Below are 72,089 nucleotides of genomic sequence, written 5' to 3'. Positions count from 1 at the left end.
GTTAAAAAGCTTAGATCTATCCCAGCACTTTGGGAGGCCGAGGCGGGCAGATCACGAGGTCAGGAGACTGAGACCATCCTGGCTAACATGGTGAAACCCCGTCTCTACTAAAAATACAAAAAATCAGCCGGGCGTGGTGGCGGACACCTGTAGTCCCAGCTACTCGGGAGGCTGAGGCAGGAGAATGGCGTGAACCCGGGAGGTGGAGCTTGCAGTGAGCCCAGATAGCACCACTGCACTCCAGCCTGGGCGACAGAGTGAGACTCTGTCTCAAAAAAAAAAAAAAAAAAAAAGCTTAGATCTTTGAGTATGCTTGCAGTGGAATTTGAATTAGTATTGCCTCAATGATAGTTAATATTATTCTCATATTTGTTCTTTGTGCACCTTGTCATTTTAGCCACTTGCCGAGAGCTTCCTGTGTATCAGCTCCCTTGGTGCTTTGGGCACTAAACAAAATAAGACATTATTTTTTTCAAGCCATTCAAAGCCTAATGGGAGACAGCAAGAGGCAGAAAACTAAGGATTAAAAGAAAAAATGCATATTTAATTAGGGAATGAGAAAGTGGGAAGTATTGATTGATTCTGACTAAACAGGCAAAGCTTATAATTTTAAAATAAACAAATCATGAGTTTTCATACACTTTTCTCAGGATGATTGCTTCCCAAACAGTAACATTTGAGAAGTAAGCAAATTCAGGTCCTGCCATAGTGCCCATGAAAGGTTTTATCCTAAAGTACTGGATCCCACTTGCCGTGATGAGAGGAAAGTCAGATACGGAGAGGGACTTTTGACACTAACTGCCCTATCTATTACCCTTGCTTCCAATTTATTAATTTATCCATTCAACAAATATTTATGGAATAACCCTGTTATGCCAGGTAATGTTCTAGGTGCTGGAGAGATAGAAATAATTTCATTGACAAAGATTCACTGCTACCTTAGAAAAATGGCTGATTTTAGGACTGGGGCCGGCAATACAATGAACCTGGAACATTTTGCAACACCAGAAAGTTAGAAAACACTAAAAAAAAAAAAAGAAAGAAAAGAAAAATTATTGGAGATATATTAAACGGGTATAAGGGCAACTGAAAAGGCTCCTAATGGTCACAGTTGGAACAATTGGAGCCACAAAATATACTAGTATTGGATTATTACCAAAATAAATATCCATGAGTTTATACTGATAAAAAAATTGAATAAATTGACAACTAGGTGAGAAGAGACAAATCTCCATGGAGGAGAATTTCAAATAATTTACATTCATACTGTTCCTTCAAGGAATTAGAGCTTCTTAAGTGGGAGCTGTGCATAGTGACTTCCTCTTCCTAAGAACACAGTAAGAAAAAGAGGGGGGAAAGGAACATTGCAGTGGAGAAATCTGACAAACACTCTCTCAGCCAGGTGATTATAGTCAGCATCATCAGTCACAATTTATCCTGATAGTAAGACTCTAGATGTAACAAAAATGGCACCTTCCCCCTGTGAACGTCCTCTCCCAAACCTATAACCTCAGTTTAACCGCGAGAAAACCATCAGAAAATGTCCAGTAGAGCAGCATCCTACAATACCTCTGACAAGTGCTCCTCCAGGTTGTCAAGGTCATTAAAAACAGAAAAAGTCAGAGAAATTGTCACAGCCAAGAGGAGCCTAAAGGAGACATGACAACTTAATTGAATGAATATTCTGGATGGAATCCTGGAATAGAAAAGGGGCATTAGACAAAAACTAAATACATCTGAATAAACAATGGATTTTGGCTTGTAATAATGTATCAATATGGGTTCCTTAATTATGACAAATGTATCATACTAAAGTAAAACATTAATAATAAGAGAAACTGGGTGTCAGGTATGGAGGAATGCTCTGTGCTATCTCCTCAATATTTCTGAAAATATCAAGCTGTTCTAAAAATTAAAGTGCATTTAAATAATTTCACCATTCAAAGGAGCTTACTAAAACTCTGTTTTCCACATTCATGTAAAATAAATTATAGAATATTTAGTATGTCAGATGCAATAAGTTTTATGGAGAAGTATAAGGCAAAAAAAAAAAAAGAGAGAAGAGTGCTGGGGATAGTGCAATTTCATATATGTGATCAGAGAAGGACTACTTCAGAAGGTGACATTTGAACAAAGACTTAAAGTAGGCAAGACAGTAAATCATGCAGTTAACTGGAGAAAGAGATTCCGGAAAGATAAAACAGCAACTGCAAGTGTCCTGAGGTACGAGCAAACTCGTCGTGTTTGAGGAACAGCAAAGACGCCAGTGTGGCTGAAACGGGGTGGACAAGGGGAGGAGTCGGAATCGGTGAAGTGAGAGATACAGCGGTTGGCCAGAGATACAAAAGGTTGGCCTTTCAGTTATTGTAAGGTGTTTCTTCTCATGCCTAAAGTGGGATAGAAAACTGCTGGAGGAATTTGCGCAGGGGATTACCGTGATCTGATCTATTTTTAACGGATCTCTTTGAGTGTTTGGGGAATCATTGACTGCAGGCGGAAAGGCAAGGCAGGGGACCAGTCACAAAGCCATTGCAACAATCTGGGTGAGAAATGATAGTGGCTTGGGCTAAGGATTTAGAGGTAAAGTTTGCGAGAAGCTGTTGGCACTGCATGTATTTTAATCGTAGAGGCAATGGACTGCCCACCTATTACTTCTCACAGCCCCTATACTCATCCCAGCCTCACCCAAACATTTTCAGGAACTTATGATTCTGCCTGACTCCTTCCAGGTCTTTGCATGTAGGTCTCAGAAAGTCTTTCTCTTTGTAACCTACTTAAAACAAACTCCCTTTCTCTTTGCTATTCTTTCTTAGCAACCTGTTTATTTTTTATCACTATTTGTCATTTTAGTGCTTCTGTTTTTTTGTCTGTCTTTTCATCTACTCTATAAGCACTGTGAAATCAGGGACCAAATCTGTTTGGTCCAATAATTTATTCCAATTGCCTAATGCAGTACCTTAAGCATAGTAGGTGCTCAACCAATACTTGATGTCTGTATTTTTGAGTTTTTCCAATCATTATATCAATATCTACCTTGGCCAGATCCCTTGGTCATAAGTTTCACTCTTGCCCCAGATGCCTTGCTATGGATTCCATAGAAAAACACTGATAAATTTTTAACCTGCAGTAACTGTTTCATCACTAGTCTCAATGACAGAAGCTCATTGAGTGGGTCTCTATTCTGCTCAAGTGGAGTAAAAATAGGCACTGCTTAGCAACCAGCATTTTGTACTGAGCTTTCTCCTGTGAGAAAGGCAGAGCAATGCTAGGAAATTCAGAGCAATGCTAGGACTCAAACAGCAAGGGGATTTAGGAACTGGTAAGTATATTAAGCAACTGGATAAAAGTGCTTTTGAGAAAAAGTCTCCAAATGGTTGCTCTAGAAAGAGTAAGAACATAACATGCTAATGATTCCCTCAGATCCCCTCGGACACAAAACCTTTGCATTTCCCAAATTAGATAGTGCACTCGGGTCATAGCACAGAAGGTTCTTAACATAAACCGAAATGGACTAATTGCACACAAATGATTGAGCTTGATTCATTGTTCTTATAACTATACTCACCAGTTGTAGAAACAAAGTTAAAACAAAACTAAAGAGTGGTTTTGTGTGTTAGTCTGTGGCTTTGGTTTTGATTTTTAATCCGAACCTGCCAGCCATTGTATCCAAACCTCAATTTTGTTTCTGCCACTACACCTTTGTACAAATGTGGGAAAATTCCTTTTGCTCAAGACTCACTTTTCTCAACTGTCAAGGAAGGTGATTCAGTGACCTCCAAAGCCACTTACAGATCTAAAAATAACTACCTGTCCAGACTGTCTGGATAAGCCCAAGTGGCCAGTAGCCTGGAGAGTCATGTACCCAGCATGGCTTCATCTGCAAGCTTGTTCCCATCCTCTGTTAGTACCCGGACTCTGAATACACGGTCTCAACACAGGCTGCCAATCACCTACAGCTCACCTGCTCCCTAGAAACTTGCCTATTGTTTTCCCTATAACTGCAGACCAGCTGTGGCCATCCCTGCTAACCTGTGGCAGAGGTCTGAATGCATTCCAATTTTATACCTTCTTGGGTACTCCCTCCACTCTAGAGTACCATACTTTCCTTATATCTGATAGTTAGATAGTTACTCTTTTGTCATCATTAATAATTCTTTATATTCAGCTTCCTCTGTTTAACCAACTAAGTGTTTCCTATCTATCTTCTGATTAAACCTTGACTATTGGATCATTTGAATTAAGTTTGTAATACATTTCAGCGGAGTTATTTATTAGAGAAAGGGTGAATCTCTCAATCATGGGGAAAAAGTAACATCTTAGAGAATATGACACTTTGGAGAAGATAATTTTTAATAAACATTGATCTCAGACTCCTCCTAATTGACTTAAAAAAGCAAGAAAGGAAAACTGGCAAAGGCATAGCAACTACCTTTAAGGAGGAATTAAGGAGCAACTTGAGTCACTGAAAAGTGCGTATTCAATTTTGGTTTGAAATTCTGTCCCTTCTCCCCCTATTTTGAATATTATGAATCCACTTGGAATTAAAAGAGAAGAGTAGGAAATGTCAATACAATAGAGAGTAAAATTGTCCTCTTATGATCCTTAGGAAGTGATTGTCTGGATAGGTCTATCCCTTAGGAGCTTGCATATTATCCATCTCAACTTAGAGGGAGGTCTCTGATGGGTGAGACAGGAATTTGTTTTATGCATAATTTGATTCAATATTTTTGCTACTGGGTAAAAACAAATGAGATGATTTATAGCTACATAGTAAAGAACCACAAGATATGTAGTGGGTTGAAGCTAAAGGTTGTAGTTTAACAGAACTAAATGAAAGTTGGATCTTCAGTAGATTTATATTTCAAGACAAGTTCCTAAAATTTTACAGCTCTCCCCAAAGGAGAGAAGGTTTACTATTTTCTCAACAAAAGTTATGTGTATTGCTTGTCTCTGCTGATTTCTCTTGGTGAAAGTAGAATCCTTAATGAATTTTCAGCAAGATTAATAAATACAGAGGATTTGTTTTCTTAATCTTGCTTTTTCCTAACAGTGCCTAAGGATCTGCCATGAGCTGTGCCTACAAAAAGCCATAAATCTGGTGAATTCATCTTGAAAAGAAAAGCAGGTCAAGTGAGTGAGAAATAAATTAAAAAGGATGTTAGCTATAAAACGGCTCCTTGCATGATTCAATTTATCAGTTTGCAAATGTCAATAAGCGTCTTTTACAGTATTATAAATAACCAGACAATATGACGTGAGTTTACAAAAGCTATAAGCATATATTATTATCAACACATAATCAAAAATGAGCTACCATGTTAATATATATATACATATAGACATAAGTGTCTTAAATTTACTTTAAAAGATTTATGATAAACAATTATAGTATAATAGTAAAAGTATCTAATAATTATTGAGAGCATTCTACTTGCCATATACTGTTGTAAATATTTTACTTGTATTACAGATTAAGTAACTTGCTTCAAGTCATACAGCTAAGAAAATTGGAATTGTTATTTTTGAATCCTGCTGTGTCTGACTCCAGAACCATTTTTATGCACAACCAAGGCTGAAAGGAGACTGGAGATCATTTAGTGTACACCCTGTGTTGTTGGGTAAAAAGGACTGAGAACAGAAGTGACTTGTAAAAAATGGACTCACACAATCAAAACTCAAACCTATACTTCCTGGCTCCTTGTCAGTTGTTTTCCATTGCGTGAAGCTCATAGGAATATCAAATTCTACCTGGTGCTGTGAGTATGTTTCTGACTCTGACTCTGTGAAAGGAGGTGGAAGGGGCAGTAGTTTAATTAATTTAAGGCTGAGGGTATGGGATTTGCAACATTCCAGTGTAGACAATCAGTTCAATACACATTTATTGATGCTTGCTGTGTAAGAGTTACTATACCAGGTTACGGGAGAACAATAAATCAATCACATATAATTCTTTCCTTCAAAAACTTATAGTACAGTTGGGGAAATGTATAAGTTTGAAAAGTAGTTTAATACATAGCAGCCCTGTTTAGATCCACATAAGATTTTTTTTTAAAGGCTTGGGTAATTACTGTAGCTTCACCAGATTATAAATTCCAAGGTACATTGGTTAAGAGCTCAGTCTTTGAATTTACACTTCCTCTTGACTCTGAGTCTGAGATACACTGTTAGTTAATTGGATGACATTAGGCAGGTTTCTAATTTGCCTGAGCTTCATTCAACCTATATTTAAATGGGCATGGGACAATAAAAGTAGTCACCTGCTAGGATAAGATCAAATTAGATCAGAGGGAAGGAAGGAAGAAAAGAAGGAAAGAAGTAAGGGAGGAAGGAAGACAGGAAGGAATGAAGGGAGGAAGGGAGGGAGGGGGGAAGGAAGGAAAGAAGGAAGGAAGGAAGGAAGAGAGGGAGGGAGGGAAGGGGAGGGAAGGAAAGAAGGAAGAGAGGAAGGAGGGAAGGAAGGGAGGAAGGGAGGGAGGGAGGGAAGGAAGGAAGGGAGGGAGGTGGGAGGTAAGGAAGGAAGGGAGGAAGGGAGGGAGGGAGGGAGGGAAGGAAGCAAGGAAGGGAGGGAGGTGGGAGGGAAGGAAGGAAGGAAGGAAGGGAGGGAGGGAGAGAGGGAACGCTGTCAGATATAGAGGAGATATCAATTAATTTCATTAAGTGAAGTAGTTTTTGGCTCCATGGAAGTCACAGAAGGTGTCTGAGCTAAGCTTGAAGACTTTGTAGAGTTTCAGTATGGAATAGGATAATTTATCCAACTTTAAATTTCGTCTTATTTTCAGAGTTGTAAGAATTTATAAAAATGAAAACCTATTTTAAAACATTCCTCTTTACCTCCCTTTTCACCATTCTTGGTGGATAAGCAAGACTTTGTATCCTAAAGTCTAAGACAGAGGTAGTGAACTTGCAGACTGTGGGCCAAATTTAGCCATAGACATATTTTGACTCATCCATGAATTTTTTTTAGACATTTAATATTGTTTACCAACCTTTAAGAAAATTGTATAATAGTGGCATTTCCTTTATATTTAGGACTGGTAGGAGCAGCCATGAATAAGTAAGATTGAGAAACTATTTTCCAAGGTTTCTGGACTCTGCAAGCCCTCCAGTTTCCTGCAGGACTCAGAAGGAGCAGGGAGACCCCTTTTCCTCTTCATGATGACTGAGATCAGGCAAATCTACATATATTTGATTCAGGGTAACAACAAATGTGAGTTTTTTGCATATAAACAAGATGTGTCATTTTCACAAACATAGTTAAATGGGGGAAAAATGGCATTCTAGGTTGAGAGAAAAAGCAAAAAACAAAGCGTGCTCAGGGAAGGTAAAATGTGAAGAAATAGTTGTGTGGGGTGGAGTGAGGTGGTAATGAAGAGAGGAATAAAGTAGGAAATGTGAAAAGAGAGATGTAGTCAGATCATAGAAAGTCTTGAATGCCAAACTAGGGAGTACCTTGTAAGCTCTTTCCCCATTCCTATTCCCCTTTGAAAAAGTTTTAAAACTATTAAACACATATACCAACCTAAATAAAAATTAAAATGAAAGAAAAAATATTCAACCATAATCCCATTCAATTGCAATAGCTTTTTTCCCCGTATTCTTCTTGAGTTCTTGTTAATTATTTATTATATTCCTTAAATATTTTCTAAAACATATTTGTAAGAGGGATGCAATGTGAAAAAAATTATTTGGTCCCATACCACCTCTCAGTCCAATAGTGCTTTAACGCTAGGCTTTACCATGTGCTTCCATACATATTATTATGCAAATCCCACAACAACTCTAAAAGTGGCTGAAATGTTATTGAATTATGTTGAACCACCCTAGATGTGGCCGCTTCAGTAGCAGATGGTCTGAATATCAAGTCACAACACCAACAGGTGAAGCTAAAACAGCAAGCTGGGGCACATTAGCTGCCAGGGCCCATAGAGTTGCCTTAGATGAGGATCCATTCTTAAAACACTAAGTTCCAGCTAGCAGATGGGGATCACCAACCTCTACCATTTAGAATAGGAGACTGAGAGAGCATAGCTTGACCTACCTCCCCAGGCACTGTTTGATGATGGTTGTGACGAAGAAGACTCCCAATTCAGCAAGCCAGAACTCCTCAGAGATCCACAAGCATGCAGAACCATTCTGAAGTAATAATTTCATAGACCTATACTTTCCAATCAGGCTCTCAAATCTTTGCAGAAAATTTGAAGTCCATCGTTTTAGACCCTGCCTGGGTCAGTGGGAAATAATAACTACTAGATTTTTATTGTTTTAAAACTGGCAGTAAATTTGGAAGCAGAGCTCAGCTTCTGTAGCCTGCCCAAGAGAGCTGAAAATAGGACTTGCTGGCAGAGAATGTCATCTGCTGTGTTAGAGATTAAAACAAAAGCCAGATGGGCTCCAAAGACAGAAGAAGAGATGGGGCAGATGGGAAATGCCCACCATGGGCTATATAAAGTACAGAATGAAAAACTGGTTTGTTTTTTTACCCTTTTGAACCAAAAAGATGTTAGGGAAGAATTCACCTGGAGATGAAGCTGGAAGTTGTCTAAGAAGCATGATATTGAGACTGCCGAGAAGTTCCTGAATGGCTCCACTTCTGAGAAATTCTGGAGCTTAAAACATATGCTTACAGAGTTAGCTCTTTGATATGATGCAATCATAGCATGAAGGGTATTATTTAAAAGAAAAACACATAATCAGCTTTTATAGTAAGAGTGGAGTAAACCCATAAAAGATTAATGCTGAAAGGACTTAAAGAGTTAATCTAGACAGCCTCATCACCACCATTCCCATCTCAGGCCCATTTCATGAATGTGAGAAAGCAATTAAAGAAAGATAAGGTAAGATCTTTCCCAAGTGAGACATGCTAAAAGTTAAGGAAAGGGTAAGATATGTTTTAGTCAAAAAAACAAACAGAAAAAAGTTGCTAAAGCAACGTGGGATTTGAATTTACAAATGCTGGGATTCTCCTATCCTAAACAGAGTGGCTTCAAAAGTCTCCCCACACCCACATTCATGTGTATTCTCACGCAGCATCCATATAGGCTCAGGTGTAGTGGGAGGCAGTGAGTCCCCAGTGCCATCTGCGCTGCTAGGATGCCCTGTTATTTACACCCTCCACCCCCTGCATCTTATCTCTACCCCTATGTTTGTTTGCTTTTTTCCTTTAGAAAAATCTGTAATAGATGATGAGAACTGTTTGATCTCATTCTTCTCCCTCTTTCCACTGCCCCCACCCCCGCCCCCTCCCCACATAAATACACATTTCTCCCTTGAGTCAGTTTGTCAAACCTTTTGTTATTTACCCTTTAGCGTTACAAATAAGTCTGGTCTTGCCAACATTAACCACATCGCAGTGTTATTTATATAACAGCAATTGCTTCCTGCATCTGTGATTATAACCTAGGGAAAGAACTAGAGCACTGGCTGGTCTCTCAAGTGTTTCCTTTCTGCTTAAGTCATTAACATTCCAACATTTGGTGCAGGTTTTCTGCCACGGCTTTTAGCCACTAAACTAATGTTACATTAAAGTGATAAATGATGCTATAAAAATGAGGAACCCCAGCTGAGGGATTAATGTGAGGTGCCCTTTAAAAAGGATTTAGATTGTGTGTTTTGAATGTATTTGTTATGGGATTCCTTGAGCATTGTAGTAATACACCAGCATTAAACCCCTGCATTCTGATGTTGCCTGTTTAAACAATGTCAGATCATCTCTCTCTACGTAGGCAACAAAGATAAATCTTCTCATTAAATGAAGCTTCTTTGGTCCTATCCAGATAGAAGCTCATGGTAGACAAGTGATTAAGCAGCTCCTCTGAACTCATTACCATTCATTTGGTCCACTACCTTCTTCCTCCTGATCCCTTCCTTTCTTTGCACCTTCACAAGAATCACTCTGCTTTTTCACACCAAATGCGTGAAGACCTGCTCTGACATCCTACCATACAAAGGCTGTTCGGCAGTGGATAAGATCTTCATTACTAAGAGCTGTGCTACTGAGTCTTCTCCCTAAAACAAGGACGGTTTTATGTTATCATTCGGTTGTTCCAGGCCACTTAGGAATACATTAAGGAAAAGCTCAAACATTTTCCCAGTTGTATATATGTAGATTTAGTTTATTTTAATTTTTACTTTTGTGGGAAGCTTTACAACTGAAACTCTTTCTCAACCATTCTTGCAAGTACCAGCTTTTAAAAGTCATTGCCTCATAAGACATATGTGCTAATATTTGCTATGAAGATAATTACATTTCAATTGACTAGAATACTGACAGTAAATTATTCCTTAATATTACCTTTAGTGACTAGGTATTTTTTTCCATCATGTCTTTAATCTTATGTCCCTATTCTATCTCCTTTACTAACACTGAAAAACACTTTTGATAAAGGATGATGTAAGTTTAAGAGATGTCATAGGCAAAGAGAAGAAGCTATAATTATTCTGCGTGCTATCAAGACAGCAGCTTGGCTTTGCCAGCAGTTATGTTCTTTTTTCTTTTTCTTTTCTTTCTTTCTTCTTTCTTTTTTTTTTTAAGAGTGTACTTCCTTTTCAAGTTAAGGCAATTAGAAGTCTGGGCAGATTGGCCATTACATGGTGCCTTCAAAAGCACATCTGAGCACAGTTATTCAGCTTCTTATTTGCAACAGAAATAATACAGATTGGTGTAAAGAAAAGTGCGAAACTAAGGGAATTATATTGCTAATTCAAACCAAAATGCTTTGGGGGATTCCTCTGTGCCTTTTATCATTAAATTCCTGACTAAATAACTGGAAGTCTTCTTAAACTTATCAAGTGTTCTTATTTCTGTCGTTCTCTTTCTTCACTTTTTGAGAATTAATTCACAACTTGATAGATTATCTTTGGGCACATTCAGAGACACAGAGAAATGGTTTCTGGTTCTTAAAATCAAAACCCCAAAGTAAATCATAGTGATAATTCAAATATCACTTTCTGTTGATGGCTAATAAGTAAAATCAGTTTCCGGTTTTAAAGGCCCCAAACCGAAAACACATTTAAAAAGTAAGAATGCAGTAGAACTACTGGAGTCTGGGCTTTACTTCACCCAGGCCACCATTTTTAACTCCCCATCACTCATAAGTTGCCAAAATCGTGTGTTAGTTTCTTGCTATTTAAAATAAAAAAGATTTCTATTATAGGTAAATCTTCATTATAAAATTACTTGTGCCTGGTTTGTACATTTCTTATTGCATCTTTTTTTTAGGATTCATTTATGAGAAACTTGTAAGGTGCCTTTATGAATATCTATGTGGCACATCCAACATAGATGATACGATGGGTGAAAATTTTGTGTATTGCTCACTATTTTTATAACTCCAAGGGTATTTGTTCTAATAGGGGTATTATCAATATTTTGAATATTTGCACAGATGCAAATATTTAACAAATACATCTTTGTTCATCATATACAAGTTTATAATGTATGTATTACCACCTCCATTTTACCCTCCTTGTCTAATTTCTACCACGTAACAGTTTTAAGTCACACTTAATGATATAAATGATTTCTTAGCTTAAGATATATCCCTCTATATTATCATATCTTCTTCATTCTGGCTAAACCTATATAGTCTTTCGGGAGTTTCTTAGCAATCTCCTGAACTAATTTTGGTCAAATGAACTAATTCTGAGACCCATCATGAGAAATATGCTCAATTAGATTGGAATAGACAAGCCACAGATAGAAAATAATGGAGAAAGGTAAGCAAATACAGATGAGAAACTAAGACGGTATACATAGTTTTAATTGTAATAGAGAAATATTATTAAAGGTTATTTGTTTTATGAACAGATAGTTTTTTTCCCACAATTACTTATCTCCCATCTACAATATTTTAATAAGTTACTTCTTGGTCTCTCTCCTTCTTTGCATCATTGCCCTGATTCTATCTTACAGTTTTTCTCCATATATTCTCTTCTAGTTTTATCTTCCACTGAAACATTGTACATCGAAGTTTAAACAATCAAGAGTGTGACTAACTTTTTTTGCCGAGCCAAAATATAGGTTTTAGGCCAGCCTGTGAAGTAGCTGACTTCTAATCCAATGAAGGACACATGGTCATAATCATGTCTATCTAAGAGAAGGCCATGAGTGAGGGCTGGACGCGTGAGTGGTTTCAAAGAAGAGGCTGTGTATAGGGAAAGCACTGCAATCAGTAAGCCAACTGCACCTCCACCTTCCCCCTCACACTAAATATACACAGCCGGCATAATTGTCTTTCCTAAAAACCATGCTAGACTTTCCCATTTCTCTGCCTTTGTGTGTATATTTCAATCTGAAATGGCCTACTTTCCTCATCTATGTTTGAAGTCTTATGATTCCTTCAAGATCCTTTCTCAGTTTCATGAGATTTTCTGAGCTATCTAAATAGAATTAAATTCTTTGTGATCTATTTTCTCAATGCCTCTTTTAAAAGGTCTTCATTTATATGTCTGTATGTTTTTTCCTGTAAAGTCTATAATGTTTGTCTATACCTAATGTCCCTTTGACAGTGGAATCACCAGAGGTTGGAAATCTTGTTAAATTCATTTTATTGGTCCTCTAGAGGGGTAGGCACAGTACCTATAAGAATTAAGCATCAAAACAGTGTTTTTGAATTTTATTTAATGATGTGACTAATCTAAAATTATAAATTTCTTTTCTTTTTTTTTTTTTTTTTTTTGAGACGGAGTCTCGCTCTGTCGCCCAGGCTGGAGTGCAGTGGCGCGATCTCGGCTCACTGCAAGCTCCGCCTCCCGGGTTCACGCCATTCTCCTGCCTCAGCCTCCCGAGTAGCTGGGACTACAGGCGCCGCCACCTCGCCCGGCTAGTTTTTTGTATTTTTTAGTAGAGACGGGGTTTCACCGTGTTAGCCAGGATGGTCTCGATCTCCTGACCTCGTGATCCGCCCGTCTCGGCCTCCCAAAGTGCTGGGATTACAGGCTTGAGCCACCGCGCCCGGCCAAATTATAAATTTCAAATCGTTATTTTTGGATGGAATTTAGGGTAGTATTATATTCAGTATGATCGAATCTTATATAATGTTGAAATTTAGATGTTAGTTGAAAGGAAAGAGTACACAAAACAATACTGTATTAGTCTATTCTCATGCAGCTATGAAGAACTACCAGAGACTGGGTAATTTATAAAGAAAAGAGGTTTATTGACTCACAGTTTTACATGGCTGGGGAGGCCTCAGGAAACTTACAATCATGGCAGAAAGCACCTCTTCACAGGGTGGCAGGAGAGAGAATGAATGCAAGCAGGGGAAAAGCCAGACGCTTATAAAACCATCATATTTGGTGAGAACTCACTCATTATGACAAGAACAGCATAGCGGAAACCAGCACCATGATCCAATCACTTCCCACCAAGTCCCTCCCGTGACACTTGGGGATTATAGAAACTGCAATTCAAGATGAGACTTGGGTGGGGACACAGCCAAACCCTATCAAATACCTATGTGTTCCTTCATAAAACGTGGAGATTCCAAGATGCATTATATGTCTTATGGTTTATCTGATGATAAATAAATTAACATTAAAAATATCAAGGCTTATTACGTTAGCTTCTCTGGGCCTTACTTTCTCATGATAAAATAAAAGAGTTGGTCTAAATGGTCTGAATGCTCTATAAAATAACTTTCACTTCTAACATCCTGTAATTTTAGGGGATTTTTGTACCATTACCAATATCATTCACCACCCCTCCCCCTGTCATTCTTCTCTTTATTTTCCACGAAAAATGTTTGCCCTATTTTTCTTCCTCATCTTCAAAGATATAAATTAGGCTTTTAAATTGATTGAATTTGCATTCGTCAGGCTTAACTTGCTCACCACCTTGGGTTTACAATGGGCTTTTCACACTGACCCTATTTCTTCTATTTGAAGCTGTATTGAAAGAAATGCTCTACATCTCCTATCTTTTGTAATTGAATTTCCTGGAATCTAATTTAATTAAGATGTTTAGAATATTTTATGTAACTACACAACCTAATTGTCATTACAAAATACATAGGTAGTTCCAGGAAGTTTGCTGGAGCACATGCATTGGGGATTCTCTCTGCTCCTGCCTCTGCTCAGGGAGTCCCCGCTGGTGAGTCAGGGCTATGCTGGCAGAACTCGTGGAAGATCCTGGAAAATAAGATGCTATAGAAAAGCAGATTATTCTTTTCTGTGGAAAATGCCAGGTTGTAAAAACAGAGGCTGAATGACTTAATTTACAGCGATAATTATCTCAGAATGATAATTAACTTTTTTTCTTCAAGTTTTCAGAGATCTAAATGCCACCTACATTGCTGTAACTGTATCTGTTTTAGTATGAGTGTGTTTGTATCTTCTTTTTGGATTACAAAGAATGATTGCTAACTTGTTTTTATTTTCCCCTTTAGGGTATTTTGCACTCATCCCCCACTTAGTCTCATAGTCTATGATAAAAATTGCTTTGGTGTAGATATTTCTTTCCAATTAAAATGAGCATGAATGAATACACAAACTTTTAGATATTAACATCAACATATTTTTAACATATTGTAATAGTTAACATCTCAACCTACTTGGCAATAGATTATTTTGGGTCTAGTTTGGTTTTTAGTGTTGTACCAAGGATGGGATGGTGGGAGAAGTGTACCCCAGGTGCAAGCAATAAGAAGGTACATTGTTGGTCGATAATTCATGAACAAGAATAAAACTAACTAAAAATCTGATTTTTATTATCCTGTGTGTAGGCACTTCTAAGAAATATCAGTAATAAAATGTTCCTTCTTGAAAAAAAATTTTTTTGGTCTACGTTCTAAACCAGTGATTTTCAAAATGTGACCTCCAGACCACTGGGAGTCTTAGAGACCCTTTCAGAGGGGCCATGAAGTCAAAACTATTTTTATAATAGTACTAAGTGTGATTTACCCTTTTAAAAATATTCTCTCATGAGTGTATGATGAAGTTCCAAATCTGAGTGAAGCGATAGTATGACACTTTGGATATGGAAGCAAACAGACGTATTCTATATTAGTCAAAATATAAAGCAATACTTCATGCTAATTTTACATGCAGTGTAGTTTTTTATTAGAAATAAATTTAACATGTAATATGTTCATTATTGTTATTCTAAAATTTATGATAATTTTTTATTTTAATTTCTAATATGGTAAATATCACCAGATATAAGGCACAAAAACAAAAGATGTTTGAGATTCTCAATGACTTTTAATACTTTATGGGGTCCTGAAACTAGAAAGTTTAAAAACCACTCTTCTAACAATTGCTGGGGTTAATTTTCTTTTTAATTGTTGCACAGTATTTCTCTGAAAGGATGGACTAAAATACATTTAACAAATTAATCTACTGATGGGCATTATTTCTAATCTTTCCTATTATAAGCAGTGCCACAATTAATATCCTCACATAGAATTACTTTCATCATTACTTATAAAGTGTCTATATAATATATCATCTAAATGAGGGCATCCGGTGAGATGAAAGTGTAGAAGTATTAGTAATTATGTTAGACAGACAAGTGTAAACAAGGACTATATCCCAAGACAAAGGGGATGCACGATCACTCTACTTCTATAGCACTTATTATGTGCTAAGCATTTTACATATGGTATCTTGTTTAATATTTATGGTAACCTTGTGAGATAGTTACTATTATTATTCCTGTCTTATGGATTAGAAAACTCTGGAATAAGGGTTGTTAAATAATTTTTCCCAGTACCACACCATTAGTAAATGCAGAATGAGAATTCAGACTTAGACGTGTGGCTCCAGCATCTATGGTTTTAAAAATACATTATATTTCATTTTTAATCATTTTTAAAAATGCCATTGTGACATATGAAAAAATATCTCTATGTATTTACCTTCTCCTATTATGACTGTAATTGAATATATTTTTATATGTTTGAGAGTTACATATACTTCCATTTCTATTTGTAATTGTTGCACTTTTTCAGTTGTGTTGTTTATCTTTGGCTTATGATTTGTGGAAACACTTTATGTATAATGGAAATCAGGCATATTGTCCACGGTGTTAATATTACTTTGTCATGAAAATTTTTTTAAATTATAGAATGGAATTCAGCAATTTTTTATTTCATGCCTTCTGAATTACTGATGCATAATAGATGTACATAGGTTCAGGGCACAAGTGATAATTTAATACATTTACATAAGTTGTTAAGATCAATCAGTGTACTTGGAATCCATCTATTAAATTAAATACTTGTTTTCTTATTAATGCTAGAACCATTCACATTCTTATCTTCCAGCCATTATGAAATATACAATAGATTATTGTAAAATATAGTTACTCTACTGATCTAACACTGGATCTTATTTCTTCAATGAAATTGTATATTTTTACCCATTAGTCAACTTCTCTTCATCCTACCTGCTACACTTCCAGGCCTCTTATAACCACCATTCTACCTTCTATCTTCATGAGATCCACTTTTTTGGCTCCCACATATGAGTGAGAACACGCAATAATTGTCTTTAGTGCTTGGCTTACTTCACTTAATATAATGACCTCCAGTTCCATCCACGTTGCTACAAATAACAGGATTTTATCCTTTTTAAAAGATGAATCACATTCCATTATGTGTATATATCACATTTGCTTTATCCATTCATTCATAAATGGGAACTTAGGTTGATCCCATATTTGGGCTATTGTGATAGTGCTGCAATAAACATGGGAGTGCAAATGTCTTTTTAATATATTGATTTACTTCCTTTTGGGTATATGCCCAGAAGTAAAATTGCTAGATCACATGGCAGTTCTACTTCCAGTTTTTTGAGCAATCTCCATTCAGTTTTCCATAGTGGTTGTACTGATTTACATTCCCATCAGCAGTGTATGAGTGTTCTTTTTTTTTGCATCCTTGCTAGATCTGTTATTACCTATCTTTTTTATAAAAGCCATTTTAACTGGCATGAGACATCTCATTGTAGTTTTGATTTGCATTTCTCTGATGATTAGTGATGTTGAACATTTTTTCATATGTCGGTTGGCCATTTGTATGTCTTCTTTTGAGACATGTCTGTTCAGATCTTTTGCCCATTTTTAAATGGGATGATTTGTCTTTTTGCTATGGAGTTGTTTGAGCTCTTTAAATATTCTGGTTATTAATCCTTTGTCAAGTAGATAGTTTGAAAATATTTTCTCCTATTCTGTATGCTGTCTCTTCACTTTATTGGTAGTTTCCTTTGCTGTGCAGAAGCTTTTTAGCTTGATGTAATCCCATTTGTCTATTTGTGTTTTTGTTGCCCGTGCTTTTATGATCTTACACACACAAAAAATCTTTGCTCAGAACAGTGTCCTGGGGAATTTCTTCAATGCTTTCTTCTCATAGTTTTGAGATCCAAGATTTCAGTTTTTAAGCCATTTGATTTCGTTTTTGTATGTCGTAAGAGACAGAGGTCCAGTTTTATTATTCAAGGAGTTATTCAGTTTTCCCACCATTTATTGAAGAGACTCTTTTCCCTATTGTATGTTCTTGGTGCCTTTGTCAAAGATTAGTTCGCAGTAAATGGATATATTTATTTCTGAGGTCTCCATTTTGTTGCACTGGTCCATGTCTTTTTTTATGCCAGTATCACCCTAATTTTGTTACTGTAGTTTTGTGTGAATTTTGGAGTCAGGTAGTGTGAGTCCTCCAGCTTTGTTCTTTTTGCTCAGGGTTGCTTTGGCTCTTCAGGGTCCCTTGTGGTTTCATACAAAATTTAGAATTTTTTTTCTATTTCTGTGAAGAACATTATTGATATTTTGGTAGGGATTGAGTTGAGTCTGTAAATTTCTTTGGGCAGTATTGTCATTTCAATGATATTATTTTTTCCAATCCATGAGCATGGAATATCTTTTTTTAATGTGTCCTCTTCAGTTTCTTTCATCAGTATTTTACAGTTTTTCTTGTATAGATCTTTCATTTCTTTGGTTAAATTGATTCCTAGGTATTTTATATTCCTTATAGCTCTTGTAGATGGGATTACTTTGTGATTTCTTTTGCAGATTGTTTGCTGTTCATGTATGTAAATGCTACTAATTTTCATATGTTTATTTTGTATCCTGCAACTTTACTGAATCTGTTTATTACGTGTAACGGGTTTTCTTTTTTTTCTTTTTTTGTCTTTAGGCTTTTCCAAATGTAAGATCATAGCATCATCTGCAAACAAGGATAATTTGACTTCTTTCTTTCACTTTGGATGTCCTTTATTTTTTCTCTTGTTTGATTGTTTCAGCTAAGCCTTCAAATACTGTGGTTTTTGCCATTAAAAAATGGCAAAAAACCACAGTTACTTTTGCAGCAGCCTAATATGTTGAACAACAGTGGTGAAAGTGGACATCCTTGTCATGTGCCAGATCTTAAAGGAGAGACTTTCGGTTTTCCGTATTCAGTATGATAATGGCTATGGGTCTGTCATATAGGGCTTTTATTATGTTTAGGTATGTTCCCTCTATCCCAGTTTTTGAGGGTTTTTATCATGAAGGAATGTTGAATTTTACCCAATGCTTTTTCAGCATCAGTTGAAAGGATCACATGGATTTTGTGCTTCATTCTGTTGATATAATGTACTGATTGATTTGTCTGTATTAAACCATCCTTGTATCCCCGGATGAATCCCACTTGATCATGGTGAATAATCTTTTCACATGTTGTATAATTCAGTTTCTTAATATTTTGTTGAGAAGTTTTGCATTTATGCTCATCTATGATATTGACCTGTAGTTTTCTTTCTTCCTTTTTTTTTTTTTTTTGTCCTTATCTGGTTTTAGTGTCCCGATAATGCTTGTCTTGTAGAATGAGTTTGTAAGTATTCCCTCCTATGTTATTCAGTTTTTGCATTACTATGAAAGAATATCAGAGACTAGGTAATTTATAAAGAGAAGGGGTTTAATTGGCTCATGATTCTGCAGGCTGTACATGCATGGCATCAACATTTGCTTAGTTTCTGCTGAGGGCCTTAGGAAGTTCACAGTCATGGTGGAAGGTGAAATGGGAGCAGGCACATCACATAACAAGAGCAGGAGAGAAAGGGGGGAGATGCCACATACTTTTAATCAACCAAATCTCACATGAACTAACTGGGTGACAACTCACTTATCACCATGGGGATGATGCCAAGCTATTCGAGGGGGATCCTTCCACCTGATTCAGTCACTTCCCACGAGGCCCCGCCTCCAGTAATGGGAATCACATTTTAACAACAAACATCCAAACCATATCACCTTCTCTCTTTTTTTGTTGTTGGAAAAATTTGACTAGAATTGGTATTACTTCTTTTAAATGTTTGGCACAATTCTGCATTGAATCCATAAGGTCCTAGATTTTCTATGATGGGCAAATTTGTATTATGGCTTCAATCTTGTGACTCATTATTGGGTTATTAAGGTTTTCTGGTTTTTCATTGTTCAATCTTGGTAAGTTGTACGCTTCTAGGAATTTTCCAATTCGCTGGTCCATAGTTGTTTATAATAGTCTCTAATAATTCTTTGTATTTCTGTGGTCTCAGTTATGTCTTCTTTTTTATTTCTGATATTATTTATTTAGGTTGTCTCTTTTTTTTCTTAGTTTAGCCACAGGTTTGTCTATTTTGTTTATCTTTTCAAAAACCCAACTTTTTGGTTTGTTTGTCTCCTGTATTCTTTTTAGTCACAATTTGTCTCTGCTCTGATATTTATTATTTATTTTCTTCTACTAATTTTGTATTTAGTTTGTTCTTGCTTTTCTAGTTCCTTGAGGCACATTATTAAGCTGCTTATTTGAAGTCTTTCTACTTTTCAATTTAGGTATTTCTCACTATAAACTTCTCTTTTAGCACTGCTTTTGGTGCATCCCATAGATTTTGGTATATTGTACTTCCCTTTTTATTTTTCTCAAAAAAGTTTAAAATTGTATTCATAGTTTCATCATTTACTCATTATTCAGAATCTTATTGTTCAATTTCCATGTGCTTGTGAAATTTGCAAGGTTTCTCTTGTTATTGATTTCTACTTCTGTTGTGGTCAAAAAAGGTACTTGATATAATTTCTAATTTTTAAATTTCTTTAAACTTTTTGTGGACTAATTTGTGTTTTACTCTAGAAAGCATTCCACATGCTAATGAAAAGAATGTGTATTTGGATTAAATATTCTGCAAATATTAGTTAGGCCTCTTAGGCCTAATGTGTAGTTTAACACCAATGTTTCTCAGTCTTTTTTTCTGTCTGGATGATCTGCCCATTATTGAGAGTAGAGTGTTAAAATTCTCTATGATTATCATATTGTTGTATATCTTACCCTTTAAATTTTATTAAAGTTTGCTTTATATACTTGGGAGCTATGATGTTAGGCATATAGATATTTAAAATTGTTATATTCTTTTGTTGATTTAACACCTTTATCATTATATAGTTACCTTCTTTATCTCTTTTTACAGTCTTTGATTTACAGACTATTTTATCTGATATAAATATAGTTGCACCTACTTTATTTTGGTTTTCAGTTACATGGAATATCATTTGACGTCCTTTTACTAACACTCTATATGTACTTTTATACGTGAAGGTCATTTCTTGTAGGCAGTGTGTAGTTGGGTCTTGATTCTTTAACCATTCAGCCACTCTATGCCTTTTAATTGAATAACTGAGTTAATTTATAGCCGTTATTGCTATTGACAGTACAGACTTATACTGCCAATTTGTTGATTTTAAAAAATTTGTTTTACAGTTCTTCCTTTCTTCCCTGTGGCTAAGTAATTTTCCCTAGTAGTGTGTTTTACTTTGTTGCTTTTTATTGTTAGTAAATTCATTATAGATTTTTGTGTTATGGTTACTATGAAGCTTATAAAAACACTTCATGGATATTACAAGTTATTTTAAGGAGATAACAACTAATCTTAGATCACAAAGAATAGAAACAATTGTAAAGAAAAAGAAAAACCTCTACACTGTAACTCTGACCTCCACTACTTTCGACTTTTAGTTTTCTCGATTCATTATTTTTATATTGCCCATCTCATATCACGTTGTGGTATCTATTATCATTGTTGATAGGTTTGTCTTTAGCACTTCACACTACATCTATGAATAGATTGTGTACCACAACTTCAATTGTTAGAGTATTGTGGGATTGTCTATGTATTTAATTTTACCAGTGGGTTTTATACTTTCTTTATACTTTCAAATTTTTGTTGTTGTCGTTTATTTCAGATTGAAGAATTTCCTTTAGCAGTTCTTGTAATCCGTGTCTGCTTGTGGTGAATTCTCTCAACTTTTGCTTAAGAAAAGATTTATCTCTCATTCATATGTGAGAGATAACTTTACTGGATATGATTTTCTTGGATGGCAGTTTTTTTCTTTCAGCACTTTGAAAATATAAAGTCATTGAACTCTATCCTAGCCTGCATGGTTTCTGTTGAGAAGTCTGTTGCCAGAGAAACTGGAGCTCCTTTATATGTTATTTGATTCTTTTCTCTTCCTGCTTTTAGGATTCTCTCCTTGTTCTTGACCTTTGAAAGTTTGATTATTATATGTCTTGGGGTAATCTTCATTGGTCAGATCTGTTTGGGGTTCTTTGAGCTGTCTGTACCTGGATTTTTATATCTTTCTCAAGTTTTGGAAAGTTTTCTGTTATTATTTCTTTGAAATAATCTTTCCACCACTTGCTCTTGCTAAATTCCCACTTGAACATCAGTAATTCATAGCATTGGCATTTTGAGGTGATCTTCTATATCTTCCAGAAAATTTGCATTGCGTTTCATTCTTCTTTTTTTCTTCTCTGTGCATTTTTTAAGTAGCTTGTCTTTGAGCTCACTGGTTCTTTCTTGGCTTGATCCTTTCTGCAGTTGAGAGCCTCTAATTAATTTTTCAGTTCTGAAAATGTATTTCTTAGTTTCAAAATTTCAGCTTTTTATTGTTTATATCTCTTTGTTAAATTTCTCTGATAAATTTCTAATTTTTTTTATTTGTTATCTTGTAGATCATTGAGTTTCATTAAAATTACCATTTTGAATTCTTAGCGAACTCACATATTGCCATCTCTTTAGGGTCAGTGACTGGTTTCTTGCTTTGTTCATTTAGGGAGATCATGGTTCTCTGTTTTCTATTGTTTATTGTGGATGAATGCCTATGTCTTCGCATTGAAGGATTATTTATTTATTCCAGTCTCCTCTGCCTGGTTTGTTTTGGTTTTTATTGAATACATTTGTTTAGAATAACCCATATATTAAGTTTTTTACCACTAAGTCACTGCCTCCTTTTCATCTGTAGGTGATGCCTTAAGCCAGGTTTGTCTTAGCTCTTGTAAATGATGAAACTGCTGTCCTTCTTCAGTAAAAAAATGAAAGAGGCTCCAAAGAAAATATCCTAGCAGTGTGGGAAGGCTAGCCAAAGGGTTTATGCCCAGGAGACTTGTGGGATATACCTCTGACTGTGTGGTGCTGCTGAACAGCTATTTTGATTTGATGTCTCCTTTGGCCAATTACAGAGCAGAGTTCTCTGGGCTGGGGATGGTAGTCCCACCTCCCGGCTTTGTCTCTGCCTGTTTTCAAGGATATTGTTTTCTTTGTTTGTTAGCAATGCTTCTCATAGGTTAAGGCAGAAATAGCTCTTTTGCCAAGAAACCTAAGATGGTGAAGAAGCTGGTTGTCCACCTCCATCTTAAATTTTCTAGTGTAGAAAGAGTGATTTAGGGGGAAAACTTTCCATGTGTTTGGGGCCAGGCGGAATTGGGGGTGGGGTGCTGCAGATATGGAAGTCCAATTCTCTTGCCATCTGCTTGAAGTTTTTTCAATTCTCCATAGTCCCAGGAACCACTGTCTCATCTTCATAGTTGAGGTCTGAGATATTTCTGATGATTATCTTGGTACTGTAATTTTGTTTGTTCATTCTTTGGGAAGATAGAGAGTGAAACCAACTTGCTTCTATACCACCATTTTGGAGCCATACATTTGCCCTTGTTTCTGAGTTTCTGAGAAAAAACAGCCTCACTCCATTTGTGAATGTCTCTGTTTCTGCATGTGCATAACTCTAATCATAATCTTTTTGGTTCTTTTGTGGCTTAATTTTTATATTCTAACTCTAAATAACTTTTTTAAAATATAGAAAGTAGGGTAGGTAGTCACTGTAATTTTATTTTCTAATATGTATTTTTAGATTATTATATTGTCATAATAGGCTTTATATTTGGTAGTGCTAGTCATCTCTTATTTCTCTACTTTTTCAAAGTCTCCTGAATATTCTTTCTCATATAATTTTCTATATGAATGTTAGAATCTGTTAATCTAGTTATTAAACCAAAATTGTATTCATATCTTTTAAAATAAAGGAGTAGAACAAAATAAATAGGCAAAGTGTATTAGCCTGTTTTCACACTGCTGTAAAGATACCACCTGAGACCGGGTAATTTATAAAGGAAAGAGGCTTAATTGACTCACAGTTCTGCATGACTGGAGAGGCCTCAGGAAACTTACAATCATGGTGGAAGGTCAAGGGGAAGTAAGCACCTTCTTTACAAGGTGGCAGGAGAGAGAAGAGAAAGCGAAGGGACAAGAGCCTCTTGTAAAACCATGAGATCTCATGAGAACTCACTCACTATCATGAGAACAGCATGGGGGAAACCACCGCAATGATTCAGTCTCCATCTACCAGGTCCCTCCCTGACATGTGGGGATTAGGGAGATTACAAATCAAGATGATATTTGAGTAGGTAAACAGCCAAACCATATCACAAAGGTTACGTCCAGAGCAAGCAAAGACTAATGTTCCAAATCATGGCAGTCAAGCCAGAGGAGCTAACACTGATAATTAAAAATAAAGCTAAAGAAAACTTCACAGGAAAACAATACTCTAATCAAAGCCCTCAGAGAGATTACAGAAAATATTTCATAAATAAAATAACAACAAAATGCTACGGAAAATGTAAATTGAGTACAAGAAAGAGCTCCTGGGATTTAAAAATAATTGCTGAAATATACAATTCAAGGCAAGTTTCAAAAGATAAATTTAAAAATCTTCTATTTTATGCAAATCTAATATGATTCTTCATTTTGGAAGGAAATAATTTTGTTAGCATTAATGTAGACACTACAGTTTTAGTGTGTTTTGATTTACCTTATGAAATCTCCTTAGTTCCTCCAGACCAAATAAAACACACTTCAAAGTACTTTGTTATGTGTAGAAAGCGGGTGTTCATTGTTTGTTTTTTAGTGATTCTGAGAGTTAACTTTATGTATCAACTTGACTGAATCACAGGGTGACCAGACATTTCGTCAAACAATATTCTGAGGGTGACCATGAGGGCATTTCTGGATGAGATTAACATTTGAATCCCCAGAATAAAGAAAGCAGAATGCCCTCACTGATGTGGATGGACCTCATTCAATCAACTGAAGACATGAGTAGCCCAAAAGTCTAAGCAAAAGGGAACTCCTTCTGCTTGACTGTTTTGAGTTGGAACCTTAGTCTTTACCTGCCTCTGAATGTAAACTCAAACATTAGCTCTTACTGGGCCTTGAGTCTGCACATATTCAGACCAGATCTACAGCACTGGCTCTCTTGCATCTCTGGCTTACTGACTACAGATCTCAGGATTTTTGGCCTACACAATTATATAAGCCAACTCCTTATAATAATGCTCTGTATACACACACACACACACACACACACACACAAATACACACAATATTGGTTCTGTTTCTCTGGAGAACAGAATTTGGTAAAACATAACACAATTTGGTAAAAACATGCTGACCCTTGAACAATGAAGGTTGAGGAAGGGCAACGGGTTATAATGGAAATTAATAGACAGAAAACTGAGTTCCAGTCTAGGCTCTGCTAGGAACTCTCTGAGACACTGTCAATCACTTTACCTATCTAGAAACTCAATTTCCATTGTCTATAAAATTTGGAGTTTAAGTAGATGAACCCCAAGGTAATTTTCTCCTTTACATTTCTATGACTTCTTGAATTATTTTTCTTTCTTCAAATTCTAACTCACTGCCATTTCTTAGGCAAAGCTTTCTCCTTTAAGCCAAATTAGTCTCCATTTATTTTGGCTTCTTTTTGCATAATTTTCCTCTCCTATTTTTGTTTAAGTATGTACTGTATTGTACTATAAATTATCCATTTATACATTTCTCTCACTCTTACACTAGAAATTTATAGAAGATAAACTGTTTATACTTTTAACACAAATTCTAAGGAAAGTACATAGTACACAAGACACGGTGGTCACTAAGGATTGCTGTTGAATGAAAATTCAGTTAAACAAATGCTGATTTACTGTGTAGCAAACACAATGCTGCATATTCTACATATGGAATCCAAGATGAGTAAGACACAATCCAAGATGCTTACAACTAAAAGGAAAGAAGCTAAAAATTCCAAACAAAACACATTATACACAAAAGCAGAATTTATCATTCTTAACCACATCACTGTTGATATTTTGGGCCAGATAGTTCTTTGTTGTGGAGACTCTCTTGTGCATTGTAGGATATTCAGCATCATCTCTGGCCTCCCCTTATCATAAAATCCTCCAAGTTGTGACAACCAAAAATATCTCTAGATGCTAACGAATGTCTCCTGGTGGGTATAATCACCCCTGGTTGAGACCTCTGAGTTAAAGTAAGGAGATCACTATTATATAAATTAGAAAGAGAAAGTGATTTAGGGGTTCAAAACAGGGAGAGACACACCTAAGTGAAAAGACAAAGAAAATTTTTGTGGAATTGTTGTTTGAGAGGGGCCATCCTTAGCACTATGTCTAAAGCACATTTGAAATTCCGGCTGAAATATTTATCTCTGGCGCTCTAAGCAAGCTTAATTTGTTAGTGTTGAGCATGAGTGTCAGCAAAAGAAATTTATAAAGCTAGAGAAAAATTCTGCTGTTAATATTTTCTAGTATATAAATATGAACATGAGAATACTATTACTTAGTAAGTTCTTTTTATATTTTCCAAATAAGTCTTTTGATTTATAAATTTTTGCTATCATTTTGAAAATACAATTTGCTAGCCTTAACGATATTCTTAATAAATTATTTCAATTTTCAACATTTAATAACCCTATTTATTCTTAATAATACATTTTGCCTTAATGTCTTTTGCCTATTATTAATATAGATAAACCAAGCATTCCTTCGGTTAAAAGTTTTGTATTTTTTCCCGCTTCTCTACTTATATAATTATTTTTATTATTATTTCTTTTTTTTGTAAATAGTATATTTTGTTGCTACTTTTTAAAAGTCCATTCAGAAAGTGTTTTAAAAGATAACTTTATACTTTTATATTTAATAGGCAAATTTAGATGTTTTACGTTTATTATTATCACTGATATAGTCAGACTTACTTCATCATGTTAATTTTGTATATAGAAAATTTATAGTGGTAAAAGATAGGACTCTAAGGCCAGACTCACTGGGTTTACTACTTACCAGATGTGTGAATTTGAGCAAACTATTTAATCATTTGCATGTCAATTTTCTCATCTTAAAAATTAAATAATTATATTTCTTATTTGACATCTTTATAAAAATTCAATGAGAGCGTACCTAACACAATTATCATACTGCCTAATTTTACTGTATGCACTCAATAACTTTATGGCATAGAAACTACGATGCAGACCCCCAGGGCACCTGAGGCTGCCCTGTAAGCAGACCTGACCAGGCTAGGGCCCTTGGAGAGGCCAGCAGACCAAGGGGTGGTCAGGTCAGAGTGGCTCTGTCTGATGGGCAAAACTGTTCTATAGAGTTCAGATCCAACAGTTCCCCTAGGACTAAAGCCTCCAATGGGAGCAAGTTGAGTTTAGGGGGAAGGCTGTCCCTGGCCATGCTCCACTACAGACACACCTGCACCAAACCCTCTGGGTTCCATATCAGCTGGCTTGCTGCCCCTACCACTTCTCTAAGTAGCTCTTCCTGCCAATTCCAATGTCCATGGTGGTTGAGGGGTCTCCTCCTGCTGTGATTCCAGAGGTCTATGGCCAGAGCAAGTTGCTCCTTGCTCGTTCAACTCACCTATTCTTCCAGAGACACTGGCGGCCAGGAACAAGTCCCAGTGCACACTAGCCCTGTGCAGTGTTTCCAGATTCCTCCCCTGTGAGTCCAGCTTCCATGTCTTCCCTCCATCCACTCTCTATCCTTCCCTCTGAAGATCTGTCAGGAGTGTACCAGTCATCTGGTGCCTTAGTGGTAGCTGTTTCACCAGTCTGTGTCTAGTCGGCCATTTTGCCCCGTATGTATTTATTTAATTTTCTCATACCATTCTTTCTCCTTTGCCATTTTTCTATACTTTCATTAGATTAACTTTAGTGTAATAGAATGTATCTCCTTTTTTTTGAGAAAGGATACTTTACTTTTTTTGACACTATCTAGGTAAGTTTTCAAAATTGACAAGTTTTCACTACAGGGACAGGTACTTATACTTCCTCTTGGATTTGTATCTAAGAGGAATGTATCTCCTTTTCTTGCCACTACTAATTTAAAACTTTTACATTTTCATTTACATTTTTTTTTGCTTAAATTTAACTTCAGATTTGATGTAAACTTCAGTCAATAACTTTACCTTTCAAACAAAAAACATGAAAATAATAAGAATACTTCAATGTTTATATTTTCTCACACATTTCTTAATATTTTGCTCACCATTGCTTCTTATATTCCATTTATTTCAGGATGTAAAACCCTTCTTCCTGAATAAAAGCCCTACTGGGGAAAATCCTCTCAGTCTTTATCTGAAATTTTCTTTATGACCCTTACTCTTGATTGATTAGCTGGGTAGAGAATTATAGGTTAGCAGTTATTTTGTCTTCAAACTGAAGGTGTTTCAAAATCTTGACCTTCATTGTTTTCATTGCACTATCTATAGTCTAACTGCAGTACTTTAAATACATAATCTATATTTTCTATTTAGTTGTATTTTGCATATCTCTTTGATTTGACATTCTGAAGTTTCACTAAAATGTGTCTAAGTGTAGAATTATTTATTCTTTATATAACTTTTAAACGTTATATAAAAAGTATGTAGAATTTTAATTTGAATATGTAGCTTTTGAATACGTAGAATTTTAATTCTGAAAAATTTCAACCATGATCTCTTCAACCGTAGACTCCCTCATTTTCTATTTTGTGTTCTGGAACTCTTATCAAATATATATTGGGCATTCTCATTCTATCCTCCCATTTCAGAACCTGTCTTCCACGTTTTTATCTCATTGTCTCTGCTAAATTATAGATAATGTCATTTAATTTATTTTTAATTCTCTAATTCATATTTTAGTTCTTACTAATTTCTCATAATCTACTTTTATTGTGATATTTTTCAAAAGGCCTTCTTCTGTGAGATTTCTTCGTGGCCTGAATTGTAGAATTTCTCTTGAGAGTTATTTTGGATTTGCTTTTGTTTGGCACACACTGGTTTGTGATCAACTTTTATCTTAATGATTGAGACAAGGATTTCTATATCTTGCAGTTTTGGGCAATTTAGACTCTAATGTTTGGACTTGAGTTCAGATTTACAAATTCTTCTATTTTTTTTTGTTTCGATACAGAATCTAGATGGATAGAAACTTCATTCTTTTCTGTCTGCTTCCAATGTCAATGTGTAGATTTTATTTGTTTACCCTTTCACTGAGGCTTCAATCCTCTTAGGGGCCAAGGCCTAGGCATCAGTCACTTTTACAACTTTTTACTTGAGCAAGCTAAATTTACGTCATTAAAATCCAAGTGCTAGGTAGACTGAATCTGCTGCTCAACTGTTCTGTTTACTCTATTCCATGGTTTCCAGAGATTCAGCCCATGAATATATTACTCTTCATTTCTAGCACTTAGAGATTCTTTTCCATCCTGTTAGTTCAGCTACACCCTTTCTGTAGTCTTTTTTTTTTTTTTTTTTTTTTTTTTTTTTTTTTTTTTTTTTTTTTTTGAGACGGAGTCTCGCTCTGTCGCCCAGGCTGGAGTGCAGTGGCCGGATCTCAGCTCACTGCAAGCTCCGCCTCCCGGGTTCCCGCCATTCTCCTGCCTCAGCCTCCCGAGTAACTGGGACTACAGGCGCCCGCCACCTCGCCCGGCTAGTTTTTTTTTGTATTTTTTAGTAGAGACGGGGTTTCACCGTGTTAGCCAGGATGGTCTCGATCTCCCGACCTCGTGATCCACCCGTCTCGGCCTCCCAAAGTGCTGGGATTACAGGCTTGAGCCACCGCGCCCGGCCTCTGTAGTCTATTAAATCAAGCATCTTTAGTTGTCCATATAGGGAGGAATTTTATGCTGCTTAGCTTACCATTTTACCCAAATCAGATATGGTGTAACTGTTAATCAACATCAATAATTTATATATTGAAATATCAGCTTGCACAAGACATCATGGGAGAATGAGATGACACTTTTCAAAGAGTGTCATTTCAAACTTCTGTTGTGGTAATGGAACAAGATTTCTCCATTTAGAAGTGGTTGGAAAGCAAGGGGTTACTTGGTTTATCAAAAACTCATTCAACAAAACTCAGAGAAAAACTCAGAAGACAACCAGAGACGACTTCTAGCTTTACTTCTAGAGTCTTCCTATATATCACACAATTTGAAAGAGCAGAAACAAATATTCAGGACATCATAACACAACAAATCATTATCATAGTTCCAGAGATTTTACTTATGAAAGAATTATAGGAAAAAATAAAGATACTGAAATTATGTTAAAGTGAGAATTATGGACAAGTTCTTTGAAAATCTAAAATGAAAAAAGAAAATAAATTATTCACAGTCATTAAAATTCTGAGGTTCTCAACAATCATTTTTGGTATTTATCAGGCTGCATTCAAATATACCATCCAAATGTAAAATTTCAAATACAGTATTCATGAACTAGCTGATAAAATACCTTTAAGCAGAATATATTTCAGTATTCATTGCTAAATGGCTTTGCCAAGGAAATTGACTTGACAATGCTTCATGAAAAGTGCTGGTTATTATCATATAATTTCAAAGTCCAGTCTAAAACTATGTCAGTCTATCAAAAGGGAATAAAAATTACAATTCTTATATTTAAAAAAAAAAAGTCATTTGCTTTCCTTCTGTCCTTTCCTTAATAGGATTAAATGAAATTTAAGACTTGAAATCTCAAATAACTTATTTTTGTCAGAGGTGTTTTATCTGTATGCCAGTTCAAGTAACATCTGCATACAAATTCTAGTAAACAAATGGGTATGCAGAAATACCATTTGTTCTGTAGGCAGAAATAAAAGTAACTGGATGAAGGATCAAATGTAATTTAAAAATTATTCCTTATTCCTTTACTGAATACCAAAAAGCTTATAAAGATAAAAATTATAGTCACAGTGGTTTTCATCTTAAATCTTTAAATTTCAGTTGTATTTTATTGCATAGCTATTCTTCTAAGTGATGAGGACCATAAAGAGCTTTCAAACAGTCTATTTTTCTGGGTTCATCATATTTTTAATTGCCTTCATTAAAAAATGAAACAGACCTATAAGTTAATAATCAGATAAGATAATTTCTAATTTAGACACTTAATTCCAAGCCTGCCTGAAATCTTGGCAAAGAAAAATATGCTTAGGGCGTGATAGATCAGCAGATGATGATTACTTTAGCTTTAACTGTGGGGGTGGCAACAATGTAGATAAAAAACTCATGCCTGTAGGCTTCTTAGTTTCCTCTTTTAGCTTTTCAAAATGGATGCATTAATGCTACAGTGCTTCTTAATAATCACAGATAGTAAGTAAAATTATCTGTTGAGATAGCTGTTCAGGATTGTGAGTGTAATAATCCCGTATTTTCTATAAAAGTCTGGAATTCATAAAGACTTGCCACAGGAGGTCTGATAATATAACCCCAAGTAAATTGAGGTTCTTAGAAGCAACATCCCTTTTCCAAGTACAAACAACTAAATAACTTCAACTTTGACTGAAACTCAGACTTTCCTTTCCCTGTACTTTGAACCTCGTCATTTACTAGAAGTGTAGGATAAATAATTGAATACAAATTCTTTTGTCACAATTCTTCCTCCTTTCCTATAATCCAAAATGTAATATCCTATAGCACATATGACCAAAAAATAAAATAGAACACATTCCAAAGAAAGCAGTGCAAGTTCCAGCTCTAGTACTGTGTGAGCTCCTAATAGTCCCACGATCCTACTGATTACAACTATAAATGCTACACAAAATAAGACAACTACCTTTTGCTTAGTCGGGATAGTAAACCAAAATAAATAGACTATGGAATGGAGTCAAAATGTGGAGAAGAAACAAGAATGGGGATGGGTCATCAGATTTTGTTTTTCGTTTGGTGGTACTTGAAAATGAACCACAGCTGCAGAGTGGCACCATGTTGTCAACCAAGGCTCCAACAACCCAGAGTTTTGTGTGTGTGTGTGTGGCCACAGGAAACAAGGAAAGGAACTGAGATGGAGTAGGATTGTGGCTGGAGGGAAGACAGCAATAGCAATAACCCTTAATTATGGGAACGAACCCATAGAAGTCTGAGTCTAACTGCCTATACCAGACAGACCCAGAATTACAGCCAGAATCCAAAGTATAGAACAAAAAGTTGGAGAAAGGGTGAATTATATCTTTCTTTTGGAGCTGGGACTTTCATCTCCTCTCCTTTTACACTGGAACTTTCCTGATTCTCATGCCTTTGGACTCTGGGGCTTATACCAGTATCCTCCTACCTCCTTCCCAGGCTCTCAGGCCTTTGGGGTCAGATTAAGAATTACATCATTGGCTCCCTTAGTTCTCAGTCCTTCTGGCACCGACTGAATTACACTACTGGCTTTCTCGGCTCTCCAGTTTGCAGATGGCATACTGTGGGACTTCTCAGTCTCCATAATTGCATGAACTAATTCCCATAAGAAATTCTCTCTTATATATCTATGTACAGATGGTCCCTGACTTACAATGGTTCAATTTACAATTTTTCAGTTTTATGATAGTGTGAAAGTAATATGCATTCAGTAGAAACTGTATTTTGAGTATCTTTGTGATTATCTGGTTTTTCGCTTTCTGTGTAGCATTCAACAAATTATGTGAGGTATTCAGCATTTTGTTATAGAATAGGTTTTGTGTTGTGTTAGATGATTTTGGCCAACTATAGGCTAATGTTAGTTTTGTGGTTTTTTTTTTTTTTTTTTTGAGACGGAGTCTCGCTCTGTCGCCCAGGCTGGAGTGCGGTGGCGCGATCTCGGCTCACTGCAAGCTCCGCCTCCCGGGTTCACGCCATTCTCCTGCCTCAGCCTCCCGAGTAGCTGGGACTACAGGCGCCGCCACCGCGCCCGGCTAATTTTTTGTATTTTTTGTAGAGACGGGGTTTCACCGTGTTAGCCAAGATGGTCTCGATCTCCTGACCTCGTGATCCGCCTGTCTTGGCCTCCCAAAGTGCTGGGATTACAGGCGTGAGCCACTGTGCCCGGCCACTAATGTTAGTTTTTAAAGTGTGTTTGAGGTAGGCTAGGCTAAGCTATGATGTTGTAGAAGTTACATGTAGGGAGTGCATTTTCAACTATTCATATTTTCATCTTACAATTGGTTTATCAAGAAGTAACCACATTATAAGTCATGAAGCATCTGTATGTCCTAGTCATTCTGTTTCTCTGGAGAAGCATAACTAATATACCACCAAATGTCATACAGACATTAAAAAAAGATAATGAGAAAATATTAAGAACATCCTGATGCCAACAAATTTGACGATTAGACAAAATTTGCAGGAAAAAAATACAATAACAAAACCTGACTCAAAAGAACAAAAAATAAGTATCTTTATATCACTTTTATAAATTAAACTCATAGTTAAAACATTTTCTTAAAACAATCCCAGGCCCATGAGGCTCATCAAATTTGAGAATTTACTGGTAAATTCTGTCAAATCTTCAAGTCAGACTTATCATCAGTTTTACACATAGTTTTGCAAAAAAAGTAAATATCCAAAGAAGATATATGAATGATCAATAAAAACAAGAAAAGTTGCTAAGATCATTAGTTGTCAGGAACATGTTAATCAAAACCACAATAAGATTCAACTTTATACCTACACCTAGACTGGCTATAATTTTAGAATGTCAATAATAGGTATTAACAGTGATGTGGAGAAGTCAGAACCCTCATACGCTCCTGGTGGGGGTGTAAGTTAGTATAGTTGCTTTGGACAAGAGTCTGGAATTTCCTCAAAAAAACTAAATATAGAGTTACCATTTGACCCAGGAATTTGAATTATTTATGTATGAGAGATATGTAATTGTTTCATAAATAAACATATTTATTTCTTTGACTCTACATATGATATGTATCTGTGTGAGATATATAGAAAGAAACATTTGTCCACGCAAGAACTTGTACATCAATGGTCATAACATTATTCATAAAAGTTAAAAGGTGAAAACAACTCGAATGTCCATCAGCTGATGAACACAGAAATATAATGTGGCAAATTCATACAATGGAATATTATTTAACCCCAAAAAGGAGTGAAGTAATAATACATGACACAGAATGGATGAACCTTGAAAACATCATGTGAAGCAAAAGAAGGCTTTAAGTAGAATATATTTCAGTATTCATTGCTAAATGGTTTTGCAAAGATTTTCCTATTTTGCATATATAACGCAAATGAAATCATACAATATGCAATCCCAGAGATCACATATTGTATGAATTAATTTGCATTACATATGCAAAACAGGAAAATCTATGGTGATAGGAAGTAGCTTAGTAGCGTTTAGGGATGGGGAGGATAGAGAGTTGGGAGGGTGGATGACAGCTAAAGGGTACAGGGTTTCTTTGGGGGATGATAAAAATATTCTGAAATGATGATATAGCACAGCTCTGAGAATATATTAAAATCATTGAACTGTACACTTTAAATGGTAACTATTATGATACCTGAATTATATACATCTCAGTAAAGTTGTTACTAAAAATAAGGTCGTATGTTAAGACCGATTCCTATCTTAAGAAAGCAAGGAGGTAGAATTTGTGTGTTGTGGTGGGGTTGGGAGCAGACAATGAGAATGATGGTATAACAGGGGTAACTATGTTTCTTCTTTGAGTGATGGGATGGATAGAGATGATGTATTCAAGTTGAGGACAGATTTAGCTGGAAGGATAGGTGAAACTTCCAAGTAGCTATGTCTGTGAGACCGTTAAATACACAGGTCTGCAGTTCAAAACTTTATCTAGAGATATAAATCTAGAAACATTTAGCATATAAATGGTAGCTGAAGATAAAGGGCAGAATGAAGTCATCTAGTGTATCTTTAGAGAACACGGCAAAAGGATAAGCTACTGGGAACATTGTTGGTAAAGGGGTTGGTTAGTAACAGAAAAAGAATCAAGAGAAAATGAAAGAAAATCTGAGATGCAGGAAGAAAACCAGAAGAGAGAAATGTCTCAGAAACTGGAAGAGGAGAAAACTGAAAAGATGAAATGGCCAACATTTTCAAGTATCGATTTGGGATGGTCACATTTTACGTGTGGCAACTGAAGTGTTTAATCCAGAGAAGTGAAGATGATCGAACAGAAGAAGAAATAAGTGCAGAGTTAGTTACCTGATATCTGAAGATTAATCATATATAAACTGGAATAGATTTGTCTCTTTGTGGCTCTAAATGCCAGAGACAACATATCCATTTTCTCAGTGGCTCATTGTTTCTTTGTGGGGAAAACATTTACAATCCATTATTTTAAGGCCCGGCGTGGTGGCTCACGCCTGTAATCCCAGTGCTTTGGGAGGCTGAGGCGGGTGGATCACAAGGTCAGGAGATTGAGACCGTCCTGGTTAACACGGTGAAACCCCGTCTCTACTAAAAATACAAAAAACTAGCCGGGCGTGGTGGCGGCGCCTGTAGTCCCAGTTACTCGGGAGGCTGAGGCAGGAGAATGGCGGGAACCCCGGGGGCGGAGCTTGCAGTGAGCTGAGATCACGCCACTGCACTCCAGCCTGGGCGACAGAGCGAGACTCCGTCTCAAAAAGAAAAAGAAAAAAAATCCATTATTTTAGCTATTTTGAAATATGCAGTACACGATCAGCTACACATCCCATATTGTGTAACAAATTACTAGAGTCCATTTCTCCTTTGTGCCCTTGGCCAACCTCTCCCCTTTCTTCATCCATGTCCCCATCTGCAATTTCATTTGATAATTACAAATTAAATAAGACAACATTTATTAAAAAGACTTTAAAAATCCAGAATTAAAATCAATGTGTGGAAAAAAAATCAGTTCCATTAAGGAAGAAAAGTTATGTATTTTGTGAGAATTACCCAAAGATAAAATAGACTGCTCCAGTGGGTTTTTCAGACTAGAGTGATAAAAGTGTCCATGTTCAGAGATATCATATATCTATCATCATCACCTAGACGTTCTTAATAAATAGTAGGTTGAATCATATATAATTGAGAGTATTAAATCATTTCAACCAACAAAATATAATTTTATATGGTTCAATCTAATTATTGAATGAACAGAGGAATAAATGAATATTAGAGTAGGAAGTCTTTTAATTTTCAGTAGATAAAAATATAACTCCTCTCAAAAACAGTTTTAGCAGTACGAAAAAAAATAAAAACACAAATTTACTACAGAGCTTGCCAGAAAAAATAATCTTTTCTTTCCCTGTGTGGTAAACATTTTTGAATAGGTCTACAGCAGTGCCTTAGTTAAGTATTGCATGTATATTTATTTACTGGAGTAGAATTACTCAGAAACGTTACATTGAAAATTCATTGTGCATTTTATATACTGATAAGCAAAATTATTATTTTACTGTTTATTATTATTATGAATAATGCCCAAAAATGAAAAGAGCTACCTAAAAAACTATGTGAGTCAGAAAATGTAATAGCAAGGTATTTTTTTTCATTTAAAAGGAAAAGACCTTATCCTTTAATTCAGCTTATATAACTTATATGATTCAATATTTGTTGGTTTATGTCATCTTTGCACAAGAATCTTAAGCTTCACAGAAAGAAAGAAGTTGCTAGCTTAAAATGTTTTTTTTCAAGATTCTAAGTTACTCTGAATATAATTTTCTTATGTTGTTGCCAGGGAGTCATGAATGTCACCACAAGTGCAATTTTTTGTTCTTATGTTGATTTCCATTAACTAAGCCTTTCCCTTTTCAGCCACTTAGTGTCACCCTATCGCAACCCAAATTACAGTCTAAATTACAGACACAAAGTGCTCCTGTCCTCAGTCATAGAGGAATGCAGACTCCATGGAGCAGAAATTCTCCCTAGGGCATTCACTGGTCAACCTTTCCTTTTCTTTCACATTCCTCATTCAAGGGAATTTCTGTCAAAATTATGTGATGGGAAAATGAATATTTGGTTTCCTTGATATTTTGGTACATTTATAGCCTAAATTACTTTCATCATTCTGTTAAAAATCTGATCAACTATTAACATGTTTAACACCTGAATAAAAACTAAGTAAAGACATGATTAATTATTAATAATATGCTGAAGTACGTGCAACCATTTTGTGGTTTAGATGTTAATAGTAGCAAGTACTTCACTTGACGTTTCCTGCAGCCAGAATGATCTCTAAATGAGATACTAATCATGGTGTCACCTTGCTTAAAAATCCTCGAAGCAATTTCATTTCCTGAAGAGAAAGACTTGTTCAGTCTTCTTATTCTGATAATCAAAGCCTCCACAGTATATCCCTGCATTCCTGTTTCTAGCCTCATTGAAGTCCCTTGTTGCCATTCCCCAAGTATGTCTTACACACTCTTGACTCTGTACCTTTGCTCATCTGTTGTCTTCCACCTGAGATGCTCATAACATTCACTTTTCTTTATGCATACTTAATGATTCATCTCTGATAATGTCTCCTCCATGAAACTTGTTATGAAATAGACACAAGGTTTTAAACGCGAAGAATTCAGAGTCAGAAAGTTTCATCATCCTCCAGTTAATATTTTATAAGTGTGGAGAAATGTTTCTTTTTTTTTTTCCATATATTTTTTAAATTTATTTATTTTTATTTTTTTTAAAATTTATTTATTATTATTATACTTTAAGTTGTAGGGTACATGTGCATAACGTGCAGGTTTGTTACATATGTATACTTGTGCCATGTTGGTGTGCTGCACCCATCAACTCGTCATTTACATCAGGTATAACTCCTAATGCAATCCCTCCCCCCTCCCCCCTCCCCATGATAGGCCCCGGTGTGTGATGTTCCCCTTCCTGAGTCCAAGTGATCTCATTGTTCAGTTCCCACCTATGAGTGAGAACATGCAGTGTTTGGTTTTCTGTTCTTGTGATAGTTTGCTAAGAATGATGGATTCCAGCTGCATCCATGTCCCTACAAAGGACACAAACTCATCCTTTTTTATGGCTGCATAGTATTCCATGGTGTATATGTGCCACATTTTCTTAATCCAGTCTGTCACTGATGGACATTTGGGTTGATTCCAAGTCTTTGCTATTGTGAATAGTGCTGCAATAAACATACGTGTGCATGTGTCTTTATAGCAGCATGATTTATAATCCTTTGGGTATATACCCAGTAATGGGATGGCTGGGTCATATGGTACATCTAGTTCTAGATCCTTGAGGAATCGCCATACTGTTTTCCATAATGGTTGAACTAGTTTACAATCCCACCAACAGTGTAAAAGTGTTCCTATTTCTCCACATCCTCTCCAGCACCTGTTGTTTCCTGACTTTTGAATGATCGCCATTCTAACTGGTGTGAGATGGTATCTCATTGTGGTTTTGATTTGCATTTCTCTGATGGCCAGTGATGATGAGCATTTTTTCATGTGTTTGTTGGCTGTATGAATGTCTTCTTTTGAGAAATGTCTATTCATATCCTTTGCCCACTTTTTGATGGGGTTGTTTGTTTTTTTCTTGTAAATTTGTTGGAGTTCTTTGTAGGTTCTGGATATTAGCCCTTTGTCAGATGAGTAGATTGCAAAAATTTTCTCCCATTCTGTAGGTTGCCTGTTCACTCTGATGGTAGTTTCTTTTGCTGTGCAGAAGCTCTTTAGTTTAATGAGATCCCATTTGTCAATTTTGGCTTTTGCTGCCGTTGCTTTTGGTGTTTTAGACATGAAGTCTTTGCCCATGCCTATGTCCTGAATGGTACTACCTAGGTTTTCCTCTAGGGTTTTTATGGTATTAGGTCTAACATTTAAGTCTCTAATCCATCTTGAATTAATTTTCGTATAAGGAGTAAGGAAAGGATCCAGTTTCAGCTTTCTACTTATGGCTAGCCAATTTTCCCAGCACCATTTATTAAATAGGGAATCCTTTCCCCATTTCTTGTTTCTCTCAGGTTTGTCAAAGATCAGATGGCTGTAGATGTGTGGTATTATTTCTGAGGACTCTGTTCTGTTCCATTGGTCTATATCTCTGTTTTGGTACCAGTACCATGCTGTTTTGGTTACTGTAGCCTTGTAGTATAGTTTGAAGTCAGGTAGCGTGATGCCTCCAGCTTTGTTCTTTTGACTTAGGATTGTCTTGGAGATGCGGGCTCTTTTTTGGTTCCATATGAACTTTAAAGCAGTTTTTTCCAATTCTGTGAAGAAACTCATTGGTAGCTTGATGGGGATGGCATTGAATCTATAAATTACCTTGGGCAGTATGGCCATTTTCACGATATTGATTCTTCCTATCCATGAGCATGGTATGTTCTTCCATTTGTTTGTGTCCTCTTTGATTTCACTGAGCAGTGGTTTGTAGTTCTCCTTGAAGAGGTCCTTTACATCCCTTGTAAGTTGGATTCCTAGGTATTTGATTCTCTTTGAAGCAATTGTGAATGGAAGTTCATTCATAATTTGGCTCTGTGTTTGTCTGTTACTGGTGTATAAGAATGCTTGTGATTTTTGCACATTAATTTTGTATCCTGAGACTTTGCTGAAGTTGCTTATCAGCTTAAGGAGATTTTGGGCTGAGACAATGGGGTTTTCTAAATATACAATCATGTCATCTGCAAACAGGGACAATTTGACTTCTTCTTTTCCTAACTGAATACCCCTGATTTCTTTCTCTTGCCTAATTGCCCTAGCCAGAACTTCCAACACTATGTTGAATAGGAGTGGTGAGAGCGGGCATCCCTGTCTTGTGCCAGGTTTCAAAGGGAATTTTTCCAGTTTTTGCCCATTCAGTATGATATTGGCTGTGGGTTTGTCATAAATAGCTCTTATTATTTTGAGGTACGTTCCATCAATACCGAATTTATTGAGCATTTTTAGCATGAAGGGCTGTTGAATTTTGTCAAAAGCCTTTTCTGCATCTATTGAGATAATCATGTGGTTCTTGTCTTTGGTTCTGTTTATATGCTGGATTATGTTTATTGATTTGCGAATGTTGAACCAGCCTTGCATCCCAGGGATGAAGCCCACTTGATCATGGTGGATAAGCTTTTTGATGTGTTGTTGAATCCGGTTTGCCAGTATTTTATTGAGGATTTTTGCATCGATGTTCATCAGGGATATTGGTCTAAAATTCTCTTTTTTTGTTGTGTCTCTGCCAGGCTTTGGTATCAGGATGATGTTGGCCTCATAAAATGAGTTAGGGAGGATTCCCTCTTTTTCTATTGATTGGAATAGTTTCAGAAGGAATGGTACCAACTCCTCCTTGTACCTCTGGTAGAATTCAGCTGTGAATCCATCTGGTCCTGGACTTTTTTTGGTTGGTAGGCTATTAATTATTGCCTCAATTTCAGAGCCTACTATTGGTCTATTCAGGGATTCAACTTCTTCCTGGTTTAGTCTTGGAAGAGTGTAAGTGTCCAGGAAATTATCCATTTCTTCTAGGTTTTCCAGTTTATTTGCATAGAGGTGTTTATAGTATTCTCTGATGGTAGTTTGTATTTCTGTGGGGTCGGTGGTGATATCCCCTTTATCATTTTTAATTGCGTCGATTTGATTCTTCTCTCTTTTCTTCTTTATTAGTCTTGCTAGTGGTCTGTCAATTTTGTTGATCTTTTCAAAAAACCAACTCCTGGATTCATTGATTTTTTGGAGGGTTTTTTGTGTCTCTATCTCCTTCAGTTCTGCTCTGATCTTAGTTATTTCTTGCCTTCTGCTAGCTTTCGAATGTGTTTGCTCTTGCTTCTCTAGTTCTTTTAATTGTGATGTTAGAGTGTCAATTTTAGATCTTTCCTGCTTTCTCTTGTGGGCATTTAGTGCTATAAATTTCCCGCTACACACTGCTTTAAATGTGTCCCAGAGATTCTGGTATGTTGTATCTTTGTTCTCATTGGTTTCAAAGAACATCTTTATTTCTGCCTTCATTTCGTGATGTACCCAGTAGTCATTCAGGAGCAGGTTGTTCAGTTTCCATGTAGTTGAGCGGTTTTGATTGAGTTTCTTAGTCCTGAGTTCTAGTTTGATTGCACTGTGGTCTGAGAGACAGTTTGTTATAATTTCTGTTCTTGTACATTTGCTGAGGAGTGCTTTACTTCCAATTATGTGGTCAATTTTGGAGTAAGTACGATGTGGTGCTGAGAAGAATGTATATTCTGTTGATTTGGGGTGGAGAGTTCTATAGATGTCTATTAGGTCTGCTTGCTGCAGAGATGAGTTCAATTCCTGGATATCCTTGTTAACTTTCTGTCTCGTTGATCTGTCTAATGTTGACAGTGGAGTGCTGAAGTCTCCCATTATTATTGTATGGGAGTCTAAGTCTCTTTGTAAGTCTCTAAGGACTTGCTTTATGAATCTGGGTGCTCCTGTATTGGGTGCATATATATTTAGGATAGTTAGCTCTTCCTGTTGAATTGATCCCTTTACCATTATGTAATGGCCTTCTTTGTCTCTTTTGATCTTTGATGGTTTAAAGTCTGTTTTATCAGAGACTAGTATTGCAACCCCCGCTTTTTTTTGTTCTCCATTTGCTTGGTAAATCTTCCTCCATCCCTTTATTTTGAGCCTATGTATGTCTCGGCATGTGAGATGGGTCTCCTGAATACAGCAGACTGATGGGTCTTGACTCTTTATCCAGTTTGCCAGTCTGTGTCTTTTAATTGGAGCATTTAGTCCATTTACATTTAAGGTTAATATTGTTATGTGTGAACTTGATCCTGCCATTATGATATTAACTGGTTATTTTGCTCGTTAGTTGATGCAGCTTCTCCTAGCCTTGATGGTCTTTACATTTTGGCATGTTTTTGCAATGGCTGGTACCGGTTGTTCCTTTCCATGTTGAGTGCTTCCTTCAGGGTCTCTTGTAAGGCAGGCCTGGTGGTGACAAAATCTCTAAGCATTTGCTTATCTGTAAAGGATTTTATTTCTCCTTCACTTATGAAACTTAGTTTGGCTGGATATGAAATTCTGGGTTTAAAATTCTTTTCTTTAAGAATGTTGAATATTGGCCCCCACTCTCTTCTGGCTTGTAGAGTTTCTGCCGAGAGATCTGCTGTTAGTCTGATGGGCTTCCCTTTGTGGGTAACCCGACCTTTCTCTCTGGCTGCCCTTAAGATTTTTTCCTTCATTTCAACTTTGGTGAATCTGGCAATTATGTGTCTTGGAGTTGCTCTTCTCGAGGAGTATCTTTGTGGCGTTCTCTGTATTTCCTGGATTTGAATGTTGGCCTGCCCTACTAGGTTGGGGAAGTTCTCCTGGATGATATCCTGAAGAGTGTTTTCCAACTTGGTTCCATTTTCCCCCTCACTTTCAGGCACCCCAATCAGACAGAGATTTGGTCTTTTTACATAATCCCATACTTCTTGCAGGCTTTGTTCATTTCTTTTTCTTCTTTTTTCTTTTGGTTTCTCTTCTCGCTTCATTTCATTCATTTGATCCTCAATCGCTGATACTCTTTCTTCCAGTTGATCGAGGTGGTTACTGAAGCTTGTGCATTTGTCACGTATTTCTCGTGTCATGGTTTTCATCTCTTTCATTTCGTTTAGGACCTTCTCTGCATTAATTACTCTAGCCGTCAATTCTTCCACTTTTTTTTCAAGATTTTTAGTTTCTTTGCGCTGGGTACGTAATTCCTCCTTTAGCTCTGAAAAATTTGATGGAGTGAAGCCTTCTTCTCTCATCTCGTCAAAGTCATTCTCCGTCCAGCTTTGATCCGTTGCTGGCGATGAGCTGCGCTCCTTTGCCGGGGGAGATGTGCTCTTATTTTTTGAATTTCCAGCTTTTCTGCCCTGCTTTTTCCCCATCTTTGTGGTTTTATCTGCCTCTGGTCTTTGATGATGGTGATGTACTGATGGGGTTTTGGTGTAGGTGTCCTTCCTGTTTGATAGTTTTCCTTCTAACAGTCAGGACCCTCAGCTGTAGGTCTGTTGGAGATTGCTTGAGGTCCACTCCAGACCCTGTTTGCCTGGGTATCAGCAGCAGAGGGTGCAGAAGATAGAATATTTCTGAACAGCGAGTGTACCTGTCTGATTCTTGCTTTGGAAGCTTCCTCTCAGGGGTGTACTCCACCCTGTGAGGTGTGGGGTGTCAGACTGCCCCTAGTGGGGGATGTCTCCCAGTTAGGCTACTCAGGGGTCAGGGACCCACTTGAGCAGGCAGTCTGTCCCTTCTCAGATCTCAACCTCCGTGTTGGGAGATCCACTGCTCTCTTCAAAGCTGTCAGACAGAGTCGTTTGCATCTGCAGAGGTTTCTGCTGCTTTTTTGTTGTTGTTGTTGTTGTTGTTGTGTAGCTGTGCCCTGTCCCCAGAGGTGGAGTCTACAGAGACAGGCAGGTTTCCTTGAGCTGCTGTGAGCTCCACCCAGTTGGAGCTTCCCAGCAGCTTTGTTTACCTACTTAAGCCTCAGCAATGGCGGGCGCCCCTCCCCCAGCCTCGCTGCTGCCTTGCCGGTAGATCACAGACTGCTGTACTAGCAATGAGGGAGGCTCCGTGGGCGTGGGACCCTCCTGGCCAGGTGTGGGATATGATCTCCTGGTGTGCCTGTTTGCTTAAAGCGCAGTATTGGGGTGGGAGTTACCCGATTTTCCAGGTGTTGTGTGTCTCAGTTCCCCTGGCTAGGAAAAGGGATTCCCTTCCCCCTTGCGCTTCCCAGGTGAGGCCATGCCTCGCCCTGCTTCAGCTCTCGCTGGTCGGGCTGCAGCAGCTGACCAGCACCGATCGTCCGGCACTCCCCAGTGAGATGAACCCAGTACCTCAGTTGAAAATGCAGAAATCACCGGTCTTCTGTGTCGCTCACGCTGGGAGTTGGAGACTGGAGCTGTTCCTATTCGGCCATCTTGCTCCGCCCCGAGAAATGTTTCTATAATCCAAATTCCCCATAGTATATTTCTTCTCGTGTCTCATTATCTAACACTGGACACACCTAACTAATACTATGTCTAAACCAATTGTTAACAAGGTGAATGAATGTATACCACAAATGGTTGAGCCTTCCATGGGGATAAAACCTAAGCTACATGGAAGAGGAGTAAATAGTTCAATAAAACCATTGCTATAAGAGGAATCGATTTTGATTAGGCAGTTATTGTTTTTAGCTCTTTCCAATGCAAAAACTAATTGCTATCTCTTTAAATCCAAATTGCATTTTCTTTACACAGTTATTAAAGAAAACGTATTCCAGTCCTCTGTGTGTTTGACATAAGAAACAGACTTGAGACTTCATCTCTGTATCCCCAAAATCGAGCACACAGTGAGTACCAACAAAGGTCTGTGGAAGCAAATGCCATCAAGTGTATTCGTGACTAACAGAATGATGACTCTGTATGTACTTCATGTCTAGACAGCAATACATTGAAGTTAAAGAGAGAAGAGGAGCATTTGTGTACACATGCTGCTGGCAGACATGGTCGTTTCTTTTTCCAATTCCTCTTCTCTCACTTGCTAGCTATAGGAACGTTGGCAAGGTGCACAAGTTCTATTGTTTTACCATCTCCATCTGTAAAATGGAATGACTTTACATGAAAGTAAGTTACGGTAAGGCTTAAGCAATCACTAATTGCAAATAGCAATTCAGTGTGAGAGACTTGGTAAATAGTAGCGACAGTTAGTATGATCTGCTTAGATCAGAAAGTTGTGGCTATTTTGGTCAGCGTGATATGTGAAAATAAAAGAAGCTTCCAGGAGCTTGTATTCTTTCCACAAACCAAACAGAGCCAATTTTCATAGTGAGGGATGGGCCTAACAAGTCACATTTGCCCTTTACTAACTTTCATGGAAACAGCAAAATTGATAAATTCTGAATTCTCTCATCACCTCTTCTGGATTTAAAACAACAAAACAAACAGCTTAAAAAGTATTCTTTATTATTTTTAAGATAACCCTGACTCTAATATTTATGTACAAAGTGAGAAAATCTGGCAGCCCAAAATGAAAGTAGGAAGGGAGGTATGTCAAATGAGATATAAAAGAAGAACTAAGAGTATTTATTCTTCATACATTCACAAAGGTTTGGGTAATACTGTGCATAACCAATTTTGAAAGTTAGAATTCTAAACTTTTAATATTTTACAATGAAGAAAATTCCAGTAAAATGTGTGAAAGGAATCATGGAATAGAGTTTAATATCTGCCACATTGTGTTTAGTAGACCAGTAAACTCACCTATTAAACAACGGCAATGTTTATTCAATGATTTTAAAAACAAACCAGAATTTGCAATTTATCAGGAATTCGATAATGTGGTCAGTTAATGAAACAACTCCTACCCTTAAACACATCTAACCTAAGCACGGTTTGTCAATTATTACCATAAGCAGTGCCACTTATAGCAAATGTTTAACTCCAAGTTATGTCAAAGCACTTTTCAGAGTGATATAATTTGTGTTAAATTTGCAAAGGACTACATTTAATGGTCCATTTCAGACACGGCCTCTTAGTTACTGGTACAATCTAGTAATGAATGTCGAACAAACCAATGTCAAGTTTTCCTATTCGAAAAGCTGTAGAGATACTATTTCCCCAACCTGGCCTTATATTCATCTACCGACTGTGCCTTTGTGGCAACATTGATTCTCTTCTTTCCTCTTCATATTTTTCTGGTTAACGGTTTCTTATATTCACATGACATTAGCTTAATCAGTAAAATTCTAGCAAAAGTGACCTAAGCAGTTTCCTTTCTAGTTAGCCAACTGTTATGATGATTTTTAACCAGCCTCTAGTCCAGGTCACTTAAACATTACTTAGTTAATCAACTAGTTCATCTATTCATCAAATATTTATTGAGGACATAGTATGTGAAAGGTTCTATTTTAGGTACTGGAGATACACAGTGAATAAAAGAGGCAAAATTCCCTTTCTTCATGAAGTTTACATTCCAAATGATGGGGAAAAATAATAAATACTGTATATGTAGTATTACAAATGAGCATTTTCCAAAATTTTTTTGAAAACATAAATTACAAACATAGGATAGAGAGTGTTGGCTGAGAGGAGATGGTTGTGATATCGATTATAGCAGTGGAGGAAAACATCAATGAGAATGTGGCATTTCAGCAAAGACCTTAAAGAAGTGAGGAGGGCAGCCATATGGAAAGTGTGAGAGGTGCATTTCAGACAAAGGGAAGATCATAGAAAGTCCCTGAGGCAGGAAAATGCCTGGGAAGTTTGTAAAAAGGCAAGAAGGCCAAAGTGCCCAGAACAGACTGAATTGAGAGAAGATTAGTAGGCCAGAAAGAGAAGGGAGAACAGACCTTGTGAGGCCTTCTAAGCCATTATAAAAAGCATCTTCATTTGACTTTGTGGTAATTAAGAAGTTACTTGAGAGTTTTGTGTGGAGAAGTGACAGGATCTGACATAGTTAAGAACATCATGACTGGGTGCAGTGGCTCATGCCTGTAATCTCAGTGCTTTGGGAGACTGAGGCAGGTGGATCACCTGAGGTCAGGAGTTCAAGACCAGCCTGGCCAACTTGGTGAAACCCCGTCTCTACTAATAATACAAAAATTAGCCAGGCATGGTTGTGGGCACCTGTAATCCCAGCTACTTGGGAGACTGAGGCAGGAGAATCGATTGAACCTGGGAGGTGGAGGTTGCAATGAAACAAGATTGTGCCACTGCACTCTCTAGCCTGGGTGGAAGAGGGAGATTCTGTCAAAACAAAAACAAAAACAAAAACAAACACCATCATTCTTGTTGCTATATTGTAGATAGGCAAATGGGAAAACAGAAGTACCTGCTAAGAACCTATTGATGGTAATTTTGGTAACATATGAAGGTGGTTGGTGAGTAAGTTAGGTAAAAAGTTGCTAGTCAAGGTAGTAAAAAGTGTTGAGGGTCTGTATATATTTTGAAATTTGAGACTACAGGATTTACTGATACATTAGACATGGCATATGAAGGACAGAACTAAAAAATATTTATAAGATTTTTGGCCTGAGAAAACAAAAAGGGTGTTTTAGCTTACTGATATAGGAAATATTTGGAGAAAACACAAAGGATAGAGAAGCGATAAGAAAAGTGAGAAGCTAGGTTTGGGTTAAGTTTATTTGCAGAAGTCTAATATGTCCAATGATGACATGGATGTGATGTGACATGTGATGTTTCCTCAGCTGCTACCACAACAATCTCCTCCCCAGCCAACTGACAGTCTCTACTCAACTCCGTCTGTTCTAGGCACTCTGCCTTCTTGCTTTTCCACACATTTCCCAGGCATTCTTCTGTCTCAGGGGGCTTTGCATTCGATCTTTCCTTTGTCTGAAATGCACCTCTCCCGTTTTTCCATGTGGCTTACTTCATCACTTCCTTAAGGTCCTTGCTGAAATGCCACATTCTCAGCAATGTTTTCCTCAGCTGCTATATTAAATATCACGACAATCTCCTCCCCAGCCAACTGATACGGAGTTGATTACATGGGTTCCGGGGAAATATCTGGATTGAAGATACAAATCTCAGAGTTGTCATTTTATGGATGATAATCTGTAAGACTGTCTGAGATTCTTGAGAGAGTGGATGTATATAGAAGAGAAAGAGGTCTGAGAACTGAGTCTTAAGGCATCCCTAACATGTCAGGTCTAGAGAGTTGAATAGAAATGGTCAGTAAACTGGGAGGCAAATCAAAACGCTATTGTTCTGGAAGCCGAGTGAGGAAGGTAAAGGAGCAAGAAGTGATTAACTGTGTCAAATGTTGTCCATTACTTAAAGTAAGATGACTAAAAGTTGATCATTGATTTGGCAATGTAATCAATATTTCCTTTCACTGCGGGAAGAAGCAAATGGAGAAACTAGAGACTCTGACAGCTTGCTGCCTCATTTTATGTCCTCCTTGTATTACCTCAACTCCTATTGTTTCCATGGATCTCTGAATTAATTTTGAAATTCTCGTTTATTTTATTTTATTTTGTTGTGTTTTATGCTCTAGTAATCAACATCTTACATCTGTGCAATATCTGATTTCATGTTGATAGTTTCAATGTGATCTTTAATGAAATTATTTGAGAAAGATAATTCAATATTATTATCATTATTTTAGAAAATGCAGCTTTTATAAATAACTGTTTATTGTGATACTGCTGCTTATTAGTGACCAAGGCTTCCTAACTCCTAGAACCTTAACTTGCACTTTTAATTTTGATAAAGAGAGTAGCTGGTGCTCCCTTGCTTGCTCTTTGGACCCTCCTTTATGCATGCCCACTTTTATTCATACCTTTTATTTATTCTCGCTTAATTCCTTGAATTTTGGTCCTCAATCCTTTCGAACAGCTGCATGCCATGACCTTTAAAGACAAATATTGATATGACTTCAGAGCTTCAGGGAATTTTGACTTATGTCAGGCTCCAAATCCAGAGGATAGTTTTCATATTTCCTGAACTCCGGCCATTTCAGAAGGATTAATTCCTTCTCACAAAGAAAAGAGACAGGTGAATAACTAGAGCTGTGAAGTTGAATATATGTGTGCCCATTCTCTTGTAACAAAGACGTAGACGAAAGGTCCGCCATCCAAGTACTGGGCGAATTTTATACACTATCACAGTGCATGTCCTTTCCTCTTCTACAGATTCAAGTTTGGCTTACTTCTACTCTTATAATCAAACATAAACAGTCCCTAGAATCTTAGTGATCTAAGAGACCATACTGCTATGTATAGCACTCATCCATCTTCAGCTTGACTTTCCAGTGATGACAACTCACTACCACAAGTTCATGCACATAAGGATGTAGTTGGACTTACAAAATTAATCACACATGTTAAGTGATGAAATATCACATGTGCCCCCTACATGTGAATGATTACTATGTACATAATTTTTTTTTAAAATCATACAGATAGTGGATTTTCTCCATGTCAATTTCCCGGTTGTGATACTGTATAACAGTTATGTAAGATGCTACCACTGGGGTAAACTAAATGAAGAGCATATAGGATCTCTGTAGTAGTTCTTAAGACTGCATGCGAATTTCAATTTATCACAAAATAAGCTATTTTAATTGTAAGTATCTATTTAAAAAACTTTGCAGGTAAAATTGTGCTCATGGTCAGGTTTTCTATTCCGTGGCCACCACACTGTCATGATGCTAGGAAGGAAATATAATGGAGAAACTACTGCCTTAGAAAATATTATGCTGGACTTTGGAAGTGGCGTGGGGAAGTCACAGATGTAAATGGATAAATGGCAATTTGGAAATAGAAAGGTGGAAATGAATGTAAAATTTGATTTTAGCACCAAATATAATAGTGGTGTTTGCGTTACTATTGTGACTATAGACTCCACCTCCACTCAGCTACCATACTCCTAGTCAGGCAGCTGCTGCAGAATCATGCTTTTTTTTTTTTTTTTTTGGACAAGAATTATCTAATCCATGTATCTAGTTGGTCATTATTGCAGTTTCTGAAGCAAAACCAAATATGCTGCCCTTATTTCCATTCTCTTTTCCAGTCATCTGGCCTCTTCCTTTCCCAGAAATGCTTAAGATCATTGACTCCACTGACGGAAGTCAGGCTTCTGACTGCCTAATAAATAAGTTCACCAGTGAAAAGCCTATTTTTCATTCTGTTTAATTACAGGCTTCAGAGACACTCAAAATGGGGGGTGTCTTAGGGATAAATAATACTGTAGATTTGGTTTACTTTTCTCCTATTGGCATTGGCACCAAGCCCTTCCTCTGCTTTGAAATGCATGGCTGTGACTGTGGCTGCATACTAAACAGACCATGGTCACCACACAGTCGGCTTCACCCATCCAGATGCAGCTCAACTAGTCCGTACACTATGATGGCCAACTCTGTGCAGTAGTTTAGATAACTAACACTGCTGGTTTGTTTCTAGAGTAATCTATGTGTGTGATCATAAATGGGTTCATATATTACAATTTGAATTGGACTTGGTGAACTACACTGGAGCTTGAATTATAATATTCTCATTCTGCATTGTAGATGATTGCCTTCAAAATTGGCTGTTAGAAGTGAATGTATGTATAAAATAATTAGATGACATCTAGACATTGTAAAAAATATCAAAAATACAAGGAAGTAACAGTGAAAGTAAATTTCCTTCCCACTCTTGTTTTCTTAGTTTCCAATTTCCCTTTTACAGAGCAACCACTGTTAGCAGTTTCATGCAGAGAAATCCCATGCATATATAAGTATATATGCCTAAGCTTTGTGTATGGAGAGAATACTATAGCTCTACCTTCCTATTTTTGCATACAAAGGTAACATGATGTACACAATATTCTGTGATTTTTGTACCTTTTACTTAATAACTATTAGAGACCTCTCTATATCAGCATCTGTGATCTGTCTCCACCTTTTAAAGCAGATTCCTAGTATTCTGTTAAATTTATATAACCATTTTGTACTCAGTCTGTTACATTTTCATGAATATTTGCTGTTTCCAATATTTTGTTAACACCAACAATGCTCTGATGAACATCATTGCATATAACAATTTGTGCCATGTGTAAGGGGTACGTTCATGTATCTTGCGAGGAGAATTCTTGCTCTCAGGGCATATTTATTTTTCATGTTGATGTATATTGCCTACTTGTTTTCCAGATAAGCTGTACAGTTTTCCCAAACATATAAGAGAGTATTTGTTTCCCCATATTTATCCCTCCTCCCTATAGTATCAATTTTTTGAATTTGCCAATCTGATTATAATTCTAAGGTATGTTTATCTAATTATGACTGAAGTTAAGCATCTTAACAATCATTCGTTACATTCTTTCCACATAACCATTTAGTTCTTCATTGTACCCTGAAAGATATCCATCTTCTCTCCACTAGTTTAAAATGGAAGCTTAAATAAATTTGTTTATTTGAGTCTAAACTCTCCATTTCTAAACTCTCTATTCTTTTACATTTACCTTATTATTTACATGTATCAGTATTAATTTTTGTCAAATGCATAGATTAAGACATCTTAATATACAATAGGTTAGTGTCTCTTTTTTCTTTCAGAATTTCCCTAGATATTCTCGCTTTATTTTTCAGTGGTAGTGATGGAGTTGTTTCATAAAATAAACACTGAAATAAACCTGGTTTAAAAGAGGGATATTATCGCAATAAAACAGGGAAAGCTTTATGCCTAAGGTTGGGTTAGACCTGGAACTGAAAATGGTGTGTAGGAGAACAAAGAGTACCAACAAAGGAAGAAAATTGAATAAATGTTCCAAATATGAGATAGTATTAGAAACTCAGAAGTTTCCTGGAATAAAACATGCACTTGGATGCGGAAAGTTATTAAGTAGCCAGCTAGTGCTGGAGGTCAGCATTTATAACCCCTACTTTTACAGGCCTTGACAAACAGTACTGAAGTTCTGACCTTAAACTCCTTGGGCTCTTAGTACCTGTAAACATGCACCCAACATTCCTTCCCCTAGCATGCACTTTATCAGTCACAAGGAGCCATTATTAATGCATGTCCTGGTAGGAAGCGTAACTTACAGGGAAGCTAGTAAGTTCTGAAAAGAAGGAAATAAACACAGGCACCAAACCATGATCCTAAGCTGATTGTCCTTTAAATATGTCAAGATCCAGACTTTTCAGTGTCACTTCAGTGATCTCAACAATAGGGATCTTGTGTTTGCCACTATTCCAGGTAACTCTCTCTCTTTCTGGGTTAAGGTTTCCAGAGGTACTCTGAGGATTTGATTTGCTATAGGTTTATATGTGAGCAACTTAACTGTTCTACATTTAAAAGATTTCTTTCAAGCGTTACTAGCATCTTATGATTTCTTGTATTCATTGGTCAGAGGGACAAAACAAAATGTCCATGGCATTAGTCTTATTTCTCCTTTAATTAGTTCTATTGCTACTGAAATAATGTGATTGCAAATTTAACCTTTGTTTAACTTTGCTATGCTGTAATTTTTTTTTAAATTCAAAATGCTATTGACACAGAACAAAATGCTATGGCTGGATTAATTTAAGACGTGTTTACTATTGCCTGCAACCATACTGGATGCTTGACAGTTTTTCAATGCTGACTGATGTACACAGAACTGTTTTAGGATTTATTTCAGTTCCTCTGCTCCAGCATCCCTTTCTGACTAATACGTGCATCTCTATATCTGTGCTACTTCAATGTAAGGTACCTGAAATATTTAGATCTAAAGTAAATGATGGCTTTTCTTACCTCTTCATAATAACTGGAAGTTTGAAAGGTAATGTGTTGGCAGTGAGGTGCTAATAATTTCATACTGTGTACTATTGCTAGGTTACAACACACACAAGACATGGAAGGGACCAGAAAGTGAAATGCTGGCATCGTTTATCTGTTAAGCTGGATCCCAGATGATTTCATCCACTCATAAATAAACTTTCTTTATGGACAAAATGTGAATGTTCACTTTCCTTTCACTTAGTATGCAAATCTATTTGCAGCATCCTAGCAAAAAAGAATGCAACTCATTTTCTGTGCTTATAAATTGTTCATTACCATGCTCTCTGATGGCCAATTCATGGCTCCATCTGCAACTCCACAAATCTCTTTGCCCAGATAAACTTGGTGGAGTAAATACAAGGTGCTGAAGGAGATGTATTTGGGATTAAGGGGGGAAAAGACACATCTCACATAGAAATCCCAAGTTTATCATTTTAAATTTTGTAACTTATTTTACTTTTATTTGCATGTTATAGTCCAGGAAAATAAATACTTCAACTGACCTCATCAACGAAGTATTTAGAGCTACATATAAATGCCATTTAAAGACTTTCTCATTGTGCGAGGAAGGAGTCCTGGTTCAAAGGGTCAAGCAAGCAAACAGATAATAAAACCTTTAGAAAGAAGTGCCTTTTTCCTTGTGATTTGGTGTATGAGATGTTGTAACGTATGACACTCAGTGCAGAGAGCTAAGAGCATTATTTTAGAATGCTTATAGTATTGGTCTTTTCAAACAAAGCAAACAAAATGATTACTTTTTTCCTCTTCTCTGATAAAGAGAAGACTGTAAATCTCAACTGGAATGTCATGTGATCTTAAATGGATCTTACCCTTAGAGCAGGTTAAAGTCACCCTTTCATGAATATATATTTAATACCCATTAATGCTGATAGGATTGACTTCTGTTTCCATGTATGTACTTGGAACTTTTTTTGCGTGAAAATAATACTCACTAATAACGAACTGCTGTCCTCTAGCTAAAACATGAAAACAAAAAATGCAAGGTGCACAAAAGCTCTTTAGAGCAAGCAAAATCTGCGTATAGAAAAAACAAAAATTGTCGTAAAATCCATTTATATTGGTATGTAGAAATGGAATCTGGTTCAAAATATATATCTTCTGCCACTGCTGAGCTTAAGAATCCACCCAGAGATTTTTTTCAATTAAAATTCTGTGTACCAACAATAAAGTCTGCTACAGAGCTTTTAATTAAAAAAGCAAACGAAATGATATAAACCCACATTGTCTCTAGGCGCTGCTTGTATTAAAGGATTAGATTGATGAGATGTTTGGATTTTATTGTTCTAAACATGTGTTTCAGTTGGTGCTCTCGGACCTACCATGTGAAGAAGATGAAATGTAAGTAAACACCAAAAAACTCCATGTTTTTATTTAGCATTAAAAAAATTCAAAGTATAAAAAAGGCTCAAGTCATTAGAAAAAGCCCAACTGAGTTACAAATGATCACTATAATCAGAAGAAAAGTAAATAGTTTGTAAATGCAGATTGCTCAATTTTTTTTTAAACAGGAAAGGTAATTTTCATTACGATCAGCTTTGTTAAATAAATAAGAGGTCTAGCTGATTTCTAGATATTTTTGCACACTGAATTTCTCTTCCTCAAGGTTTCAAGGGTATTTTAAGTTCATAAAAGAATCACGATGTTATCTATGGCTGCATCCACACTCAAAAATCACAGTGACCAAGGGAGGCAGTTTTCTGTATAACTCAGTTTAAAATACAAGCAAACTAATCAAAATTCTAACCTGTACTGTGTGTATATTTCAAAGTGCTCGTGATATGAATTATGCGAACAATTGACTCAGTTTTTTCACTTTTTGTGCTATAGACTTAATGGTTCTCAGAATTCTATTCAGGAGATGAAGAGAAGGTGCCATTCATAATGGTACCGATAATTAATATCTGTAATTCATTGTGATTTAGTGTCAGAAAAGCACTTCCACCCAGCACTATCTTCTGGTTGCAGCCCTTACTGTTAGTCAGCTGTTTTCATTGCCTGTTACCCTCAAAGCCATGCTCTGTGTATAGCAGGAGGCTTATGCTTGTATTGCACAGCAGGGATTGGGACCATTCACCTGTTTCTGGTAGATCATCTTATGGTTAACAATCTGCTTATTAAATTTGTGCTGCTCTTTCAGCTTTTGCGTGGCTCTCGATTGCTATTTCTTTACGTTAATTTTGGAACTGCTTTTTCACTCTGTCTTATGCTGTTTGTGATGTAACAGAGGATTTGATTGTTTGCATGCTTATCTGCCTCCGGATTTCCTGGCTGCCCTTATCTTATCTCCTCATCTTCTGCCTTTGACCCACACTAACAAAATAAAGAAGTTCAGAATTGGAAAGGATCTTAAATGTTGAATCTAACTCTAATCAACGTGACAAAAAAAATATGATATTAAGAAAGTTTTTATGCTGACTTTAGAGCTACTGAGGCTACTGCTCTCCCTTTTAGGTGAAGGAATTGAAACCTAAGAGAAATAGTAAATTAGTAGTAGGGCTTCAACTGGTACTTAGGTATCACATTCTTTGGCTACATCATTTTGCATCTGAGTGTCTGTAATGTTTGTCATTATTTAGTACAATTGCTTTTGAGTAAAAACAAAACAAAACAAAACCCTCAAATGAAATGTAAATGGGCAGAAAATAAAAACAAAAAAGAGAGTGGCTGCGAATGTAGGGTGGTCGTATGAGGTAAGAAAATGTATTGAAGATGGGCACAATATCTCAAATCTTTTGTTATCACAAGACAGTGTCAGTGGAATGAATCTATAAGGAAAGTCACGCTGTTTTCTGCAGGAGTAAAAAGTCCCCTTCAACAAAATCCTCTTTCTCTAACTATATTTATACCAGAGACTTCAGTTTAGAATCGCTTCTTTGATCTGGGACATTATCTCCTGTTAAAATACACTACCCAGCCAAGAGACCATATTCATCCATTTACCAGCACTGCTATTAGACAGTAACACACAAACATGGCAGATTACAGTGAAAAGGACCATAAAGGTGGCCTACTCCAAATGTCTTTCAGAAATAAGAAACACAAAAGGACAGTAACTTGTCCAAAGTTCACGTGCAAAATGGACACCGGAAAGGGAGACTTGGATTGGAATGCAAGGGAGTATCAAAGTAAAAACACGAAACACGGGTCGCCTAGGTAGAGGCCATGGTGGAGGAGGTGCTGATTAGCTAGAAATAAAAACATTTGTATTAGTCAACTTCCATGTTCCAAGAATTGTGCAAAACAATTTGCATATATTTTCCATTGAAAAAAAAAACTGGTCGATCCACCAGGTGCAGTGGCTAACCCTGTAATCCTAGCACTTTGGGAGACCAAGGTGGGTGGATCACCTGAGGTGGGGAGTTCGAGACCAGCCTGGCCAACATGGTGAAACCCCATCTCTACTGAAAATACAAAAATTAGCCAGGTGTGGTGTCACACACCTGTAATCCCAGCTGATCAAGAGGCTGAGGCAAGAGTATCACTTGAACCTGGGAGGTGGAGCTTGTAGTGAGCCGAGATCGCACCACTGCACTCCAGCCTGGGTGACAGAGCGAGACTCCGTCTCAAATAACAACAACAAAAAAACTGGTCTATTTTATTATTACCTATTTAAATTTGTTTTCAAACACCAGGGTATGTTTTTCTGATCCAATCCAATTATTTTACTTTTATAACTCTATTTTTCACATGAACAAAGCATTGCTGTGCTGTCTTTGTATAAAATTTAAATGCTATCAGTAATTTATTTTATGAAATAAAACATGACAGAGCCCCTCTTATCATACTTCTGACTTAGTCCTCTTCTGATAAATTGCCAAGGACACTGATGTGCATGAATTTACAAAAATAGATTGATTTATGAAACATAAATATGACTATACATATAAAAGATTCTATAAATTAATTGCATTGATAGATTTTCTAATGACATACCACATCTTGCTTGGCTTCGATAAAGAGAAATAGTTTACTCAGGAGTAGGAAAGCAAGTTAAAAGGCAGAACTTGGACTTGGACCTGGGACTGACTCCCGAGCCCAGAATTTCAACCACAAAGTTATATTGTATATCCAACATTTAATCAATTACACATCTGGTGAAATACCTGAGAGATACACAGTCCATCATTCTTTGAGATAGTGTACAATTTACTACCAGTTTCTGGGTGATATGATTTGTGACTCATCCGTCCCTCAAATTACTGTAGCTGAATTGTACTTTGGCCTATGTTGAGAAATGACTTTTTAAAAATAACAAAAAAAAAATCATGAAATTTGTTGTTGAATTTCTTCTGAGAATACTATGGAAAACACTGTTCTTATGTTAACAGTGCTCTCTTTGTGAGGTCTCATAGCTTGAATTTTTCTCTCGGTTCTATGCCAGGAATAGTTGTACATCTGGTGAGTAATGCTGTTCATTTTGTTAATTTTAGAGGATACTACATAACCAATATTCTCTCTCATTATGTTAGCTGCTAGGAAGCTTAAGTCAGATCTACAGTTCAATTCAAATTTTATATATGGTATTTACTATATTCGGTTTATAAACTGATCTCACTATTGGCCTATTCTCTTTGTCTGATCCTCACCAGGCTCTCATTTCCATTTTTTAAAAAATTTTCAGTATTTCCTTAAAGCATTTGGAACACGGGATATTGGATTCACTCAGGCAATACTCCACACAGTAATATGAGGTTAGAACTGGCTATTACTGTTCCCAGTTGCACCACTACATGGTGCTAAGAGACATGGACTCTGCAGCCAGAACAGTTGAGTTTAAAACCTAGTTCTACCACTTCCAGCTATGCTAACTTGGGCAAGTTACTTAATGTCTCTGTGACTGAGTTTTCTCAGTTGTAAAAGGAGAATTAAAATAGTATGACCCAAACGTATAGTGATGGAAGTTTGAGAGTCCGTTATTTCACATATAGTTACACATCTGATTTTAGAAGAGTGTCTGCCCTAGAAAATGCTGAGTGATGTGACAGAGAAACCAGTGGAGCAACTCTGCATATTTCTTCCTGAATTTATCAAATTCATAAATGTATAGTTAATCTAAGGTCCACAGATTCTCAGCACCAAGAAGAATAAAGATCAACTCATCTCACCATCTGTGTAGCACAGAAATCATCTCCATGACATCAGAGTCACAAAAGGAAATCATTCTGATAAGGACAGAAATTATCTCCTTCAACAACGAATTCCAGATAATTCTTATTCCAAATGTCTTTCTCACACACTAGAGTCAGCTCTCACCGCCCCCTGATGATTATATTTCTTTTTAGCATAATCATACCGATTTGACCAATCTCTGAGGAATAATTTCATTTTCAAAAATATAACGTTTCCCATACTGACTATCTTGGAAGTAATATTTGAGTAATTAGAATACTCTTAGTTTTTTAGGAACTCAAAAAGTATCTGTTTAAAATTTGAATTTAAGAGAGAAATGGAAATAATGTTTAGGGAGGGGAGCATATGGAGCCAGAAGACACATGTGTAGTTCTCTGACTAGGTAGTGACCTCCCCACTTCCTTTCTCCACCTTAAGTCTTAGTGGTACACTGTGCAAAATTCTAAAGGTGAATAAGCGATCTCAAAGGTGCCTGCAATTTAGAACTTACATGATTACTGAATTTCTCCAGCTAACTGCTTCCTAGCCATGTTATTGCTTATCAGAAGCTCCACCAGAGGGTGCACCAGCTCAGAAAGAAAAAGTGAAACAAGTCGGTTTGGAAAATTGTTAGCCCAGAAAGAAAAAAAACAGAGGGCCTTAAAAATTAGATTTAAGAAACAAAATGAGGTGGTTAATATTTAGAATTGAGTTCAACTATAAGTAAAGGGGCTATTTTAAAATAGAAAAAAAGAAAAGGAAGAGGAGGGAGATGGAATAATCCGTATTCCTGGTCATGAGCTTAGATGTCACAATTCAAAACTAAACAAACAAAACAAAACAAACCCTTCTGCTTTATTCACTGAATCAGGACACCAAGAGAATTTCCCCACTTCTGCCTCTTAAAAAATCTGTATTTTTAATGTTTTAATTTTTTAACGTAATATTTTAAAGTTCTTTTTACTACAAAGTGATTCATGTACATTACAATAATTCAAACAATAGTAAAGGGATAGAGTTCGTCATAATGCCATCTTCAAGAGAAGTGGGCACTTTAGTAGTTTGGTGTATATTTATGTCTGGTAGTAATTTTGGTGAAATCATTGTACTTGTGAAAAATAATATATACAAAGTAAGATTGAAGTCTCTATACTACTTAGCAAGACTTATTTATAAGCATGTCTACATTATTTTTGATGATTTAATAATATTCCTCTGTAAGTATATCCCATTAATTATTTTTCACATCTTTTATTGATGGTCATTTGTCTTAGAATGCTTTTTAAAGTCTTACTTCAGTTGCCATTTTTTTTTTCCAGCCATACCTGTGAATTTTTTTTCTTTTTTTTTTTTTTTTTTTGAGATGGAGTCTCACTCTGTCGCCCAGGCTGGAATGTGGTGGTGCTATCTTGGCTCACTGCAAGCTCCGCCTCCCAGGTTCACGCCATTCTCCTGCCTCAGCCTCCTGAGTAGCCGAGACTACAGGCATACCTGTGAATTTTGCTAAACACTCTGTGTGCTCAGAACAAAGAGCAAACAAACAAAAAACAGATAGAAAAAAAGGCAGCAGAGATTTATACGTGAAGGGGGATGAAATCATCTGTAGGCTGGGTGATTGGTTTCTGTCTTAAACGTTTGTGATAAAATTTTTAAATGGACACTTCACATATGTTAAAAGTCATTTCTGACTGATATGATGATGGGATGACACCCTGCATCCTCAGGGAAGCTAGACGTAATAAATTAACTGACATTTATGAATGTCTTCAAACTGAAATGAACTGAGTTATTTTAACAATGGCTGAAGAAGATATGATTAAGTATAGTGTCTTCTCAGAAGTGTATCTGACTGTGAATAACAGATTTCCACTGCTGAAGCACAGAATACCTTAAAAGTAGTTCGTATACTGAGGTATGAAAAGCGTCCATCAGCCCACTTACATTTAGTGTGCCATGTTAGGCATAGTGAGGGATTCTATGCCTGCCGAGTTATACCTCCCAAAAATCACTCTGTGAACTTTGTCTGTCTGTGACCTTTTAAAACTTGTCTCAAGAATGATTGAGTTGTGGCTAGACACACACAGGAGGGTCATCTTCCTGACTGAAGGAATCCACTTCTAACTCCTTGGTAAATGGTAGGTATGGTCACATTCATTCATTTTCCTCCTAGCCTAATTTCTTTCCTCACCAATTGTATAACAAGAGTGCAAACAGTTGTCCGATGCCTCCTATTCTCTACCAAGATGTTCTTCCCTGGAGAATTTGAGTTTTACGTGACTGTGGGTTTCTAGATGAACAGTATATAGCTATAATGGTTATCTGCCTAACACCCGACACCTGTGATTTGTTGTCCCTGAAGAGTTAGTCACTGCCTTCTCAATGCATAACAGTATTTGTAACTCTAGAATCAAACCCATTATAATGCAATTATCTGTTTATATATCAGTCTGATAATTTCACATTTACTTGTATTCTCAGTGCCTTGAATTGAGTGGGCATAAATATTTGCATAATTGTGCTGGGTGCCGGGAGGTGTGGGCTGGTATGGGAATAGGTAGGTGATTGTTCTGGAGAAACAAGTGTGATCAATACCAATGTTATTGGGTGAAAGAAATAGGCTTTGGCTATCCAGAGTTCCAGGACTAACCCTCTTCCTTTATCACCAGGTGTGTAAATTATAATGATCAACACCCTAAAGGCTGGTATATCTGGTAAGGATATCTTACTTTTGTTTTACATGACAGTTGGTGGTATATACACACTCTTTCTCCTAAATAATTCAATATGGTACATGAAATCATACAGCTTAAGGAAAGATTAGGGGTCATGCAAATGAATATAGAAATATCACTTGCAGATTGTTGGCCAATGTTTCCTTAAACACTTCTTATGACAAAGGGACTCACTATTTTTAAAAATAAGTTTATTCTAGAGTTGAAAATCTTTAACAGCAAAATAATTGTTATTTTTGAAAATATAGTAGAAAAAAACATTGTTATTGAAATCTCCTTACATGACCCTCCACTGATACTAGTTCTGGCCTTAAAAGCCATTCCAAATGACCACTAGCTCTTCTATGAGATAATCCTACAGATTTTTTTTTGTTTCGAGACAGAGTTTTGCTCTGTCACCAGGCTGTAGTTCAGTGGCATGATCTTGGCTCCCTGCAACCTCCGCCTCCTGGGTTCAAGCAATTCTTCTGCCTCAGTCTCCCAAGTAGCTGGGACTACAGGCATGCACCACCACATCCAGCTAATTTTTTGTATTTTAGTAGAGACAGGGTTTCACCATGTTGGCCAGATGGTCTCGATCTCCTGACCTCATGATCTGCCCGCCTTGGACTCCCAAAGTGTTGGGATTACAGGCATAAGCCACCGCACCCGGCCCCTTCAGAAATCTTAACCTCTTAAATCTTGACATTTGTATATTCTAAACTTAACATTGTCAGTTCACTCAATTAGCGGGTTATCTCCTTAAAGGCAAAGACCCTCTCTGCCTACTTTTGAATTCCTAACCCCAATATCTAAAGTGTGTGCAGTTGCTTAAATACTAACTGGGTGGATGAATGGATGGATGGATGGATGGATGGATGGATGGATGGATGGATGGATACGTGGATGGATGGATGGGTGGATGGATGGATGGCTGAAGGGATGAATGAATGAATGGACGGATGCATGGATGGATGAATGGATGGATGGATGAAGGGATGAATGGATGAATGAACGGATGCATGGATGGATGAATGGATGGATGGATGTCTGAAAGGAAGAATGGATGAATGAATTAAGACACTGCCTTTTAGAATAAGCCTCCAATTTCTAAGGAGAAAATGATTATTACCACCTGGAAAGATCCATCCTCTCTGGGGCCAAAGAATATTTCCAGTTCAGTGGAAATGTATGGGTGGTGGTAGGAAATTGTTTAAGGAATTTGGTGTCCCACATTGCTTGTGGCCAGTCTAGCTGAATCCTCACCCCACTTCTAGGTAGTAATGGAAGCTCTTAACTTCCCCACATGCTCTACCTCATTCTTTTCTCGGTTACTTTTGGAGTCAGGATCCTGCTGCTGGTTTTGGTGGCAGCTCTTCTCTGTGGAGCAGTGGTTCTCTGCCTCCAGTGCTGGCTGAGGAGGCCCCGAATTGATTCTCACAGGCGCACCATGGCCGTTTTTGCTGTTGAAGACTTGGACTCCATTTATGGTGAGTTGTCTATACACTTCTGGACTCTTTTTTGATACTTTGCGGTTTTGTGGTGAATTGAAAAACTGTTCTCCCAAAAGCAGATGTCTGAACTTAGAAAAAGATGTGGCTTATTGGAGACACCATTGACTGCATTGAGGTGACTTTAAAGGAGAAAATGTCATAAGAAAGGCAATCCCAGAAGAAAGAAAATGTGTCTGGGGAACTGACGCACAGTTAAGTATAAGGAAAGCAACTAAATAGTTTGTTGTTCAGCAAGCAGAAGAGAAGAAGTATGCAGGGCTGGGCAGTCCAGGTGAATGGTAGGGTTTAGGGTACCGAAAAGCATCTCTGAGCTTTTATTATCGACCTATCTTAACTTCTATTTATAATCTCATTTACTGAGCTTTCTATGCTTTACTGAACTCATCTGAAGTAACATTGAGCAACACTTTCCAGATTGTCTGCGGTCAAGGCAGAATCTGAAATTCCGTGAAGTGGTCAGGAGAATGTCAATTTTCATCCCCTTTCATCTCAGCATCCTGATCCTGTCAGCTTCCGAGCCCCTCCCAAAACCATGCCCTTCCCTTCATTTTCCAGTTTACATAAGGAAGTAAAGACTGCAGGAAATTAAGGGCTTAGAGTTATTTGTAGCTGCCAGCCTTAACTGTGAGCAGAAGAAAAAAACAACTTACTGATTTCTGGGAGGCCGTAATTGATAGCTATTTCCTCATCGTAAGTATTATCTCAACCAGGACTGTTGTGAGACTTTATTCTAAGGTGCTGCCTTACACACCACAGTTACCTCGAGAGTGCTTAACAGAGATAATAGCCAAAGCCGTCTATCAGAAACTCGGGCCACCATGAAATTTGCAACAGATGGAGCAGGGTGTTCCCTGAGGAAAACTAACAGCAAGATGAAAAGTGGGGTAAAAATAAACAAAAATGTGTTAACATCAAACTTAGTTTTCCAAGATAATGATTATATTCACCTCCAACATTTTTTTTCCTTTAAAAGTTATTTAACAGAGGCAACACATTATCAGTTTGGGAAGTGGTTATTTTAGGAAGGATAATTAAAGTCTCCAAAACAATAGTTCTTCCTCCTACAAAAGCACCTTTCACGGGGCATAGAGGGAAATAGGGTTACTGATCTTTTAACAAAATATGTTAGTCAAAGGAGTCAACATGATAACATTGGACTATTTTTCTTTATTTACGTAGAGGTATGTAATAAGTCAATGCAATCATGCTTCTTTTCTCTGAGCTTAAGTTTCTAAAAAGAAAAACGCAGCCTAGTATTTTCAGCTCTTCTCTCACTTTGAGAAAGACCTTTTCCTCAACTATCTTGAATCTTAAAAGAATTTTGTTTTTAATTTTAAGTGTATTATTAAGCTAACAGTTATACTGTTAAAATTTTTAAAGCAGTTTATGTGCCATGGTTATACACCTCTTTATCTAATGTTTTTCTATTTCTTGCATGGCAGTTTCTGTATATGCTCTTGAACTTGGCTGAACAGTCATGAGTGTGAGAGAAGGTGTCGAGGCTGATGTACTGCTTTAGCACACTGCATGTGCTAGCACTGAGTGATGGACAATAGACTCGCATTCTCTATATTACTCTGAAATCATTCAGAACAGGCACACACACACAAAAACAACCCCTTGGGGGTAAACTGCTTTTTTAAAAAAAATATGGTCACAATTTTTTTTACGTCTGTCAAATGCTAAGCAGTAATTTGAGGATTTTCAGATATTATCTCTAACTCCTAAATATCAACTTGGAAAAGTGACTATTATTTATCTTAGAGGATGTTATTTACTTCTCTCTCTCTCAAGGGGAAGCATGCATGCATAGATGTTTACTGCAAGTCAACGAATCGAGCTTAAACTGTCCAGAATTGGGGATAGGGAACCTATGAAAACATAGGCTGGTCACTGACAGCCCAGCCCATCCCTGGACACTAAGTACAGCCTCACTCTTTGAACACCTACACTTTTCGATAGAGCAGCTTTTCAGTGGTAGGGCTTGTGCTCCAGGATCTTCATGCCCCTCCTCACTCTGTTCTTTCCTCCCAATCCCACTGGTTTAACTTCTGGATCTCATTTTGCTCAAGAAACATTTAAACTCTTCCATCCTGAGATGCACTGCAAATCTCTCTCTTATTGATTCCCATCACGTACTCTGTCCTATTTATCTTTTCTTGTGCCGACGCTGAATTGATTGTTAGGTTGTTCCACCCACTGCCCATGTTCCATCGTGTCCAAGGGATGCTCAGGATGGCAGGACAGGCAGGGAACAGCCATTCATACAGTCTTTGATGTGGATATGGTGCCCAGAGTGGAGCTTTGTGGCATTCCTGTTTCTCTTCTCCAAAACAAAATACAAAAGAGTAATTTAGGAAGTGGTGGTCTCCCATCTCTAGCGACTTCTTACCTAGTAATTTCTGGAAGTAAATTTCAGGCAGTCAATATTTTAAGACAATTTGAAACCTGGACCCATGCTAAATTTACGTTCCTCACTGGATCTTCATGATACCTTCACTTCTCCATACAAATGATTCTTCCTACCTAGTATTTCTATAAAAAGAAGCTGCTTTCCAAAAGGGAAGTTAAGAGAACCACTTGCTTTTGTGGCTACAGAAGGAGGTGAGGGTCAAAACCGCAGCATCTACCTCCGCTGCTCCCACAGAGTGTGTGCTCACAGCTAAGAATTGAGTCCAGCTGCCTCAGGATTCATACACCCACACTGAGGTTATGGGACTGTGCTTCTGAATTTCCCTCACAGTCCCTGTTCAGAAGAGAAAGAGAAAAGTGAGAAATCTCTGGAATGACACAGGTGACATGTTAGAATATAAAATAAGGTTTCTGAACTCCCTGCCATTTCTTGAGCACAAAGGAGAAGATGGGATGTTCCCCACTGAATACAGAATGTGGGAAATGCAACATTTGAAACATTTTAATGGAGAGACTACATTTGATATATTAATGTTAGTTTCCTCCCAGAACTTAATTTTTAAAATTTTTATCCAAACTTATTTTACTTAATTATTACCATTTATTGAATACATTAATTGAAATAGCTCGGCTCTTCTGACCTGTGGAGCAAAGGTTTGACCCTCAGGATCTCCTGGAAGCTGCCCTCAACTAAGCAGAACTCAGAGGAAACTTTTGACTGAGAAACTGAGGTGGTCAAATTGTGCTAATGTTAAAATACATAAAATAGAACATTTCTTTCAATCAGAACTACTGACACTATTACATGGCACAGGTTGCCAGTTATTCTGATTAGAAATACTAAACAGAAAAAAGAAAACACTTGGCTTGGATCCTTATAAGAGGTATTTAAGGAAGGTGTTGCCAACACAGCCCATCCCAATGTCTGGTGAGATTTCCTGTCTGGGAGAGGTCTGTGGGATCTCACCGAAACACCACAGACCCCAGTAGCATTTCCTGGACTAATGTTCCTGTCTTTTCACAGTGCTCTGCTGATTCGGTCTTTAGATAACTGGTCTTCCTTCCTCTTCATAGGATCTATACCCCTGAAGTGTGGGTCCTTAGACTCAGGGGCTTCTCAAAAGTCTTTGGATTCAGTAGAAAAGATCCTGGCACTTACTGTGCTCAATGAACACCCTCCGTGTTCACAATATGTCAGGAAGCTCTTTACCCTTCAGAAAGGGAAAATATTCCCTCTGATGCACCCTGTTGTGGGCTGAGCTGTCCCCCACCCAATTTCATATGTTCAAATTCTAACCCCAGTTTCTCAGAATATGACTACATTTGAAGATAGTGCCTTTAAAAAGACAAAGACAATGAAATTAAAATGAGGTAATTGGGATGAACCTTAATTCAATATGGCCAGCATTCTTTTTTTTTTTTTTTTTTTTTTTTGAGACAGAGTCTCGCTCTGTGCCCCAGGCTGGAGTGCAGTGGCGCAATCTCGGCTCACTGCAAGCTCCGCCTCCCGGGTTCACGCCATTCTCCTGCCTCAGCCTCCCGAGTAGCTGGGACTACAGGCGCCCGCCACCGCGCCCGGCTAATTTTTTGTATTTTTAATAGAGACGGGGTTTCACCGTGGTCTCGATCTCCTGACCTTGTGATCCGCCCGCCTCGGCCTCCCAAAGTGCTGGGATTACAGGCGTGAGCCACCGCGCCCGGCCGGCCAGCATTCTTATAAGAAGATATTCGCACACAGACAGATAGGCACAAAGTAAAGACCATATAGAGACACAAGGAGAAGGGTGGCCATCTGCAATCCAAGGAGACAGGCCTCAGAAGAAACCTACCCTGCTGACACCTTGGTCATGGACATCTAGACTCCAAAATTGTGAGAAAATAAATCTCTGTTATTTAAGTGATCCAGTCTGTGGTACTTTGTTATGAGAGCCCTAGTAAACTAATACAACTCCTCTCTTGAGGAGTGAGGAGGAAGAAGAGGGGCTGTCAGAGAAAGAAGAAGAAAAGATCGAAAGAAAGTCAAGAAGGCAGAGAAGGAGAAGATACAGAGCAAGAGAAAGAGGAAGAAGAGAAGAAACAGTTTAAAATCAGAGATATTTTAAGGACTAAAATTCAAACCTACTTATTTTATACAGACTCTAAATTCTTCTTTTTTTCTTCAGCCCCACTTCCTCTTCCTGGTCACAGCTCCAGAATCTCCTCCTCTTTCTTCTCCCCTTGTTATGCTCCCCTGAACTTAACTCATCTGGATCTGGTTCTCCTTCACCATCTCTGCTATAAAACAGAGAGCATCCACTCAATGCCCTCATGTCTTCTCAAATGGCATCAACCATGCCGTAGCTTCTGAGACCTTCTTAGTTCCTTCTCTGAACCGTCAAAGATGAATAATTCTAGTATTACGTGGGTGTGTTTTGTTCAGCATCCATGTTTAGGTAATTTTTTTTCATTCGTTTCAATGTTTTCTTATCTTAGTGTATCCATCCATTTTCATGCTGCTGACAAAGACATACCCGAGACTGAGCAATTTACAAAAGAAATAGGTTTAATTGGACTTACAGTTTCATGTGGCTGGGGAATCCTCACAATCATGGTAGAAAGCAAGGAGGAGCAAGTCACATCTTACATGGATGGCAGCAGACAGAGAGTAAGGAAAATGCAAAAGCGGAAACCCCTGATAAAACCATCAGATCTTATGAGACCTATTCACTACCACAAGAACAGTATGGGGGAAGCCACCCTGCCATTCACTTGTCTTCCACCAAATCCCTCCCACAACACGTGGGAATTATGGGAGTACAAATCAAGATGAGATTTGGGTGGGGACACAGCCAAACCATATCACTCACTATCTTACCTAATTTAATAATGCCTTCAGAATATCTCCTAAGTGATAATACAATTGAAAACACAGAAGACTTCCTGTATTAGTCCATTCTCACATTACTGTAAATAAATACCTAAGACTGGGTAATTTATGAAAAAAAAGTTTTAAATTGGCTCATGGTTCTGCAGGCTGTATAGGAAGCACGATGCTGGCATCTGCTTGGCTTCTGGGGAGGCCCCAGGAAACTTAAATTATGGCAGAAGGCAAAGAGGGAGCAAGCACTTCACATGGCTGGGCCAGGAGGAAGAGAGAGGGAGGGGGGAGGTGTTATACACTTTTAAACAACCAGATCTCATGGGAACTCACTATCACGAGAACAGCACCAAGGGTATGGTGCTAAATCACTCATGAGAAACCATTCCCATGACCCAGTCAACTCCCACCGGGCCCCACCTACAACATTAGGGATTACAATTCAACACTGGATTTGGGTGGGGACACAGATCCAAATCATATCAATCTACACCAGTTTTTCCTCCCTCTCTAAAATGTGGAAATGGGAAGTGAAAACACACATTGAGCCACAGACAGTGATTTTTTAAAAGGAATGTATGCAAATTTTTAGTAAAGATTGAGGGAAAAAAAGAGAAAAATCATTAAAATTCTCACATGACCATCTCTATCCCAAATCTCTATTGTTTGTGATCATTGCTCAGCAGTTCATAAATCCAAGGACTATAATTATGATAGGGTAAAACAGATATTAAAAATAGTTTTTAAAAAAAGATAAGGATTTTGGTTTTATTGATTAGGTTAATTGTTTTGTTTTGTTTCTTAAATTTGTATATTAAAAGGCAGTGTTAAAGGAATTTTGGAATTTATTAAAAATGAAAGGTTATTTTTATTTTAATTACTAAAAATGAGGAGGACAATAATGTTTTATTAAAAATAAAGTTGTGATGCTGAATAAAAATCCGTATTAATGAGGAAGCAAGACATCTAAAGATAATGGAAAATGTTTGGAGTTTTGGAGGTGAGAAAAGGACAAATAGAGCTTGAGGCAGAAAAACAATTAACTATGCATTAGAAAAGAGAGAATTGGAGAGCATAGGAGAGGGACCCCCACAACTGTTTGTCCGTGTTTTTAATAAAACATAATCAATCACATAACATTTAAATAAGGGTCCCTTTGCCTCTATGCCATGAGGTCTGTGGATTGGAGCTGGGTTCCCTCAGGCTTGACAAGGCTTCCCGATGAGGTTCCCTGCCTTTCCTGAGCTGATTGCAAGATGAAGCCCAAGGGGACACCCGTCCTAGGGACACTTATCTTGGCTTAGCTTCTCATTGGGGCAGATTGCTTGATAATGCAACTATACAATCTCTCTGACCCCATTTCTTCTGCAGTTTCAGGGATAATCTTCCCTCTTTCTTATTTCTGGGAAAATAGAAATACCAGCATTCCAGCAGTGATTACATATGAGTGCTCTGAGCTGGGGAGAAAAAAGAGGGCTCCAGAGAGGTGAACAAGAAGCAAGGTCTTACAGGCTCTGCTCTCTTCTCCCTCCAAGTCTCCCAGGATTCTTTTATGATTTTTCAGAAATGTCATTTCCCTATGTTTCATGTTGTATGTGTAAATATTCTGTGACTTATTTTCAGTAATAAAAAAGGAAGTATTTCATTCACAGATTTTCATGGAAAGACGCGATAATAGTCATGACTCATTCATTGAGCATTTCCCAGGAGCCATGCCCTGTGCTAACACTTGACATCCCGAATCTCATTTATTCTTCCTTATCACTCTATGAAAGTTCGCTATCATTCTGACCACTCTACGAATGAGGGAACAAAGGCACTTAGAGATTAAGCAATGTAGTAAGTAGATGGCAGAACTGTGATTCAAATTCAGTCCTTCTGGCCACTCCCATAGAAGAGAAAGGAATGAAGTAAAGGAAAGAGGAGAAATAGGTAGAAAGAACATATAGAAAGAGGTGAAGTCTATTTGAGTGATTATTCTTAAAAACATAGGAAATCTCCACTCTGGCTATAAAAACTAAGCAGTAAGTGTATTGGTTTTACAAAATTAAACAATAAACTCTGATATCTTAGACAGCAGTTCTGTAAAAACTATAGGATTTTTGCTGGCATTTTTAATTCAGTTCTCTCAGTTTCTTAATTTGTCAAAAGATAGAAATGTCTGCTCTCCCCAGTATCCAATCACTTGATATTATATGTAAACATGCTTTGAAAAAAAATTGAAAACTGATAGAACCTATATTTGGTTTTCAAAACTTTCTGAGCACATTGGCTTAATTATGTTTACCCAATGCCTTGTGGTGTTAATAACAAGTTTAAGATCAACAGCAAAATTTGTAGTAAGAAGATAATGAAAGTTTTCTACGAAAGCAACTATGAAGACTCTATCACTGGCAGCACAATATTGACAGTGGCAATCGTAGACATAAATTGGAGCTAGTACAAATAATAGATGTGTCAAGTAGTTTGGTTGACCATTTCTAGGCAGAAAGAGAGTTACCTTTGACTTTGTACTGAATACACTAGGTGCAGTTCACCAAGGAAATAGCCATCATTCATTGCAAGTATTCACAATGGAGGAAATTACTGGGACAACTGTATTTTACCAGTGTTAACTCTGATTGATCAAGTCCCACAGACTTATCTGACATCAACCCAAACTTACAAACTGCAAAGGGCTCTAACTCCATAATACTTTTCATTTAATAACTTCTATATTATAATTAATAATGATAATGTCTAAATCATTATTTAACTATGAAAAGAGGATGGATTGAAAAATATTGTAAATAAAAGAAGATGCATGCACGTTCCTAGCATTAGTACAGTTCTTGACAGATTGTAATAATAATAGTAAACCCTGATGCATAATTACTGTGCCAGACCTTATTTTAAGTACTTTATGCTGATTTAGCTTTGCTTTTATAGAGGTAGACATTAGTATTATACCTTTATTGCCTAAGAGAAAACTGAGGCAAAAAAATATTATGTAATAACCCAAAAGTAGACTATTTAATCAAATAGATAACTCTAAGAAAAGTGCTAAACCAGAAGGTGAGACATATATTCTAAATACGCCCCACCCTTTACATACTTGAATTATTAGTCTTTGCTCTGGTACCTGTGAGATAAGAAATAAGACAAACGCAACTGTATGAAAATCCATCATTCTAAATTAACATTATCCGCTTCCAAGTAATCATTTTGAGTAATCTCCATATGGATCCTAGTGAAGCAGCTAATGTCTAATATGCAACTACTCTTTGAATTCTTTTGATCGTTGTGGCATGTTGTTTGGAATATTCCTAATGGCATCAAATCTTACTCCTTTAAGGAAGGTCAGCAAACTTTTTCCATTAACAGACAGATAGAAATTATTTTTGGCTTTGCAAAATATATGGTCTAGGTGGGGACTACTTATCGCTGCCATGGCAGTACAACAGCAGCCATAGACAATACGTAAATGTATGAATAAAATTGTGTTTCGTAAATTCAATATACAAAAACAGCCGGAGGCCAGATTCAGTTCAAGGGACTAGTTTCTTTTTAAAGATGAATTTTTGGTGGTTGCTATTGTTTTGGCAAAAGGCAGTCAAAATCATTTAAAGGTGGGTAAAGATCCAGGTGAATATATCCAGGTGAATACATATTCTTTATATATAAGCATTTATATATATGTGTGTATGTATGTGTGTGTGCATGTGTGTGTATATATATATAAACCATCTTTATATATATATATAAACCATCTTTATATATACAGCCACATATTGATATAAAGATGGTTATAAAATAGCACTATTTTTTTTTGTGTTACCCAAACACAATCTTTCAAGGAAATACTAACAGGCAATTTCCAAAAGAGCCATTAGAGTAAGCATATTGTCTTTCTTTCAAAGTTACCAGTTAGTGAAAGAAAAGGCCAGTTTGTAATAGTTAATGTCCTGTATTATGCCTAATCTAGAAGTCACCAGCTTTGATTTCAAAGTATTTTTTTAAATTTTAGAATATATTCCTTTATTGTGTGTGTATACTTTAAATACATGCTTTTCATCACTGAGCTTAACATTTTTACTATTTACTAAAGAGGAATAATTAATTACTTGTATTAGTTGAAGTTTGCAACCATAAATGTAAAATAATACAATTTCAAAAGTGATATTTTAATTTTTCTAATGCAACTTACATTTCCCATGTTGGGAGCATTAGCTGAAATGCTATTAGTGTTGAGGAATCCTGTTTTGTGATGTACAAAAGAGGATATTCCTTCTAGTTTCAGCTGCTAAATTGTAAATGCTTCTTGATGGGTTAGACAATGATGATTTCATTGGTTCAGGTAAGCGATTTTTTTTTTGCTATGGTGACTAAACCTTCCCTGCAAAGAGCAAGATAGTTGTAATTTTTCTCATAGATACAAATAATTTCCTGTTGCTTCATAAATGCCAGATTTTATTGGGCAGTTCCTGTACCTATGTTTTATGCTCACTAGAAAGATTACAAGTCTTCATCTTTCTCTTTCCAGGGACAGAAGCAGCTGTGAGTCCACCTGTTGGAATTCACCTTCAAACTCAAACCGCTGACCTATATCCTGCTCCTGCTCCATGTTTTGGCACGTTAGGCTCCCCACCTCCATATGAAGAAATTCTAAAAACAAGCTGATTTTAGGTGTGGATTATCAATTTAAAGCATTAACGACATCTGTAATTCTAAAACATCAAATTTAGGAATAGTTATTTCAGTTATCGGAAATGTCCAGGGGTCTATTCATATAGTCTGAGGAAGGACAATTCGACAAAAGAATGGATGTTGGAAAAAATTTGGGTCATGGAGATGTTTAAATAGTAAATTAGTGGGCTCTTGATGTGTCACTGCTGTGTCATACTTTTATGCTACACAACCAAATTAATGCTTTTCCACTCATACCCAAATAGGCAATGATTAGGTGCTGAAAGTTGTTTCCATCACATTTAGGGCTCCACTGCAGTGTACATCACACCATTTTCTGTTTTAAACTCTTTCCTAGTGTGGAGTCCATAAGAATTATTATAATTTAACAATAGCCCTAGCCGGGCGCGGTGGCTCAAGCCTGTAATCCCAGCACTTTGGGAGGCTGAGACGGGCGGATCACAAGGTCAGGAGATCGAGACCATCCTGGCTAACACGGTGAAACCCCGTCTCTACTAAAAAAAAAATACAAAAAAAACTAGCCGGGCGAGGTGGCGGGCGCCTGTGGTCCCAGCTACTCCGGAGGCTGAGGCAGGAGAATGGCGTAAACCCGGGAGGCGGAGCTTGCAGTGAGCTGAGATCCGGCCACTGCACTCCAGCCTGGGCGACAGAGCCAGACTCAGTCTCAAAAAAAAAAAAACAAAAAACAAAAAAAAAAAAACAACCAGAAATAAATAAAATTTAATTTAATTAAAAAAAATACTCCTAAGCGTGGACACCGTGGCTTAGCCTGTAATTCCAGCACTTTGGGAGGCTGGGGCGGGNCGACAGAGCCAGACTCAGTCTCAAAAAAAAAAAAAAAAAAAACAAAACAAAAAAAAACAAAAAAAAAAAACAATAGCCCAAGCCAAGAATCCAACATGTCCGGAACCAGAACCAGAACCAGAAAGATAATATTTGAATGAAGGTGAGGGGAGAGAGTAGGAAAAAGAAAGGTTTGGAGTTGAAGGGTAAAGGATAAATGAAGAGGAAAAGGAAAAGATTACAAGTCTCAGTCTAAGAGGTTTTATGCCTCAGCCTGAGGAGGAAGAAATTGTAGATAGAAGGTGAAGGAGATTGCTGAAGATTTGGAGCACGTTTAATGCCAATACGGGGAGAAAAGAAAAGTTCCCTTTTACAGGAATGAATATGGACTCCATAGTCCATAGTGTTTCCCTGGAGCCTCAAGGCTTGGCATTTATTGCAGCACCATGCTAAGAACCTTCGGCATAGATACCTGTTCTCATGAGGACTGCAGAAGTAGCAATGAGATATCTTCAAGTGGCATTTTGGCAGTGGCCATCA

The 72,089-nt window shown here is 37.1% G+C and overlaps 1 protein-coding gene across 1 annotated transcript; it reads left to right on the top strand.

Moving 5' to 3' along the window:
• The first annotated feature begins 50,759 nt into the window (after positions 1-50,759).
• TMEM207 (transmembrane protein 207) lies at positions 50,760-70,979 on the top strand. The gene is made up of 5 exons (XM_025377892.1): positions 50,760-50,892; positions 52,778-52,815; positions 59,253-59,297; positions 60,645-60,787; positions 70,603-70,979. The coding sequence occupies exons 1-5, from the start codon at positions 50,818-50,820 to the stop codon at positions 70,737-70,739; spliced, it is 438 nt and encodes a 145-aa protein (XP_025233677.1). The 5' UTR covers positions 50,760-50,817; the 3' UTR covers positions 70,740-70,979.
• Positions 70,980-72,089: the final 1,110 nt, after the last annotated feature.

The sequence above is a fragment of the Theropithecus gelada genome, chromosome 2, assembly GCF_003255815.1.
Source record: "Theropithecus gelada isolate Dixy chromosome 2, Tgel_1.0, whole genome shotgun sequence".
In the NCBI taxonomy this organism is placed as follows: domain Eukaryota; kingdom Metazoa; phylum Chordata; class Mammalia; order Primates; family Cercopithecidae; genus Theropithecus; species Theropithecus gelada.
The sequence above is the reverse complement of the archived record's forward strand: the minus strand, read 5'-3'. Positions and strand labels throughout refer to the sequence as shown.

Excerpts from the sequence above, each read along its gene's own strand:
- TMEM207 (XM_025377892.1), top strand. The coding sequence starts at position 50,818 with ATGTCAAGATCCAGACTTTTCAGTGTCACTTCAGTGATCTCAACAATA. Across the intron at positions 50,893-52,777 it reads TGTGTTTGCCACTATTCCAG|TTGGTGCTCTCGGACCTACC; the intron begins GTAACTCTCTCT and ends CATGTGTTTCAG. Across the intron at positions 52,816-59,252 it reads CCATGTGAAGAAGATGAAAT|GTGTGTAAATTATAATGATC; the intron begins GTAAGTAAACAC and ends CTTTATCACCAG.